At 37.2% G+C, this 72,089-nt stretch overlaps 1 long non-coding RNA gene across 1 annotated transcript; it reads right to left on the reverse strand.

The window, feature by feature from the left end:
* Positions 1-1,907: 1,907 nt before the first annotated feature.
* LOC129624622 (uncharacterized) lies at positions 1,908-56,538 on the reverse strand. Its single transcript, XR_008701074.1, has 3 exons — positions 56,427-56,538; positions 46,069-46,168; positions 1,908-2,725 (listed from the first exon to the last, which is right to left on the reverse strand). It is a non-coding gene; the product is annotated as an uncharacterized LOC129624622 (long non-coding RNA).
* Positions 56,539-72,089: the final 15,551 nt, after the last annotated feature.

Genomic DNA, 72,089 nt, shown 5'->3' on the forward strand with positions numbered 1-72,089 from the left:
TTTAGTTTGTCTTTAACAAAACATGTGTTGTCCCCTTATTCCTTTTTTTAATCATTATGGACAACTTTTTTTTCTTAACAGCAAAATTATTACAACAGGGCATTTAGTTAAGCTACTGCTGTGCTGTGGTGTGTCGCTCAGTCATGTCCAACTCTTTGCAACCCCATGGTTGTAGCTGCCAGGCTCCTCTGTCCATGACGATTTTCCAAGCAAGAATACTGAAGTGGGTTGCCATGCCCTCTTCCAGGGGATCTTCCCAACCCAGGGATGGAATCCGGGTGGATTCTTTACCATCTGAGCCACTGGGGAAGCCCTAGTTATGCTATGTGAAAGAAAGTGAAGTCGCTCAGTCGTGTCCGATTCTTTGCGACCCCATGGACTGTAGCCTATCAGGCTCCTCCGTCCATGGGATTTTCCAGGCAAGAGTGCTAGAGTGGATTGCCGTTTCCTTCTCTGGGGGATCTTCCCGACCCAGGAATCAAACCCGGGTCTCCCACATTGCAGGCAGACGCTTTACCGTCTGAGCCATCAGGGAAGCCTAGTTAAGCTATAGTGAGCCATTATCTTTTTAAAATAGGGCATCCATTCATTTATTTAAGTCTGGTGTCAGAATTTGGGAAATAATTTTATACATTGGAAAACTGCTTCCATAAAAGTTATGTGTGTTTGCCATGTGCTCAGTTGTGTCCCACTCTTTGTGACCCCATGGACTGTAGCCCACCAGGCTCCTCTGTCCATGGAATTTTCCAGGCACAACCCACTATAGTGGGTTGCCATTTCCTCCTCTAGGGTCTATTGACTCAGGGATCAAACCTGTGTCTCCTGCATTGGCAGGCAGATTCTTTACCTGATGAGCCATCGGGGAAGCCCCTTTCTAGAAATGTTAGCTATATACTAAAATCTGAAAGTGTGAAGTGTCTGAGTTGCTCTTTAACTGTTAGAGGATGGCTGAGGCAGCTGGGAAAATGTGCTGAAGTCGTTAGTTTTATCTCCACATTTCATCTAAGTCTCTATTCAGTTTTCTGTATGATACTGGCCTGTGGTCACCACAACTCTAATGCAAACACAGCATCTCTTAGGCAGATTGTCACCCTCTGACTCTCAGTTTCTTCATGTCAAAAGGATGGATTTGGGCAAGATCTCCATGGTAGCTTCCAACTCTAAATTTCTCAGATGTTGAGACTCAGGGACTCCCTTCCGCATTTCCAGGTTAGCCCTAACTAATCCAACGGAGCCCTTCTTCCTATATCACCCCTTTGTGAGCTCTCCAATAACATAGATATTGTTAGTGTTGATCTAAATCAGGTATAACCAGGGTGCGACATAATCACTAGGAGATACTGTGAGAATACTGTTTTTTATATAAATGAATACAAAATATAATGTTTTAAAAATTATTTTTGTTAGAAAATAATTTGTGATATTAAAAATAATTCCAAATTAAATGAGACAAACAATCTTTATTTGTAGAATTGTAAAATGTGTCTGTATCACTTCCTTTTACATGTTATGAAGTCATTCTCCTGTTCTCCCCAACAGACTTTATGAATGCTCCTGTACCGATGCTGACCAAATACAGCATTATTTTCCAATTAGCATATTTGCTGTACTTAATGTTTTCTTTTCCTTTGTTGTTTTCAGTGGAAAACAAATTGCTGAAGCAGCAGCTTTAGAGCTTTTGTTTATGCGGCTTTCTCGCTAGACTCTTCCACAGAAAACTATCCATGACGTTTTGAATCAAACGCAAATATTTTGGAATCTTCCTAAAAACATTAACTTGTTTATTTTTCTCGAGTCTACATACATACACTTGTAAATGCATACAAATATTTACAGAAACTATCACCCTGGCAACATTCTTTAAAAGATGTGCTTTTTTATTGTCAATAATTTATATTATATTTGAATACAGAAGGGACAAATACAGGCAATGACAGTGTTTTAGCTCTCAAAGTTTCTGTGCTTTAGAATCAACAAATCAGTGCTTTTATCAAATTCTCTTTTAACTACCTATTGTTGACAGATGCATAGAAAAATATTTGCTTAAAAATCAAACAAAATACATATAATGTAACATCCATAGTCTGTACAAAGTCTCAAAGAACTTTGATTTTCCTATTGTTTAAATAGTACAAAGATATTTTAGAAAATAGTCATCCTGTTAAATTAAATTTCTGTTGATTTTATAGAATTATTTGCTTTCAGCACCACATCATCTGCATTTCTTCAGTTGACTACATTTTCCTTCTGGAGTGAGATTTTTCCCATTGAAGTCAGGCTCTGGCCAATATTTTAACCCACCAGGCCATGCTGAGGATTAAGCATAGATTATTGCATTCGGTGACTTTGTTTAAACATTGATTCTTCTTAGAGTATGATCTTGATAAATTACATTTGTCGCTATACATTTCCTCCTCTTTAAATTTCAATACCTTGCAGATCATGTGAGAACTGCGTTGAATGAGAAAATATTATGAAATACTTTTAAACTACAAAGCTACTACAAAGAGTCAATCCCTCCAGAGAGAAGTTGAAAGAGGAGTGTTGCCCACATCACATTTTCCTGAAGAAGGCCAAGTCCATGTCTGGAACTAGATCCAGGCCTTGATTAAGGCTGAATTCTTGACATTCATTTTGAATCAGCACAAGCAAGTCATGGATCTTTATATGTCAGCATTCTTATCTATATCGTAGTTATTATTATAGTGCCATCATCATGGAGTGACTGTAAAACATGAAATGAGAACATGTAAGTAAAGCGCCTCTCTCGGCAGCTCTTGCACTGTTGAGTGTTAGCCATGAAGTGAAGAATGTTGTGGCGTGACGGGGGCGGCAGTGTGCGCAGCTGTGTGATAAATCCTATAATACAAGCATACTGAAATCTACAGGAGCACAAGGAAACGACCATTCATCTCCCCTACCTCAGAGAACTACAGCACCTTTTACCCAGTTATTCAAACAAAGAAACAAACAAAACCTAAATGTATTATTTGAGTCTTCTTTTTTACTCCCCATCCACTCTCTCACAGGATAGACTTTCAGATCAGCCAACAACTTGTATTTTCAGTTCTTATACCTCTGTTTATTTCTACTGCTGCCTCTCAAGAAAACTACCATCATTTTTGTAATTGCACTAATTGCCCTCAAAATAGATGTCCTGCTCACCTTCTTATTTCCTCACCTACATGCATTCTCCTCAGAGCAGCCAGTTACCTTTACAAAATGTAAATTAGGTACTGCTTACCATACCTGCACCACACTGAAAATAGAATTAAACTGAAATCCCCTGTTGTTTAGATTTCTACCCTATCCTGGCTTTTTATACCCCAAGGCCAGTTACCCATCACCCACCTTCTTCACTGGGTCCTTGAAATATCAGTACACTTGTGGGCTATTGTACTTGATATTCCCTTTGCCCTGAACCTTTTTCCCTAACACTTTATGCCTAGCTAGCTCTTTTTTTGTACTGTGCATGTTCATACGTGTGACTTTCCCAAGATGTTCTTGAGCTGTCCAAGGAAAGCAGCTCTTGTTTTGCTGATGTGTGTGTTTGTATGTATGTGTGTGTTAGTCACTTAGTCATGTGTGACTCTTTGCGCCCCATGGACTATAGCCTGCCAGGCTGCCCTGTCCATGGAATCTTCGAGGCAAGAATACTGGAGTGGGTTGCCATTACCTCCCCAGGGAATATTTCTGACCCAGGGATTGAACCTGGGTCTCCTGCATTGCAGGCAGATTCTTTACCATCTGAGCAATACTGTTTAGGTCTTCCACTAACTTTATCTCACCTTAAAATATCACTACAGTTCATTTCAATCACTCAGTCATATCTGAATCTTTGTGACCCCAAGGACTGCAGCACACCAGGCCTCCCTGTCCATCACCAACTCCTGGAGTTCACTCAGACTCATGTCCATTGAGTTGGTGATGCCATACAAACATCTCATCCTCTGTTGTCCCCTTCTCCTCCCACCTTCAATCTTTCCCAGAATCAGGGTCTTTTCAAATGAGTCAGCTTTTCATATCAAGTGGCCAAAATATTGGAGTTTCAGCTTCAGCATCAGTCCTTCCAATAAACATTCAGGACTGATTTCCTTTAGGATGGACTGGTTGGATCTCCTTGCAGTCCAAGGGACTCTCAAGAATCTTCTCCAACACCACAGTTCAAAAGCATCAATTCAAAAAAAAAAAAGCATCAATTCTTCAGCGCTCAGCTTTCTTTATAGTCCAAATCTCATGTCCATACATGACTACTGGAAAAACCATAGCCTTGACTAGACAGACCTTTGTTGGCAAAGTAATGTCTCTGCTTTTTAATATGCTGTATAGTTTGGTCATAAATTTTCTTCCAAGGAGGAAGTGTCTTTTTACTTCATTGCTGCAATCACCATCTGCAGTGATTCTGGAGCCCCCAAAAATAAAGTCTGCCACTGTTCCACTGTTTCTCCATCTATTTGCAATGAAGTGATGGGACCAGATACCATGATCTTAGTTGTCTGAATGTTGAGCTTTAAGCCAACTTTTCACTCTCCTCTTTCACTTTCATCAAGAGGCTTTTTAGTTCCTCTTCACTTTCTGCCATAAGGGTGGTGTCATCTGCATATCTGAGGTTATTGATATTTCTCCCGGCAATCTTGATTCCATCTTGTGCTTCTTCCAGCCCAGCATTTCTCATGATGTACTCTGCATATAAGTTAAATAAGCAGGGTGACAGTATACAGCCTTGACGTACTCCTTTTCCTATTTGGAACCAGTCTGTTGTTCCATGTCCAGTTCTAGCTGTTGCTTCCTGACCTGCATACAGGTTTCTCAAGAGGCAGGTCAGGTGGTCTGGTATGCCCATCTCTTGAAGAATTTTCCACAGTTTATTGTGATCCACACAATCAAAGGCTTTGGCATTGTCAATAAAGCAGAAATAGATGTTTTTCTGGAACTCTCTTGCTTTTTCTATGATCCAACAGATGTTGGCAATTTGATCTCTGGTTCCTCTGCCTTTTCTAAGACCAGCTTGAACATCTGGAGGGTCACAGTTCATGTACTGTTGAAACCTGGCTTGGAGAATTTGAGCATTACTTTGCTAGCATGTGAGATGAGTGCACTGATCGCTGAGGAAGGCTTTCTTATCTCTCCTTGTTATTCTTTGGAACTCTGCATTCAGATGCATATATCTTTCCTTTTCTCCTTTGCTTTTCATTTCCCTTCTTTTCACAGCTATTTGTAAGGCCTCCTCAGACAGCTATTTTGCTTTTTTGCATTTCTTTCTCTTGGGTGGTTCATGGGGTCGTAAAGAGTTGGACACGACTGAGCAACTGAACTGAACTGAGATGAGTGCAATTGTGCGGTAGTTTGAGCATTCTTTGGCATTGCCTTTCTTTGGGATTGGAATGAAAACTGACCTATTCCAGTCCTGTGCCCACTGCTCAGTTTTCCAAATTTGCTGGCATACTGGGTGCAGCACTTTCACAGCATCAACTTTTAGGATTTTAAATAGCTCAACTGGAATTCCATCACCTCTACTAGCTTTGTTCATAGTGATGCTTCCTAAGGCCCACTGGACTTCACATTCCAGGATGTCTGGCTCTAGATGCGTGATCACACCATTGTGATTATACATATAAATAAATAAATAAATAATACATACATACATAGACATGTTTCCTATCTGTTCTTGCCTGATCTTCCCATACCCTGAGAATGTAATATGCATGGGAGCAGAGTCCTTATCTGTCCTGTTCAGTTTTACAACTAAAGTCTATAAAAAGAAATGCCTAATAGATACATATGCTCACTAAATATATATTTAGTGATTAATGGATTGAGTTAATAAGTGAAAAAACATTATTAAATTCATAATTATATAGGCCATATTTTCTCAGTCATGCTTTGCTAAACCACTAGATTTTGAACTAGGCCTAACATTTTAAGTAACTACTCAAAGGCCACCTCTGCAAAGATTGTTAGTCTTATTTTTTTTAATTTAATTTTTATTTTATATTGAATTATAATTGATTTACAATGCTGTATTAGTTTTAGGTGTTTAGTAACCAATATGGTTATACATATAGGTATACCCATTCTTTTTCAGATTCTTTTCCCATATAAGTTATTACAGATTATTGAATAGAGTTCCCTGTGCTATACAGTAAGTCTTTGTTGGTTATCTATTTTATGTATAGTAGTGTATATATATTAATCCCAAATTCTTAATTTATCCCTCCCCTCACATTTTCCTTTTGGTAACAAAATTTGTTTTTGAAGGCTATGAGTCTGCTTCTGTTTTATAAATAGGTTCATTTGTATCATGTTTTATATTCCACATACAAGTGATATCATATGATATTTGTCTCTCTCTGATTTACTTCACTAAGTATGGTAATCTCTAGGTCCACCCATGTTGCTTTAAATGGTGTTATTTCACTCTTTTTTATGACTGAGTAATATTGCATTGCATCAATATATACATATAACAGCTTCTTTATCCATTCCCATTAATAAACATTAAGCTTGCTTCCATGTCTTGTTTATTGTAAATGCTGCAGTGGACACTGGGGTGTGTGTATCTTTTTGGATTATGCTTTTCTCTGGATACATGCCCAGGAGTGGGATTGCTGGATTATACGGTAGCTCTGTTTTTAGGTTTTTAAAGAATCTCTGTCCAGTTCTCCATAGTTGTTGTACCAATTTACATTCCCACTAACAGGGTAGGAGGTTTCTCTTTTCTCCACATCCTCTCCAGCATTTATTGTTTGTAGACTTATTGATGATGGCCATTCTGACCAGTGTGAGATGATACCTCATTGAATTTTGATTTGTATTTCTCAATAATTAGTGACGTTGAGTATCTTTCCATGTGCTTCTTGGCCATCTGTATGCCTTCTCGAAGAAATATCTATTTAGGTCTTCTGCCAATTTTTTGATTATTTGTTTTATCAATATTGAGCTGCATGAGCTGTTTGTATATCTTTTCAGTCACTTTGTTTGCAAATATTTTCTCCCATTCTGTGGGTTGTCTTTTCATTTTATTTATGGTTTCCTTTGCTGTGCAGAAACTTTTAAGTTTAATTAGGTCCCATTTATTTTTGTTTCTATTGTCATTACCCTAGGAGGTGGGTCAAAACAAAAAATTCTGCAGGGATTTATTTAAAAGAATGTTCTACCTGTATTTTCCTCTAAGACTTTTACAGTATCTGGTCTTTCATTGATATCTTTATTTTGAGTTTATTTTTGTGTATGGTGTTAAGGAACAACCTAATTTCACTTTTTTACATATAGCTGTCCAGTTTTCCCATCACCATTTGTTGAAGAGACTGTCTTACCAACACTGTGTAGTCTTGCTTCCTTTGTCATAGGTTAATTGACCATAGGTACATATGCTTATTTCTCAACTTCCTATCTTGTTCCATTGATCTATATTTCTGTTTTTGTGCCAGTACCATATGGTTTTCATTACTTTAGCTTTGTAGTATAGTCTGAAGTCAGGGAGCCTGATTGCTCCAACTCCAATTTTATTTCTCAGGTTTGCTTTTGTTATTCAGGGTCTTTTGTGTTTCCCAAGTTACTTCCTTCTCTACTTCCAAATTCGTAGCATGGCATGCTTCATGTTAGAGAACAATTCATCATTGTATCTATATCACAGCGTATCTCCCTATCCAACTGATAACTTCTAGGCAGCAAATATACTGTGAATATATATTTTCATCTCTTCATCCATAATACCTGGGCCCAGAGGATACTCAATAAATATATCATGAATTAAATTTCATTCCTTCCATGTTTAATATGAAACTATAGCTAAAATAGTTCAGAAAAAAGCAGAAGGGAGACATATCCACTTAAGCAGCTCATACTTCTGTGGCATTTATGAATCAACTTCATCTCAAGCCTATCAGAAATTGTATACAAAATCTGATTGAAATAAAAATCTGAATCAGAAATTGCCTGGAAATCTACTTCATGCTGTCATATCAATCATTCCTTAAAACAGGATATTGGGTTCACTATGAAATTAAGAAAACTGATTATGTAGCAAGTTTGAATGAAAGTTTAGTGTTTACTTAGAACTGTCATGTCAATTAGATATAACTTACAATGTGTTTCGCTTCATGTCTTTGGTTTTTGTTTTTTTTTTGAATGCTGCAGATGTGTTTGTTTTTTACTTATGTCTTTTCATCTAAAATATTAATAATACAAATAAATACCAGTTTTTGCAGTATGTGGCAAATATAACTCTAAAATGAAAAATGGTATGTTTTCCTAAAAGTTGTCTCTTCCTGTATTTTGGAAATCTTTGTCAACTCTAGAATTTATCTGTTCAGGGAATAAAATTGATCATAGACATACTGAAATACATGTTGTACTATATATATTGATGTCAGCTCTCTAACAGATGCTTTTATCTTTTCCAAAGAAATAAGACTGCTACACATACATTTTTAGAAACTGTAAGAATAGTTCTAAGAATTCTTAATAAATGCAACTCTAATTTCTAAGATCCTTTCCTCTTCTAATAGCAAATACCACTTCTTAAAACATGTAAAGGATGACAGCGTTTTTCTTTCCCCATAGCTTTTCCAGATATGGAGATTAGCATGTGTTTTTATATTTATTTAAAATTTATTTTTTATTGATTTTTCACCACACATTCTACAGATTACTTCAAAAATAGAAAATTTTAGAAAACATACATGTAGAAATGGTTCTATTAGGCAATAATCCTATTGTAGTTAATACTGAAAATGTGCCGAGTATAAAGAGATACTATTCAAAAATAACAACTTTAAGGGTTTCTTTAAGATCAATTCTTGTTCAGCTCATAATTCAAGGGAATATTTTTTGCTTATGTTTTTCTGCTTCCCAAACCAAGACTAGTATTCTCAAAGTCTATTCTGTAGACAAGTAGTCCTACAGGGTTTTCCATGGAAAGGGGGTTACATGGTCCAATAGGTTTGGGAAGTCATGCATGGCCTATCCCCCTTTTGAGAATTTACATGCATAAAGTAAAATAAAGACTCACAGAAATCCAGAAGTGAAGTTTAAAATTTAACCTAGAATTTCCCAAACTTGCTTTTTTACTTATGAGGTCTGTTAAAAAAAAAAAAAAAACACAGGAACAGTTTTTGTGGTCCTTGCTTTGTCATAATAGCCATGAAGATTACATTACATTAATTACAATTTTTCTGGCTGCAACCAATTTTCATAATATTTATTCTAAACTAATTTACTGCTCCCATGAAATGGTAATCTGGCAGGTCATTATAGACTTTTAAATAACATACGAAGATACGTTTCTGTATGTTTTTAGCAAATTCATATGTATAAAATAACTCCAAGATATCTCAGAGTATTCACTCTCCACTCTAAATTTAGTGATTGCCAGCTGGATTTGACAAATTAATGTGCCTGAACCAAGCTATAATTTTAAACTGAAAATTAGAGATACAGTTAATTAGATAAGGATAAATAATAGTTGACCTAAGAGTTAAGCACATGAGGAGAAATTTAAAGTTGGAATCTACATGCTGTAGCCACTGGGAGGCTTTGGTTTTTCTTTCTTTTAAACAAGGAACATAATTCTAAAGCCTACTTGAAGATTAACTTCAATGAAGAGCACACTTGGGCAAGACTTTCTGCAAGCTTTTACTACATCTCTCAGTCTCTCTGCCACTGGATCCACACTGCCTTTTCTGTTTCTCAGAATGAACCAAACATGCTTGTATTGAGGTATGATCTAAATCCCATTGTTCTCACCTTTGCAAGACCATCATTACATCATCTCTCTTCAGCACCATCAATTTCTCTCTCCCTTCTGGAACTTCCTTATAAAATTGCTGGTATTACTTTAATAGAAATAATAATGCTGATGTCGATGCCTTGATCCAACAGTCCTCTGTAGCTCCTGTACCACTTTTCTGCTTCCTTTAGAGCAAGAACCTGGAAGGAGCTATTATACATTTTTTATGCATTCTCAGATGATTACTTATTAACATCCTGTGGCCTTTTATGTTTTTAATTTTTACTGGACCACAGTTGATATACAATGTTGTGCTAATTTCTACTGTACAGCAAAGTGAATCAGCTATACATCAATACACTTCATTCAGTCTAATGAGCACCACTTTGTCACTCTGCCTAAAGCCATTTAAAATCCAGTCAAGTGTTCTTACTGATTTTCAAAGTCTGAACATAGAAAGATGGCAAGGGCAATGCATACATATCTCCAGGTGATGTAGGTGATGGTTCTTGGGCTCTGAGCCCAGATTTAACCTCAGAATCCTTCTCAACACTGTGTTCCAGAAAGCCACTATGTGTGTGGGTGCTCAGTCATGTCTGAATCTTTGCAACCCAATAAACTGTAGCCCACCAGACTCCTCTGTCCGTGGGATTTTCCAGGCAAGAATACTGGAGTGGCTTGCCACTTCCTCCTCTAGCGCATCTTCCCGACCCAGGGATCAAACCCACACTCCTACATTAGCAGGCAGATTCTTTACCACTTGAGCCACAAATACACATTTCCCCTATTTTTTTGGATTTCCTTCCCCTTCAGGTCATCAAAAAGCATCAAGCAGAGTTCCCTGTGATGTTTAGTATGTTCTCATTAGTTATCTATTTTATACATAATATCAATGGTGTATAAATATCAATCACAAACTCCCAATTCATCTCACCCCCTATACTTTTTTTTTCACTTCTCCTCAAATTCCTTTTCAAAACTCATGCAATTTAGATTTTATCCCTCTATTATCAAAGTCATCAATGACTAAGTATTGCATGTTCCCTAAGACCCACAGCCTCTTCTTTGCTCTGCTCATCTCTCCCCCTTGCCCCAGTAAGTCATATTGACTTAATGGTTCTCCTCAAACGTGCCAAGCAGCCTCCTTTCTCAGGGTGTCTGCACTTGCTGTACCTCTGCCTGAAGTTCTCTCCTCTCAGATATTCAGAGAGCTTATTCCCCTACTGCCTTTAGATTTCTGGATCAAATGTCACCTTATTAGTGAGACTTTGCCTGACTACTTACATAAACTAAGTATCTTACATTTTGGCACTTTATATCAACTAGTACCCAGCTCTGTTTTTCTCATCAGCTCTTTTGAGTTGAACAAATAAGTGTTCCAAAGGTACTTGTTTATTTGTTGTTGTCGATCTCATTTCCTTTGCGTTTACATTGGGAATGCCATGGGCAGATGCTTTTTTACAGTGTTCTTAGCTGTATGTCTAGCTGTGAAGTCGTGCCTGGCATGTAATAGGTACTCATTGAGTATTTGTTGTTATTTATTCATTTAATGCAGGACAGTCAGGTTCAATTCCTGGGTCAGGAAGATCTCCTGGAAAAGGAAATGGCAACCCACTCCAGTATTCCGGTCAGAAGAATCTCTTGGACAGAAAAGCCTGGAAGGCTACAGTCCATGGGGTTGCAAGAGTTGGACATGACTTAGTGACTAAATCACCACCATTCATTTAACTTAGTTCAGTTCAGTCGCTCAGTCATGTCTGACTCTTTCCCATCCCATGGACTGCAGCACACCAGGCCTCCCTGTCCATCTCCAACTCCCAGAGTTTACTCAAACTTGTGTCCATTGAGCCGGTGATGCCATCCAACCATCTCATCCTCTGTCATCCCCTTCTCTTCCCACCTTCAGTCTTCCCAGCATCAGGGTCTTTTCAAATGAGTCAGTTCTTCACATCAGGTGGCCAAAGAATTGGAGTTACGGATTTAACATCAGTCCTTCTCATGAATATTCAGGACTGATTTCCTTTAGGATGGACTGGTTGGATCTCCTTGCAGTCCAAGGGACTCTCAAGAGTCTTCTCCAACACCACAGTTCAAAAGCATCAATTATTCAACGCTCAGCTTTCTTTATAGTCCAACTCTCATGTCCATACATGACTACTGGAAAAACCATAGCCTTGACTAGACAGACCTTTGTTGGCAAAGTAATGTTTCTGCTTTTTACTATGCTGTCTAGGTTGGTCATAACTTTCTTTCAAGGAGGAAGCATCTTTTAATTTCATGGTTTCAGTCACCATCTGCAGTGATTTTGGAGCCCAGAAAAATAAAGTCAGCCACTGTTTCCACTGTTTCCCCATTTATTTGCCATGAAGTGATGAGACCAAGATACCATGGCCTTAGTTTTCTGAATGTTGAGCTTTAAGCTAACTTTTTCACTATTCTCTTTTACTTTCATCAAGTGGCTCTTTAGTTTTTCTTTGCTTTCTGCCATAAAGATGGTGTCATCTGCATATCTGAGGTTATTGATACTTCTCCCAGCAATCTTGATTCTAGCTTGTGCTTCATTCAGCCCAGTGTTTCTCATGATGTACTCTGCATAGAAGTTAAATAAGCAGGGTGAAATATACAGCCTTGATGTACTCCTTTCCCGATTTGGAACCAGTCGGTTGTTCTATGTCCAGTTCTAAACTGTTGCTTCCTGACCTGCATACAGATTTCTCAAGAGCCAGGTCCTGTGGTCTGGTATTCCCATCTCCTTCAGAATTTTCCACAGTTGGTAGTGACCCCACAGTCAAAGGCTTTGGCATAGTCAATAAGGCAGAAATATATGTTTTTCTGGAACTCTCTTGGTTTTTTGATAATCAAACGGATGTTCGCAGTTTGATCTCTGGTTCCTCTGACTTTCTAAAACCATCTTGAACATCTAAAAGTTCACAGTTCACATACTGTTGAAGCCTGGCTTGGAGAATTTTGAGCATTACTTTGCTAGCGTGTGAGATGAGTGCAACTGTGCGGTAGTTTGACCAATCTTTGGCATTGCCTTTCTTAGGGATTGGAATGAAATCTGACTTTTTCCAGAGCTGTGGCCACTGCTGAGTTTTCCAAATTTGCTGGTATATTGACTGCAGCATTTTCATAACATCATCTTTTAGGATTTGAAATAGCTCAACTGGAATTCCATCACCTCCACTAGCTTTGTTCATAGTGATGCTTCCTAAGACCCACTTGAGTTCGCCTTCCAGGATGTCTGGTTCTAGCTAATTGATCATGATTATCTGGGTTTGAAGATATTTTTTGTACAGTTCTTCTGTGTGTTCTTGCCACCTCTTCTTAATCGCTTCTGCTTCTGTTAGGTCCATACCATTTCTGTTCTTTATTGAGCCCATCTTTGCATGAAATGTTCCCTTGGTATCTCAAATTTTCTTGAAGAGACCTCTAGTCTTTCCCATTCTACTGTTTTGCTCTATTTTTTGCACTGATCACTGAGGAAGGCTTTCTTATCTCTCCTTGCTATTCTTTGGAACTCAGCATTCAAATGGGTATAGCTTTCCTTTTATCCTTTGCTTTTCACTTCTCTTCTTTTCACAGCTATTTGTAAGGCCTCCTCAGACAGCCATTTTACTTTTTTGCACTTATTTTTCTTGGGGATGGTCTTGATCCCTGTCTCCTATACAATGTCACAAACCTCTGTCCATAGTTCATCAGGCACTCTGTCTATCAGACCTAATCCCTTGAATCTATTTCTCACTTCCACTGTATAATCGTAAGGGATTTGATTTAGAAATTGTAAGGGATCTCTTATTCTTATTCATTTAATGATTGTGAGCATATATCAAGTGCTTGGTATGCACAAGATACTAGATTAGGGGTTTAAGAGCTCAATTATGAATGGCACAGGTTTCTTGATCTTTGTAATTGTTCTATACCACCTAGGAGTACCAGGAAGACATTATGGATGACACTGGACTCCTCCTGAAAGATAGGGAGGATATTCACACATGGAGATGCTTTAGAATTTCAAGCATGAAATAAAGCACAAAGGTAGAAAAGTGTTGGGAAAATATTTGGCTAATGTAGCTTGTCTAAAACAAGCGATAGTATGGTTGAGAATGATGAGTGAGTGAGTGTTAGTCACTTAGTCATGTCCAACTCTTTTTGACCCCAAGGACTGTAGCCTACCAGGCTCCTCTGTCCATGGGATTCTCTGGGCAAAAATACTGGAGTGGGTTGCCTCCCCTTCTCCAGGGGATCTTGCTGACCCAGGGATCAAACCTGGGTCTCCTGAACTGCAGGCAGATTTTGAGAATGATGAGAAGCAGGTAAAATTATTGTTTCTAATTTTTGAAAATGTGATATAATACACATAACATGCAATTTCCTAGTTTAGCCATTCTTAAGCATACAGTTCAGTAGTACTAGCTGGATTAATATTATTGTGCAACCATCACCACCATTCATCTCCAGAACTCTTTTCATCTTAAAACTGAAATTCTGTTCCCATTAAACAGTAACTCCCCAGGACCCCCTACTTTCAGCTCCTGGCTATCATCATTTTTTTTTTTAATTTTCCTTTTCCCCCAGCTTCTGGTAACCACCATTCTACTCTCTGTTACTAAGAGTTTATTTTTTTTTTTTTTAAGATTCCACATAAATTCAGATCGTTAATTATTTGTCCTTCTGAGCCTGCCTGTTTCACTTAGTAGAATTTCCTTAAGTTGTGTCATGTTGTCACAAATGCACAGCTTCTCTCTTTTTGAGGCTGAATATAGAATGTTTTATATGTATATATAATTTTATATAAATATTTATATAAGTGGACTATTATATACATAATTATATATGTATAATCATATATGCTGCTACTGCTGCTAAGTCACTTCAGTCATGTCTGACTCTGTGCGACCCCATAGACAGCAGCCCACCAGGCTCCCCCGTCCCTGGGATTCTCTAGGCAAGAACACTAGAGTGGGTTGCCATTTCCTTCTCCAATGTATGAAAGTGAAAAATGAAAGTGAAGTCGCTCAGTCATGCCCGACTCTTAGCAACCCCATGGACTGCAGCCCAGCAGGCTCCTCCATCCATGGGATTTTCCAGGCAAGAGTACTGGAGTGGGGTGCCATTTCCTTCTCTGATAATCATATATAGAAAGTATGTATAAAATATATATGGATATGATTTGTGCAAACTCCAGGAGATAGTGGATATGGAGCCTGGTGTGGTACCATCCATAGGGTTACAAAGAGTCAGATATGACTTAGAAACTAAACAACAACAAAAATATAAATATTATGTATATATTATGAATATACGTACATATATAATTTTCTTTATCCATTTGTCGAGACTAGGTTATTTTCAGACCTTGAGTGTTGTGAATAATACTGCACTGAACATGGGAATACAGTTATTTCTTTAAGATAGTGACTGTATTTCCTTTGGATATACAACCAGAGGCGGGATTGCTGGATTGAACGGTAGTTCCATTTTTAATTCTGTGAGGAATCTCCATACCGTTTTCCATGGTGACTGCACCTTTGCAATCCCATCAGTGGGATACCAGGGTTCTTCTCTTTTCTCCACATCTTTACCAACCTCTCTTGCCTTTTTGATGATACCTAACATGTGCAATGACATGGCATTGTGGTTTGGGTTTCCATTTCCTTGATGATTAGTGATGCCGATCAGCGTTTCATGTGCCTGCTGGCCATTTGTACATCTTTGAAAAAATGTTTATTCAGGTCTTTTTCCATTTTTTCAGTCTAGGTATTAGGAGATTTTTTGCTATTTAGTTGTAAACTGGATATATTGAAAAAAAAAATAGCCCAAATTTCACAATAGCCTTTCTCCTTCTCTCAAATATTTGTAAATTTATATTTTTTTAATTCATAGATAGGGACTATCCCTAAATTATTTGTATCTACTGTGTATCCTTTCTAGTTTGACTAATTTTACCATGAACTATTACTTATTTTTATATGTAGGTATGTTTATGAATATGTATGATACCCTAGAGAAGGAAATGGCAATCCACTCCAGTATTCTTGCCTGAAGAATCCCAAGGACAGAGGAGCCTGGTGGACTACAGTCCAAGGGGTTGCAAAGAGTCGGACATGACTGAAGCAACTTAGCACACACATATGCATGTGTATACACGTATATCCTGTTCTAGAATAAGTGCCTCAAAGCCATTAAATAAAAGCCACCTAATTCGTGTACTTCTTTCCATTTCTGCATAAGATGATTTCTTCTACCTGGTAGTCATTCAAGTAAAGTTTCTGGTATTAATAAAGGCAGATGTCTTTAATTGCAACATTACTCAGTTAAAATATTAAAAAGGTAGAATAAGGAAAAATTTTAGAGGTTCTCTAACATTAGCTAGTTTGAGTTTGTCAGTAGGTAATGGAAGCCTAGACAAGATTTTTAAACTTGAAAGTCACAGTCCAACTTGTACTTTAGAGAGATGAATCCAGCATCATAGATTGTATTGCTGCAGGGAGGTTTCAGAACAGGGAGGCAATCTGGGAGATAATTCCAATAGGTAATTCAACTAGTTAAAAGGTAATGAGTATCTGAAATAGAGTGGAACAAATGAAGATGAGAAAGGGAGGAGGAAAAGCAAGACTATTGTTTAGGTATCAGATATAAGACTCAGGAGGTTATCATTTTAAGGAACATCAAAGAATTTAAAATTTTGACATCAAAATTTTTTAAGTCTGAGAGATTTAAAGAACAGTCAAGCCACTGTCAGAAATAGGGAAATGTGAAAGTTTTTGATAAAACTCATTTTGGGATTTAGACTCCAGGGTACTTGTGGCCATCTGGGTAGAGATGTTTAGGAAACAGCAGTTGTATTTGAATTTAACGGAAGAGATCAATACTAAAAATGCAGATTTTGGGTACACCTGCAAGGAACTAATGATTCAAGTTCTGGTTGATTATTATCCTGTTTCTTCTTTGGATGAGTTACAGTCAAGTGAGAAGGAAAAAATTACAACAGGCTGGCTTTTGAATTAGTGCAGGTGTGATTTGTCAATGAAAATACATAATAAGAATATAAGTAGAAACTGAGGTAGTCAAGTGAATTTGTGGATGAAGAATTAGCAGAAATTTGGGTGAAACTATAAGTAGTAAATATATTCAAATAGTAAATAAAAATAATTATCCCTACATAGAGACAGAGTTCGGAGAAGGCAATAGCAACCCACTCCAGTACTCTTCCCTGGAAAATCCCATGGATGGAGGGGCCTGGTAGGCTGCAGTCCATGGGGTCGCTAGGAGTCAGACACGACTGAGTGACTTCACTTTCACTTTTCACTTTCATGCATTGGAGAAGGAAATGGCAACCCACTCCAGTGTTCTTGCCTGGAGAATCCCAGGGACGGGGAGCCTGGTGGGCTGCCGTCTATGGGGTCGCACAGAGTTGGATACGACTGAAGCGACTTAGCAGCAGCAGCAGAGACAGGGTTTAGTGGGGCTTCCCTGATGGCTCAGTAGTAAAGAATCCTCCAGCAATGCAGGAGACCTGGGTTCCATTCCTAGGTTGGGAAGATCCCCTGGAGGAGGGCATGGCAACCCACTCCAGTATTCTTGCCTGGAAAATCCCATGGACAGAGGAGCCTGATTGGCTACAGTCCATGAGTTGCAAAAAGTCAGACATGATTGAAGCAACTGAGAATGCACACACAGGGACAGAGTTTAGTAATAACTTGTGTTTGAGGCATTACTATAGAAATGACCAACTAAGTATTAATTCATGTCAACCAATATTCACTGTTGTCTTTTTTTTAATTGCCAAATATATGGTTTAAAAAGTTTGGTAAACTTATATCTACCTCTCAAGGTGCTTCCTATATGGTAATCATAGACATGTATTGCTTATGATGCTAGAAATATTTGTATCTTTCATTAAGAGCACAAATAAGCCAAAGGTCATTTCTGTTTCTGGAGAGGAATATGAGAATTCAGAAGGAAGATGTGACCCTCTAGATAAAGAAATACGTGCGCTCTCTTCTGTCCACTCCAGGATGGGAGGGAATAAGAGAGCATGAATAAGAAAGCATGAGAGGAGGTTTTATGGAAGTCATAGCACTGTGAACAAAAACTCAGTACAGAACATGGCAAAACATTTAGTATAACCTCCTGCATATTGTACAAATATAGCATGGGTTACTATGGTACCAGATGAAGCTAGATCAGAGACCCGGGGCCATATAAGGGAAGTCTCTGTCTATCCTGATGAGGTGTTAGAACACTGAGAGAGCCTTAAACCCTGGAGAAACAGGGTCTAATGTGAACTTTAGAAATGTCCCCGGCTTCTATAAAATTGGGTTAAACAGTGGTGGTGGGTGGGTGGCAAGGGGAGTAGCAATCAAAGGAAGGACTGGGAAGAATATTGCAATAATCCAGAGATCCAGAGAAGAGGTTAAATAATCCTCTACATTACTAGGCATGGGACAGAAAAAAGCAGACAGGCAGATTTCAAAAGTAATTTCACTAAATTTGCTAACTGTCTAGATGTGAGAATGAGGGAGAAAACTGAATAACAGTTACCTGGTGTGAAAAGCAAGATGGATAGAGGCAACATCCGTGAGAGAGGGAAAGTAAGAACAAAAGATGTCAGAGAAAAAGTCCTGAGGCTCCTTTCAGATGAGACAAGTCTGCAGTGTCCATAAGCATCCAAGAGAAGATGCTCAGTAAACAGGGGCTGAATGACTTTGGACTCAGATGAGAGATCAAGGCTGAAGATTATGGTTCATTGATTTGTAAGTAATAATTGAGTGCTTAAGAAGAAATGAGATTGACTTCAGGAAGAGGATAGGGGGAAAAAAAGAAACAAACATCAGAAAGAAACTTGAGAGCTCAAATACTGATGTTTCAGGAATAGCCAGAGTAGCTAAAAAGCAGCTGCTAAGGATATATAGTGTGACAAGCAAGACTGGGATTCATGAGATGATGGTCAGAAAATTAAAGACATGAGGATACTGAGGGAATCAGTTAAAGCAATGACATAATACCGGGTTTGAAAAAAATGGTGAATGGAGCTATAGCAGTGGGTAATGGGATTGAGCAATTATCTAGAGAAGATAATAAGTCTAATTCAGACTATATCACACCTCTGCCCTAGAAAAAAACAGTGAGACTTTTATATAGAAATATAGATAGATAAGTGTGGGTAGATAGAGATATATCATCCCACAGTATATCTATACTATATACAATATCCTAAAATGTATAACACAGTAATTGATAACTGCTAAATGCAAAAAGAAATTACTGGCTAATATATTGAGATATATAGGGTGCTTTCTTTATGAAAAAGATCAAATTTATTCCTCTGGTCACCTGGGATTTGAGATTTTGATCCACAATATTGACCAGCATCTTCCCTATTTCTATGGCATCCACTGCCCAAATCAAATTAGGACTCTGCTAGCCCAGCACAGATGCAATGTACGTCTTTTTACAGATTACTTCTAGGTGGTTATTTATGTTTGAGATGCCAGTAGCGAGAAACCCAGCTTTTCATCCTTTATTAGCACACTGGACATCTCCATGCACTGGGTGCATTTCTACAGCACACCTGGCATCTTTGAAAATGTTAAGTCACATCAGAACAATTATTTTGAATTTCAGTCCTCTGGAATCAGTGGTGCAGAAGGTCTCTTGGTAAAGCTTAGGTCTAAGATAATTGTGTTTTATTTCATTTTTGGATTCATATGGACTCATATGGTTTAGAGAGATTTGGCATGGTGCTGAAACTTTCCCTCCAGCCAGCTTGCCACTCCAGATGGCATTGCCTTTCTGAACAAGCGGATTCCTCTGGTCATGGAGGTAAAATAGCATTTATTTATAAGTCCTTGGCTAGTCTTGCTTATAACTATTATTCACTTCATTGATCATGAATATACAGTTTTTAACTCGTGATATTCTTGACTAGTGGCAGGCATTTTAAAAACTCTCTAGGCTGATTATAAACAAGCAAAAAAGTAATTCGGTTTTTCAAAGTCATGTTACTTACATACATGGATTCTATAAACATCAAGTTCAACATAAAATTACCTTTAGGTAGCTTACACTCTAAACCATTGTTTGACTTAAGTATGTGATTGCTTCTTTTTTAATTTTACTTTTTCTTATTTTAATTGAAGTGTAGTTGATATATGGCTTCCCTGGTGGCTCAGACGGTTAAGACTCTGCCTGGAATGCAGGAGACCTGGGTTCAGTCCCTGGGTTGGGGCGATCCCCTGGAGAAGGAAATGGAAACCCACTCCAGTACTCTTGCCTGGAGAATCCCATAGACAGAGGAGCCTGGTGGGCTACAGTCCATGGGGTCACAGAGTCAGACAAAACTGAGTGACTAACACTTTCACTTTCACTATAGTTGATATACAACATAAATTGCAGGTTAATAATATAGTGATTCACAGTTCTTAAAGGTTACACTTCATTTGTATTTATTATAAATAATTATATTGTACAACATATCCTCATAGCCTGTTTTATACCTAATAATGTATACCTCTTACTCCTCTATCTCTAATCTTGCCCAGCCTTCTCCCCAGCTGGAAGCCACTAGTTTGTTCTCTGTATCTGTGAGTCTGATTTTTGTTATAGTCACTAGTTTTTTGTATTTTTCAGATTCCACATGTAAGTGATATCATGCAGCATTTGCTTTTCTTTGTCTGACTTATTTTCTTTAGGATAATGACCTTCAAGTCCATCCATGTTGCTGCAAATGGCAAATTTTTCATTCTCTTTTTCACAGCTGAGCAGTATTCCACTATGTGTATATATACATGTATATACCACATCTTATTGGTTCTTTTTTCATTCAAATTTTCCTCTTTTCAAATTTGAGATCATCATTTCTGTATTAAAGAATTCTCAAAGCATTCAGCAATACTGATGAACACAAGCCTTCAGAAAAACACATCTTTATATAATCCCTCAGTATTTGAGTTCTGAGTTCTAGAATATTCATTCTCTGTCAATAAAAATATTGGTCTCCAAACTGTCATCTAATTGTTTCCTCAAAATGGGGTATTGACTCAGCACATAGAAAGAATTTATCATACTGAAAGATTAAGCCATAATGAATAGAGTATCTATATAAGATGTACCTCATAGGGTTACTTCAAATTTCATTTGAGTTTGTAAATATTTAATGATTTCTGACTTTAGTTTTTCTGGAAACTAACTTCAAAATAAATACTTTGCTCACTGTAATTTCAAGTAAGAGTTTTCAAGTAATAAAAGCAAAATAGAAAGGCTTTATAAACCTAAAGAACTAACAATATTTTCTTCAGAACTACCTGTATTTAATTATTATTTGCATCTTATTTTAAGTAATTCTCTCCCAACCCACCCCCCGCCCCCCTTACCACACACACACACACAGAAAATAATCATGGGTGTGATACATCTTCCCAATAGCCCTTTTGAAGTTACCTTTTAAGCCAGAGGAACTCCTATAGGTTTCTCCATCTGCCTTCTATTTATGTGAGATAGCTTTACTACCCAATTTGTCTATTAAGAACTGCAAGTCACATTTTAAACTTAATGTGAGTTCATTGCAGTTCCATTTAGTTACTCAATATGGAGGGCCTTACAGTAGTTTTTAAGGACCAACATTGGATATCCTGATGATAACATTCTATATAAGTATTCATCTCATACTTTTATTAATATGATATCATCCCAAATGCTCACAGTAGTAGAATTTGGTTCCTCGGTCATTATCACATATATGAATATTCCTCACTGACACATCCATTTTTAGCATTTTGGTAAACTGGCTTAATAGTCTCTTGAGCTTTATGTGCACAAAGTTATATTATCCCTTTTTGTGGCTGAGGAAATAGCGTTCAAGAACTAAAAGCACCGCATTCACTAAAGCCAACTGGCATTCTCCTGGATTATACCTTTGAACCAGAGGGAAGGTAAATTAATAAGAAAAAGAAGAAAAATGTAAAAATCAAAGAGCAAGTACATAACAGTTTGCTTCAGCTTCTGAGTGGTTATATTTAGTTTCATATTGGAAAAAGAGAAGGCACTTTATGTTTTCAAGAGAGAGTGCAAGTCAGAGCTGTGGAAATAATAGGCAGGTCCCTGGGGTGTGCACTGACCTCTTCCTTTCTCCTTAGTAAATGAGTCTGAACACTGGTTATGGAGTGTATTGATCATATATTGAAATGACAGATGGCCTTCACATTAGCTTGCACACAAATCTCTTAATGAAACCTATTGTAACATGTCAGAGGCAACATAAGAATTGAACTAGACATTGATAGACAGGACCTTCCACTGAACATTGAAAACATGTAGATTCTCCATGATTAAATCGATGCTTCTGACTTAAATGAGCTGCTATTGATTGGGTGTTTACCACTACGATATATTATGATATTGCTGTTCACCATGCCATAGCTAAAGCTTGTAAGCATTTCTGTTATAAATCCTTTTTTTTTACAAGCTTGTAGCTCAACCATAAAATGAGCCATTGATATGACACATACCAGGCAGTCATTTTGACTGCAAGTTATTTTCCACAATTAAAATGTGTGTGTGTGTGTGTGTATGTGTGTATGTGTGTGTATGTATGAAAAACTATTTAGCAACTTCAATTTTGAATAACCAGAAAAATGGAAGCTTGAGCTAGTCTATGAACTGTGTGAATATGTAATAAAGACTTTGTCTTGTTGAAAAGATTTAATATATGCTCTAGTGATCTACCTCATAGGACCCCAAGTTCAGTTCAGTTATTCAGTTGTGTCTGACTCTTTGCAACCCCATGAACCACAGCACGCCATGCCTCCCTGTCAATCACCAACTCCCAGAGTTTAACCAAATTCATATCCATTGAGTCAGTGATGCTATCCAACCATCTCATCCTCTGTCGTCCCCTTCTCCTCCGCCCTCAATCTTTCCCAGGGTCTTTTCAAATGAGTCAGCTTTTCGCATCAGGTAGCCAAAATATTGGAGTTTCAGCTTTAGCAGCAGTCCTGCCAATAAACACCCGGACTGATCTCCTTTAGGATGCACTGGTTGGATCTCCTTGCAGTCCAAGGAACTCTCAAGAGTCTTCTCCAACACCACAGTTCAAAAGCATCAATTCTTTGGTGCTCAGCTTTCTTCAGAGTCCAACTCTCAGATCAATACATGACCACTGGAAAAACCATAGCCTTGACTAGATGGACCTTTGTTGGCAAAGTAATGTCTCTGCTTTTTATTATGCTGTCTAGGTTGGTCATAACTTTCCTCCCAAGGAGTAAGCGTCTTTTAATTTCATGGCTGCAGTCACCATCTGCAGTGATTTTGGAGCCCAGAAAAATAAAGTCAGCCACTGTTTCCACTGTTTCCCCATCTATTTCCCATGAAGTGATGGGACCGGATGCCATGATCTTCGTTTTCTGAATGTTGAGCTTTAAGCCAACTTTTTCACTCTCCACTTTCACTTTCATCAAGAGGCTTTTGAGTTCCTCCTCACTTTCTGCCATAAGGGTGGTGTCATCTGCATATCCGAGGTTATTGATATTTCTCCCGGCAATCTTGATTCCAGCTTGTGCTTCTTCCAGCCCAGCATTTCTCATGATGTACTCTACATATAAGTTAAATAAGCAGGGTGACAATATACAGTCTTGACATCCTTCTTTTCCTATTTGGAACCAGTCTGTTGTTCCATGTCCAGTTCTAACTGTTGCTTCCTGACTTGCATACAGGTTTCTCAAGAGGCAGGTCATGTGGTCTGGCATTCCCATCTCTTTCAGAATTTTCCACAGTTTCTTGTGATCCACACAGTCAAAGGCTTTGGCATAGTCAATAAAGCAGAAATAGATGTTTTTCTGGAACTCTCTTGCTTTTTTGATGATCCAGCGAATGTTGGCAATTTGATCTCTGGTTCCTCTGCCTTTTCTAAAACCAGCTTGAACATCTGGAAGTTCACGGTTCACATATAGCTGAAGTCTGGCTTGGAGAATTTTGAGCATTACTTTACTAGCATGTGAGATGAGTACAATTGTGCAGTAGTTTGACCATTCTTTGGCATTGCCTTTCTTAGGGATTGTAATGAAAACTGACCTTTTCCAGTCCTGTGGCCACTGCTGAGTTTTCCAAATTTGCTGACATATTGAGTGCAGCACTTTCACAGCATCATCTTTTAGGATTTGAAAAAGCTCAAGTGGAATTCTATCACCTCCACTAGCTTTGTTCATAGTGATACTTCCTAAGGCCCAGTTGACTTCATGTTCCAGGATGTCTGACTCTAGGTGAGTGATCACACCATTGTGAATATCTGGGTTGTGAAGATCTTTTTTGTACAGTCCTTCTGTGTATTCTTGCCACCTCTTAATATCTTCTGCTTCTGTTAGGTCCCTACCATTTCTGTCCTTTATTAAGCCCATCTTTGCATGAAATGTTCCCTTGGTAATCTCTCATTTTCTTGAAGATATCCTTATTCTTTCCTATTTTATTGTTTTCTCCTATTTCTTTGCATTGATCGTGGAGGAAGGCTTTCTATCTCTCCTTGCTCTTCTTTGGAACTCTGCATTCAAATGGGTCTATCTTTTTCTCCTTTGTTTTTTCAAGACCATTCCCAAGGACCCCAAGAAATGGTCCTAAAAGTAGGAAATGGAGAATGACATGCTGCCAGTTTCTCCTTGAGTTTGAACCCTGAACTATCAACTTGGCACTTAAGCTAGTCTGATCTACAGCATTATTGCTAAAGTACTAACAACGTACGGCTAGTTTTATTGTGAATTGAAAAGCTGAAGAAAATGGCATTTGTCATTTACTCAACCCCGAGAACATGTTAAAATATGCAAATATTATTATTTTATTTAAATTATAAAAGGCTGATTTTGGAACACACTGAAATTTCAAAGGGTATTTCTGTCCTTTATTTTTGACAGAAATATCCTTTACCACACTACTGGGTTTATGAATGTGATAACTATTTTAAGCATCCAGTGATCGATTCTCTTTCAAGGAGGCACTTAAATGTTTGCTGGATGATGTGAATGAATGAATGAATGTCATGGATGAATGAGTAAACATTATAAGAATCTTGATTTTCATCTCTCCAGTTCTAATGAAATCTGAATATTACTTTGTCAGAAGACAATCAGTTTCAGCCTTTACTTCAAAACACCAGTTTTAAAGTTTTACTTTCAGAAGTAAAAACAAAAAACAGCTTTTTCAGACCACTTGACCCACTGATTGTGAGTACTTTTTTTGAAGCACATTTTGGGAGTTCTTGGTCAGGCAAAAATATGCTCATATACCCTTGGATTCTTTTATATTCTAAGGGATTTCAGGGTATCTATTGGATTACTAAGTATTTCCAGGAAACCCAAATTAACAATATAGGTGCTTTATGTCAAATTGGTAGAATGTAAACTAAAGTAAGTTTCCTTATTATTTGAAGAAGCACATTTTAGATATTAATTAAGGAACCATTAGCCTATCCTTTGAGTTTTTCTATATTATATTCATTATACTCTTACATCACAGTCTTATATCACTGCCAGGTATTGCTAGTAGAGGTGGAAGTTGGTTAAATCATGTCATATTAACTACCTGGTAATATGTAGAATGCTGTTACGTACAAGACATTTTCTCTTTTTTATGATAAAACAATGCACACTCTTTTATTTCTCACAATATTTGTAAGCTCATTAGTTTTGTTGTGTGACCTGCATGATTTTTGATAGAATTAAGTAAAGACGCTATTTAAACATGATTATTCTTATTTATCCTTCAGACACAAAGGAGTCAATTTATTATGACAAAACTTTTTAACGTTTCTAAAGTACATAGAGAGCTATATTAACATTAATATGCTTCCTTTCGATTTCCAATGACATACTTCAATGGGCATATTTACTACAATTTTAGTTCAATGAAATGTAGGAGGCACATAGGTAGAAAGTATATGAATGTCTAATTATGCTGAATGACTCCTGCCATTCCAAGAGCCACTACTTTGTATAATTCAATAAGGGAAAAAACATATTCAGACAATTCAACTCACCTTTCTCATAGTGATCATGAATGATAGCCAGTATTGGAGAATGTAGGACCAGATTCTCCATCCATTAAAATCCATATGAGTTTTATAGTAGAAGTCCCCAAGCCAGACTATTTCTCTCCGAGTTAGAGTCTGCTTCACTGAGTTCTGCAGCTTTATAACTGCCACAAGTATTGAAGTTGGACTGAATATTTTTTCAGCTCTATCCACACACACACAAAATTTAGGCTGAATCAGAATAATCTCAATGAAGTGTCTAAATGAGTGTCTCGATAATGTTCTCTTTAATTTCCAAATAATATATAGAAAAGTTTTAAGGTTTTCTTTTCTACACAATGTAAAAAGTGATTTAAAAAGAGAGAGAGAGAGAGATAGTAATGCTAATTCCTAAAATTCTAGAAGAAAATGTTTCCTCTCCATCATTTTGTATTGATGAGATCGCCAACCTATGATGATATACTCTAGACAAATTAAACTCAAGGTAATTATATATTGGGCATTAGTGAGTTATATCCTTTTCGGGGTTGCCCTGGTGCCTTAGTCAGTAAAGAATCCATGTGCAACACAGGCAACCTGGGTTTGATCCCTGGGTTGGGAAGATCCCCTGCAGGAGGGCATGGCAATGCACTCTAGTATTCTTGCCTGGAGAATCCCCATGGACTACAGTCCATGGGGTTGCAGAGTCTGACACAACTGAGCAACTAAGCACATATTTTCAGTTTTCCTTTCTTGAGTTAAATCTTCTTGAAGCAATATTACAGAGGAGAAAAGGTAATATCAGAAGGGGGAAAAATAATGTGAAAAACATAGCAGGTAACACAGAAAATGAAAAGACAATAAGTCTTAAGAGGAATTAAGGAACCAGGTACAGCAGTACAACTAGCATTTTCTAGTTTCACAAAAGGAAATTGTTTTTCTTAATTGTTTTTAGTATCTTTACTTCCTTAGCACTCTCTTGAATCACTGTACCACTCCGAGTAGTTAAATGATATGGCGATCACTTAGGCTATGACCCTTAGTCCCAAAGAGGAGTAATCCTTAAATTCAGTTTATTCTGAACTGAGTACAAACTCAAAAACAATGGAAAGGCTGTAGCTCTGTGCAGAGTGTCATGTTATTGCATTTTCCCTCTCGGAGATCTAAGCCATCAGCTAACCTATCGTCTCTCTTATTTATTGCCAAGCATGATATGTATGTTTTGTGACCTTCAACAGCACTATATCTACAACACTCCCACACTAAAAGCATTTCTATAGAAACAAAAAAGAATGAGGAAAATAACTTATTACTTACATTGTTCTAGGATTTTTATTTTCACCAGTTGCTTAAAATAGACATGCTTCCAGTAGGAAATAGCTCTTCTAAGGTATAATGAAGAACAAAATGCACTGTTTATGAAAAATTGATACTTAGAAACCTTTTGCTACACTATAATACAATTCATCTTTTACTAGAAGTACAACCTAAGAAATGAACATTTTTCTCTTCCTACTGTGAGCTAACACTATACAAAGACTGGGTTAGAGAAAGCAATCTGTTTCATAACTGTGCCAATCTGTGGAAACATTTGAAGCAGTACCTACATAATAATAGTTTTAGTATGATGTAGTCTCATTTATTTCTGCTTTTGTTGCCAGATTCAAAAACCACCACCAAGGCCTATGTCAAGGAGCTTACTACCTATGTTTTCTTTGAGCTTTATGGTTTCAGGTGTTACATTCAGTCTTTAATCCATTTTGAGTTATTGTTTATGTGTGGTGAAAGATAGTGGTGTTTTATGCTTTTGCATATGACTGCCCAGTTTTCCCAGAATCACTTATTGAAGAGACTGTCCTTCTCCCATTACATGTTCTCGGCTCCTCTGTCGTAAACTAACTGACCACATAAGTATGAATTCATTGCTTGGCTCTCTGTTCTATTAATCTATGTATCTGTTTATATGCCAGTACCATACTGTATTAATTACTCTAGCATGATAGTATAGTTTCAAATCAGGGAGCATGATACATCCAGTTTTGTGCTTCTTAAGATTGGATTGGCTATTTGGGGTTTTTTGTTTAGTTCAGTTCAGTCGCTGAGTCATGTCTGACTCTTTGCAACCCCACGGACTGCAGCATGCCAGGCTTCCCTGTCCAATATCAACTCCCAGAGTTTACTCAAACTCATGTCCATTGAGGTGGTGATGCCATCCAACCATCTCATCCTCTGTCGTCCCTTTCTCCCACCCTCAATCTTCCCCAGCATCAGGGTCTTTTCAAATGAGTCAGCTCTTCGCATCAGGTGGCCAAAGTATTGGACTTTCACCTTCAACATCAGTGCTTCCAATGAACACCCAGGACTGATCTCCTTTAGAATGGACTGGTTGGATCTCCTTGTAGTTCAAGGGACTCTCAAGAGTCTTCTCCAACACCACAGTTCAAAAGCATCAATTTGTGGTTCCACACAAATTTTCGGATTATTTGTTCAATTGCCTTGAAAAATACCATTGGAATTTTCAGTGAGATTGCATTGAACCTGTTGATTTCTTTGTGTAGGGTGTTATTAATTTTAATAATATTTATTTTTCCAATTCTTTCAAGATACTCATGGAATATCTTTCCATTCATCTGTACTTTCCTCAGTTTCTTTAATTAATAGATCTTTCACCTGCTTAAATTTATTCCTAGGGTTTTTTTTTTTTGATGCAATTATAAATGGCATTGTTTTCTTTATTTTTGCTTCTGAGAGTTTGTTAGTGTGTAGAAACTCAATAGATTTTTGTGTATTGATTTTGTATCCAGCAACTGTACTGAATTTGTTTAGTTTTTCAGCTTTTCACCATTGAATATGATGTTAGCTCTAGGTCTGTCATATATGACTTTTATTATGTTGAGGTATATTGCCTCTATGCCCACTTTCTGGAGCATTTTTTTTTTTTTACCATAAATAGATGAAGAATATTGTCAAAAGATTTTTCTGCATATACTAAGATAGTCATATATGGTTTTGAATTCTTTAATTTGTTGATAATAGTGTATCACAATGATTGCTTTGTGGATATTGAAAAATCCTTGCATCTCTGGGATAAATCCTGCTTGCTCATGTTGTACGATCCTTTTAATGTATTGTTGGATTCAGTTTGCTAGTATGTTGTTGAGGGTTTTTATGTCTATGGTAATCTATAATATTGGCCTTTTTTTCTTTTCTCTTGTGATATCTTTGTCTCGTTTTGGTCTCGGGGTGATGGCCTCATGGCATGGGTTTGGGAGTATTCCTCCCTGTGCAGTTTTTGGAAGAGTTTGAGAAGGATAGATGTTCGCTCTTCTCTAAATGTTTGATAGAATTCACCTGTGAAGCATCAGGTCCTGGACTTTTGTTGGAAGTTTTTTAATCATAGTTTCAATTTCAGTACTTGCGACTGTTCTGTCCCTATTTTCTATTTCTTCCTGGTTCAATCTTGGGAGACTACACCTTTCTAAGAATTTGTCCATTTCATTCAGGTTGTCCATTTTATTGGCATATGGTTGCATATAGTGGTCTCCCGTGATCTTTTATATTTCTGTAGTATCCATTGTAGCTTCTTTTTCATTTCCAATTTTATTAGTTTGAGCCTTTTTTTTTTTTTTTGATGAGTCTAGCTAAAGGATTATCAATTTTGTTTATCTTTTCAAAGAACAAGCTTTTAGTTTCATTGATCTTTTCAGTTGTTTTGCTTATATATTTCTGCTCTGATCTTTATGACTTTTTTTCTTCTGCTAACTTTGGGTTTTGTTTGTTCTTTTTCTAGTTTTTTTTAGGTGTAAGGCTAGGTTGTTTATTTGAGATTTTTCTTGTTGGCTGAGTTAAGATTGTACTACTATAAACTCTCCTCTTAGAACTGCTTTTGTTGTGTCCCATAGGTTTTGGATTGTTGTACTTTCATTTTCATTTACCTTTGGTATTTTTTTATTTCTTCAGTGATCCAGTGGTTGTTTAATAGCATATTAAACTTAACTTCCATGTGTTTGTGTTTTTTTACATTTTTTTATAATTGATTTCTAATCTCATAGTGTTGTAGTTGGAAAAGATGCTTGACTTGATTTCAATTTCCTTAAATGTACCTAGGCTCACTTTGTGCCCCAGCATGTTCTCAATCCTGGAGAATGTTCCATGTACACCTGAAGAATGCATATTCTGTTTTTGGATGAAATGCTAATATTTTGTAGAGGATTGTTGCACATATGTTCATCAGGGATATTGTCCTGAAATTAAAATAAGTGGGACTACATCATACCAAATAGCTTTGCACAGCAATGGAAACCATCCACAAAATGTAAAGGCAACCTACTGAATGGGAGAAAATATTTGCAAATGATGAATCTGATAAGGTCTAATAACCAAAATACATAAAGAACTCATAAAATTCAGTAGCCCCCAAAAAAAATCTGATTTAATAATGGGCATAAGAGCTGAATACATATTCTTTCAAAGACGATACACAGATGGCTCAACATCATTACACCATCAGGGAAATGCAAATCAAAATTAGAATGATATATTGCCTCATACCTGTTAGAATGGGTATTATCAAAAAGAGAAGAAATAAATGTTGGTAACAGTGTGGATAAAAGGGGGAACGTTCTCGCACTGTCAGTGAATATAAATAGATGCAGCCTCTGTGGAAAGCAGTATGGCACTAGCTCAAAGAGATAGATTTAGTAGTTAAAATATTGCTCAGCCACAAAGAGAATGAAATCTTTCCAATGTGAATGGACGTTGAGGGCACTGTGCTAAGTGAAATGAATCAAGGAAGGACACGTGCTGTGCTCTCTCTCGTATACATAATCTGAAGAAAACAGTACACTCGTAGATTCAGAGGAAAAATGCTGATTATTATAAGTGAGAGCCGTAGGGTGAGACAAATGTGTAAAAAGGCTTTAAAAAGTTCCGTACAAAAAGGAAAATAAATGGGTAAAGTCTTAGCATAAGCATTTCGTTCCATACACCTACTGACTAGATATACTATCAGCTGAAAGTTTTTGAAGTTGAGGGGAAAACATTTTGGCTAAAATCTTTGATCATCCACAACCTTACTGTACTTTTCCATAAAATAAATCAGAAAGAAGATAGAAGCTGACCTTCCAAACTCATGAAATCTTATTATTTTGTTAATTTCTACAGTTGTGAAATCTGGAACATTATAGAAAAGAAAGCAGCCTAGTATTGCACCCAGTCTAACAAATACAAGAAACCTTCTCTACTTCAGAGATATATTGAGGAGTTACCTAGCAGCTGCCAAATTTATATATCAAATCACTTTCAGGAGGAGTCTTGGTCCTTCTAAATTAGATATTGTGGAAGGCAAAGGTTCTAGAGCAAGAGTTTCTCAATTTCAACATCAATTACATTTCAGAACAAATAATTATTTGTTGTGGGAGCTGTCCTGTGTATTAGAGGATGCTGAGCAATATCCCTGGTTTCTACCCACTAGATGCGTGTGGTGCTCCCTTCCCTACATTTGTGACACAAAAAATATCTCATTTTGGAGACTTACACGTGTACTCCCATCAGGCACACAATGCCAGCCTTTCCTAATTTAGAATCACTACTTTAATAATAACCTAATTTGTTATTTTTTCCATCCCTTGTGACAACAATACAAATGACAATTGTACCTACTTGATGGAATTGTTGTGAAGATCTGAAACATCTAAGTGCTTAGAACATTGGCAAATAGAATATGCAAGAACTGTGGGATAATTCCCATGGGCAGAATACTGTGAGTGACAATTGCTCTGAACATAAGAGTGGCTGTTCTTTGACCATTGCAACCATTTGGCCATGAGATGGGTTATTATCACCTCTGTTTGTACTTATTTTCAGGAATATTACACATTATATTGATCTTATTTCTCTTTTCTATAATTTGAGTAATGATTTTCTCTTTACCTATAACAATTAATAAACCAAAAATACAATGAGAATAAAGTGTTCAATTTTATGTGCAAAGGATTCAAGACTTAAAATTTACATCATTACAATGGATAAAGTAATTTCACTCTCCCATTTCCAAGCAAAAGCCATAGAAAATTTGATTTAATATGTCATGACCAAGGCCACACACTTTGTGGAATTTAATTGCAAAAATCACTCTCTAATGCTGACAAAATTACCAAGCTCTTCCCTTAGATTTTTTTCAGAGATTCCCCCCCCCCCCCCAGACTTCTTTATAGCATTTATTCTGGGGATAATAAAGGACATTGAGAATAAGAAGCCATGGGCAGGTTGCTGATTTTGTTGACATCAGTATGGAGCAGTCTCATTAGATTAATAAGCTGCCATGTAAAACTCACCGCATAGGTATTTTCCCCATAGTCTTCTTATTGATTCTGGGCCAGACGCATGTTGCTTACAGCCTGATGAATTTAAGAATAGATCTAATGACTGCTTAATGTAGCCTTGCAAACAGCTTTCAAAAGTCATTAGGCCTGCAAACCAATAGGGTTTGCACCCTTGAGACATCATTCCACAGACAAATAGTTTTCAGTTTGACTTTTCTCTCTTAATTTATTGCTGATCTGTATGTAATTCATTAGGCCTGTACAAGTTTGGTTCTGCTGAAAGGAACTCTAAACTTGAGACTGAAATCTCTATTTGCCATATGGTTCTGCCACCTTAGAGCTCTGACCTGGACGGGTGATTTAATTTCTTGGGCCTCAGTTTCCTCTAGTATAGAAACTGACCTAAATCAGTTGTTTTCAACACATAATGTCAGGGCTCACAGCATCAGTACCACCTGGGAACTTGTTAGAAATGCAGATTCTTGGTCCCCATACCAGGCACAGTGGATCAGTACTCTGGGAATGTGACCAGGATAGCTTTGATTTAACAGGCACTCCAATTGATTCTGATTCAAGGAGATCCAACCAGTCCATTCTGAAGGAGATCAGCCCTGGGATTTCTTTGGAAGGAATGATGCTAAAGCTGAAACTCCAGTACTTTGGCCACCTCATGCGAAGAGTTGACTTATTGGAAAAGACTCTGATGCTGGGAGGGATTGGGGGCAGGAGGAGAAGGGGACGACAGAGGATGAGATGGCTGGATGGCATCACTGACTCGATGGACGTGAGTCTCAGTGAACTCTGGGAGTTGGTGATGGACAGGGAGGTCTGGCATGCTGCGATTCATGGGGTCACAAAGAGTCAGACACGACTGAGCGACTAATCTGATCTGATAATAAAGTTTGAGAACCATGATTGTAGGTCAGGGATCAGCAAATATTTTCTCTACAGGTTTAGATGGTAATATTTTAAGCTCTGTGGGAAGCAAAATCAAGGATATTATTCAGGTATCTATTTTAAAAGAGAAAAAATAAATTTTTCTTGATGTAATTGAAAACAGTAATAGTAATAGCTAAGACAATTTTTTGTTGTATGTGTCTACTAATGAAAATAATAGAACCCTTTTGAAGAAGGATACTCTTGCTGAGTTGGAGCACCAAGTCAATGTCCCCTTCATCAAATCAATTACCTATATTCATCTATAAAGTTCATCCTTGATCCTGGCATGCAAAGCAGAGTGCACACTGGATTTGGGCTGCAGGCCAGAGTTTACCACTCCTGACACAGAAGATCTCTACAGTCCTTTCCATTTCCACCATTTATGAGTCTACTGCAGTCAATGCTCAAGTTTTCTAACTACGTCTAATTTTTCCTTTTCTTCAGATTAAATTTAAGAACCCCAACTATATGACATCTGTATCAAATATCATATGATATCACTTCTATGTGGAATCTAAAACAAATGATACAAAATGAACTTATTAAAAACAAAAAAACAAAAAAACAGACTCACAGCCTTAGAAAATATATGTATGGTTACCTTAGTGGAAAGGTGGGAGAGGGAGATAAATTGGGAGTTTGAGGATGACATACACACAGTACTATATTTAAAATAGATAACCAACAAGGACCTAATGTGTAGCACAGGAAACTGTGCTCAATATTCTGTAATAACCTAAATAGGAAAAGCATTTGAAAAAGAATAGATACATGTGTAAATATAAATGAATCACTTTGCTGTTATACCTGAAACTAATACAACATTGTTAATCCACTATGCTCCAATATAAAATAAAAATTTTAAGAATAAAAAATTAAGAACCTAAATTATAAATTCTAATAGATCATTCTCAAGCTAACCCCATCTACCCAACACCACGACAATATACAGATATTTCAGAAAAACGAAACAGTGTCTGGATAAACTAAAGTCCAAAATGGGTTTTTGAATTTCTGAATTGAATTCTTCCAGAGCGAAAGGAAAAACTAACAATGGTCTTATCAGTTCAGTTGCTCAGTCATGTCTGACTCTTTGCAACCCCATGGACTGAAGCATGCCAGGCTTCCCTGTCCAGTATCAACTCCCAGAGTTTACTCAAACTCATGTCCATTGAGGCGGTGATGCCATCCAACCTTCTTTTTCTCTGTCATCCCCTTCTCCTCCTGCCTTCAATCTTTCCCAGCATCAGGGTCTTTTCAAATGAGTCAGTTCTTCACATCAGGTGGCCAAAGTATTGGAGCTTCAGCATCAGGCCTTCCCATGAATATTCAGGACTGATTTCCTTTAGGATGGACTGGTTGGATCTCCTTGCAGTCCAAGGGACTGTCAAGAGCCTTCTCCAACACCGCAGTTCAAAAGCATCAATTCTTCTGCACTCAGCTTTCTTCACAGTCCAACTCTCACATCCATACATGACTACTGGAAAAACCATAGCTTTGACTAGACGGACCTTTGTCAGCAAAGTAATGGTCTTATACATAGACTTTAAATATGATATAATATCCATCAGCAACATTCTTTGTGTTCTTTATTGTCTATTGGGGCAAAGACTGTTAAAAGTCAGCAGTGTTTCAGAGATTAAACAAAATAAAACCTATCAAAGATATATGTTCCTTTAAATAATATATAAGCAGGAACTTAATATCCCAAGCAATTAGCTATTATCAAATTCTGAATAAGACATATTATTCAGATCCCCTTTTATCCATCCAGGTGGGAATATGAGAAATGGAAATCTTTCTTAATCAAAGTTTCCATCTTAAGTAAAAATAGAGGGCACAAATGAGTGGAATCAATTCATTTGCTTTTGCTTGGAGGTTGCCTCCTGCAATTAATTCAATTGACTAGTTTAATTCCTTTATACATTCACTAGGGCATTGCTGAAGATATGAGTATTCAGTTTTAAACCTCACTTGGCTCCATTTTCTCTAGACCCCCTGACTCAGAATCAATGTACTGCCTTGTTATGGTCTGTGCTATGTGGAAGAAGAATTCAGTATCCCCCCCACCAAAGTATGTGATAACGCAGTTCACCCCCTCCCCCAGCTCCCACCCTGTTCTCATGTGAGCATATCTACTGAAAGAATTGTGTAGGTCTACATGTGCATCTGGTAAGAACTGAGTTAAGCTGCTCAGCATGAGGCAGAGGGTCGACTGCATGGGACACAGAAGAAATGGTAAAACACTGTTTTTTGGTTCATAAGGTAAAACTATAAAGGTCTTCCTGAATGGGTGGAAAAGTGGCTCCTTTCACTTCCTTTTAATATTTGCATTAGATATTGCAGCAAAATTTTCAAAAGGAGGTGTAAGAATAACTTCAAGCCAGGTCTCAATCACCATTATTACTCTTTGTTGTTGTTCAGTCACTCAGTTGTGTCTGGCTCTTTGTGACCCCATGGACAGCAGCACTCCAGGCTTCCTTGTCCTTCATCATCCCCTGAGCTTGCTCATGGCCATGGAGTCAGTGATATCATCCAACCATCTCATCCTCTGTCGTCCCCTTCTCCTACTGCCTTCAATCTTTTCCAATGAGTTGGCTATTCGTATCAGGTGGCCACAGTATTGGAGCTTCAGCATCAGTCCTTCCAAAAAATATTCAGGACTGATTTCCTTTAGAATGGACTGGTTGGATCTCCTTGCAGTCCAAGGGACTCCCATGAGTTTTCTCCAACACCACAATTCAAAAGCATCAATTCTTCAGCATTCAGCTTTCTTCCGTACACGACTGGAAAAACCATAGCTTGACTATATGGACATTTGTCGGCAAAGTAATGTCTCTGCTTTTTAATATGCTGTCTAGGTTTTTCACAGCTTTACTTTCAAGGAGCAAACATCTTTTATGTTCATGGCTGCAGTCACCAAGTGCAGTAATTTTGGAGCCCAAGAAAATAGTCTCTCACTGTTTCCACTGTTTCCCCATCTATTTCCCATGAAGTAATAGGAACAGATGCCATGATCTTTGTTTTCTGAATGTTGAGCTTTAAGCCAACTTTTTCACTCTCCTCTTTCACTTTCAACAAGAGGCTTTTGAGTTCCTCTTCACTTTCTGCCATAAGGGTGGTGTCATCTGCATATCTGAGGTGATTGATATTTCTCCCGGCAATCTTGATTCCAGCTTATGCTTCTTCCAGCCCAGCGTTTCTCATGATGCAGATAAGTTAAATAAGCAGGGTGACAATATACAGGCTTGACATACTCCTTTCTCACCTTGGAACCAGTCTATTGTTCCATGTCCAGTTCTAACTGTTGCTTCTTGACCTGCATACAGGTTTCCCAAGAGGAAGGTAAGATGGTCTGCTATTCCCATCTCTTTAAGAAATTTCCAGTTTATTGTGATCCACACAGTCAAAGTTATAATCAGTGAAGCAGAAGAAGGTGTTTTTCTGGAATTCTCTTGCTTTTTCTCTGATCCAGCAGATGTTGGCAATTTGATCTCTGGTTCCTCTGCCTTTTCTAAATTGAGCTTGAACATCTGGAAGTTCATGGTTCACATACTGTTGAAACCTGGCTTGGAGAATTTTGAGCTAGCATGTGAGATGAGTGCAATTGTGTGGTAGTTTGAGCATTCTTTGGCATTGCCCTTCTTTGGGATCGGAATGAAATCTGACCATTTCCAGTTCTGTGGCCACTGCTGAGTTTTCCAGATTTGCTGGCATATTGAGTGTAGCACTTTCACAGCATCATCTTTTAGGATTTGCAATAGCTTAGCTGTAATTCCATCACCCCACTAGCTTTGTTCATAGTGATGCTCCCTAAGGCCCACTTAACTTCATACTCCAGGATGTCTGGCTCTAGGTGAGTGACCATACCATCATGGTTATCTGGGTCATTAAGATCATTTTTCAATAATTCTTCTGTATATTCTTGCCACCTCTTCTTAATATCTTCTGCTTCTCTTCAGTTCAGTTACTCAGTTGTGTCCAACTCTTTGCAACCCCATGGACTGCAGCACGCCAGGCCTCCCTGTCCATCACCAACTCCCAGAGCTTCCTCAAACTCATGTCCATCGAGTTGGTGATGCCATCCAAACATCTCATCCTCTGTTGTCCCCTTCTCCTCCTGCCTTCAATCTTTCTCAGCCTCAGGGTCTTTTCTAATGAGTCAGCTTTTCACATCAGGTGGCCAAACTATTGGAGCTTCAGCATCAGTCCTTCCAGTGAATATTCAGGACTGATTTCCTTTAGGATTGACTAGTTTGATCTCCTTGAAGTCCTTTAAGTCCTAAGTCTGCTTCTCTTAGATCCATACTGTTTCTGTCCTTTATTTCTCTTTAGAAAGGGATAAATGTATTCCTGCTTTATCTGGTGGCCACACTGACATACAGATTAACTCCTAATTCTTCTTTCTTTTTCATTGTCTAATGAGGTAAAATAGAAATGTGGAAGCATACATAAAATGCTCTAATCTTAAGTGTACATCTCAATGAAATTTTACATATATACCTGTGTGACCCCCCAGTTCATAACAGCGAATATTGTCCACACTGTAGCCAAGCAATACCAACCCCAAAGGTAAACACTACCATGACTTATATCACCATAGGACAGAAATTTATGCAATCATAGTCTTCTGTGGTGTCTTTTTGCTCAAAATTATTGCCACTTACTAGATATATTCTTAAGTAATATATAAAGAAACCAGCCACAATCTGGGATCCACAATTTATAAATCCAGGTCATTCATCTCCCTAGAGAATATATGAAAACTTCCCTTCCAGATGGATTAATGTTAACAAAATGCATTAGCCAAAAAAAAAAAAAAAAATAACAAAATGATGTTTCTTTTGTTATCTAACATAATTGCAGTTTTCTCACATAGAATTCAAAGTATAGATATAATGGCTGATCTAAAATGTAAATTAAAAATGAACTGTAGGTTTTGCATATTTTACTGATTATTGATACCCTGTAGAATTTAAAACTTGCCTAGGAGTCCATCATGATGAATGGCTTTGCTTTAAGAAAATTTATAATTTTCATCTACTTTACTTCACACTTCACGAGCCTAATTTTTGAGGGTTCATTAATTCCCTTTCCTCTGGTGGCTGTTATATATTGTTTGGATTTCCATTTATGTCATTTTGTCCTCTAATCTGTTCTGTGCTCCTTTGCAAAATTTATGTAATTCAGTTTTATCTTTGAACTGTTTTCTTTGCACAATACTAATTTCACTTAAATTTTCTGGGTGGAAGAAAGATGTTTTTATTGTTCCTCTTGCTTGATTTACCTTATTTTTATAAAACAAAATATTTCCCCCATTTTCCCCTAGCCACTCCTTCATTTCTGTTATTTACCAGTTCCCGAAACTGACCAGTGGGAGTCCTTCGGCACCCTTCCTGCTGTCTTCCCTCTGCTGCTCATAATTCATATTCTCATCACCGGAGCCCTGGCTGCTTGGATGATCTAACATGCCTGCCTGGTCCACCCTCTCCCAGCTGCAATCCATCTACTATAAACTCCCTAAACCTCTGATGGCATTAGCCAAGTCTTCTGCAGAACAATTTAAATCACTCTTTCTCCTTCTTTAAGAATGCAAGAATCCATTTTAAAAGCAAGCACACCCTATAGATCACCAAGGTTGACCTAAGAGATTTTCATTATAGTGTAATGTAAATTAGTACTGTTATTAGCCCATGTATAAAGCCTCCTTCTCACAGACCCTCTGTAACTATGAAATCAAATAGTCAACTAACAAAATCATGAAGCTAATATAATTCAAGTGATTATGATGAATGAAAAAAAAATCCACCCACTACGTGATTATTGGAATAATTACTACATTTTGTAAACTGACAAGCCTAAGAAAAGTGTTGGGTAGATTACATCATCTCATGAAACACAGTATTATGGCAGGACTATAAATAATGCCCTGTATTGTGAGGTGATGTAATCCTCCCAAAACTTCTCTACATTCAGAATGTTCCAAAACATTCATGCCTTCCACGTGCTTCCGTCATTTACCTCTTAAGTCCACCTGGATTCTTTTCTCATCGGTTCACTAAAATAAATTGCAATGAATGATAAACACACAAATGAAATAATCTTGCTGTCTTTAGACAGGAGGCTGGGGCACATGGTATGTTTACATTATTTTATAGATTACTTAAAACTTCAAATGTGATATATCTAAAAATATGTCAGAGGACCTCAGTGTAATCGCACTGTGTTAAATGACAGTATAGTGGCGGAGGTAGTAGTTTAGTTGCTAAGTCGTGTCCAACTCTTTGTCATCCCACGGACTGTAGCCCGCCAGGCTCCTCCGTCCATGGAATTTTTCAGAAAATACTGCAGTGACTTGACGTTTCCTTTTCCAGAGAGTCTTCCCAAATGATAGAATACTGTTTACTCATTCTCAAAGTGATACTATACTGTTCTATCTGTTCATCAAGAAGACATTTTCCTTAAATGTGTTTGTATGTGTGTCCTGTCTCATTAGCTTCATTTTAATTTTCTTTACAGCAGAAGCTTTGCTTAAACCCCTTTATAATTTCAGACCCTAATCCAAGACTTGTATATATTAGTCTTCACTAAAAGTGCTCATTGATTAATCACTGAGTTAAAGAATGCCATTACATCTTATTTTCCTGATGGTTCACTTATTTTCTTATCCTAAAACTTCTCCACTTGGAAAAGACATTATGAACCTTCTCACATCCGTAACTTTACCCCTGATATTCTTTCCATTTTAAATAACCTTTCTGCTGACTGTAAACTACATCCTGTATATCTTTTAGCTGACCTCCCCTCCTTTTTTACATTTTCTGCTTCTTTGTGGAGACGTTTTATTTTTTTCATCTGCCCCCAGCAGGTTCATAATTGCTGACTGAAGCATTCTCATGATGGCTTCTCTCAAACCTTAATCAGATAATTCTAACATCTTTCTCATCTCTGTATTGGCATCTATTGATTAACATAGGCTCTCTCCTTGGCTTCATAGGCTTCTCAGCACCACCTTTCTACCTATTGCAAGAAAGAGAGTCTAACTTATCTGTCAGAAGATCTTTTCATATCCAGTTGTTCTGAAGAATTAACAATTGACACAGCTACCTCTAAATGACAGTCTCCTACCTGTACATCTACACTCATTCCTTAGATGATGTCATCAAATCCCACACCTATAAAATAACTTCTGTGTTTTGACGGACCCTAAGTCTATAGCTCCAGCTCAGTCTCTCTCCTGAAATCCAAACTCACATATACATATACTTATGTGACATCTCCATTTTGACTCCTAATAGGCAAATTTGATTCTTCCCATCTCTACTGCTGCCCCCCCCGACGCCCCCCCCCACCCCCCGCCACACACACACATATACACATTTGCTTCTCTCCTAGTTTTCTCAGAAAATAGCAACATCATTCTTCAGATGCTCATGCTGGAAACAATGAACTCCTCTTTTTTAGTTCTTTGTTTGTTTTTTTTAACTTCATACACTGAATAAATAGCATAGGAAATCTTACCTTTAGGTTTCAAGATATATTTCTTATCATTAAAAAAAAAAAAAAACAACCTACTGCTATCATCTCAGCCTAAGCCACCATCATTTTGCACCTCAGTTCAGTTCAATCGCTCAGTCGTGTCTGACATTTTGTGACTCAATGAACCACAGCACGCCAGGCCTCCCTGTCTATCACCAGCACCCGGAGTCCACCCAAACCCATGTCAATCGAGTTGGTGATGCCATCCAACCATCTCATCCTCTGTTGTCCCCTTCTCCTCCTGCCCTCAATCTTTCCCAGGATCAGGGTCTTTCCCAATGAGTCAGTTCTTCTCATCAGGTGGCCAAAGTACTGGAGTTTCAGCTTTAACATCAGTCCTTCCAAAGAACACCCAGGACTGATCTCCTTTACGATGGACTGGTTGGATCTCCTTGAAGTCCAAGGGACTCTTAAGAGTCTTCTCCAACACCACAGTTCAAAAGCATCAATTTTTCTGCACTCAGCCTTCTTCACAGTCCAACTCTCACATCCAAACATGACTACTGGAAAAACCATAGCCTTGACTAGACGGACCTTTGTGGCAAAGTAATGTCTCTGCTTTTCAATATGCTGTCTAGGTTGGTCATAACTTTCCTTCCAAGGAGTAAGCATCTTTTAATTTCATGGCTGCAGTCACCATCTGTAGTGATTTTGGAGCCCCAAAAAATAAAGTGAGCCACTATTTCCCCATCTATTTACCATGAAGTGATGGGACCGGATGCCACGATCTTCATTTTCTGAATGTTGAGCTTTAAGCCAACTTTTTCACTCAGCTCTTTCACTTTCATCAAGAGGCTCTTTAGTTCTTATTCACTTTCTGCCATAAGGGTGGCATCATCTGCATATCTGAGGTTATTGATATTGATATTTCTCCCAGAAATCTTGATTCCAGCTTGTGCTTCATCCAGCCCGGCGTTTCTCATGATGTACCCTGCATGTAAAAGTTAAATAAGTAGGGTGACAATATACAGACTTGACATACTCCTTTTCCTATTTGGTTCCATGTCCAGTTCTAACTGTTGCTTCCTGACCTGCATACAGATTTCTCAAGAGGCAGGTCAGGTGGTCTGGTATTCCCATCTGTTTCAGAATTTTCCACAGTTTATTGTGATCCACACAGTCAAAGGCATTGGCATAGTCAATAAAGCAGAAATAGATGTTTTTCTGGAACTCTCTTGCTTTTTCGATGATCCAGCGGATGTTGGCAATTTGATCTTTGGTTCCTCTGCCTTTTCTAAAACCTGCTTGAACATCTGGAAGTTCATGGTTCACATATTGCTGAAGCCTGGCTTGGAGAATTTTGAGCATTACTTTACTAGCCTGTGAGATGAGTGCAATTGTGTGGTAGTTTGAGCATTCTTTGGCATTGCCTTTCTTTGGGATTAGAATGAAAACTGATCTTTTCCAGTTCTGTGGCCACTGCTGAGTTTTCCAAATTTGCTGGCATATTGAGTGCAGCACTTTCACAGCATCATCTTTCAGGATTTGAAATAGCTCAACTGGAATTCCATCACCTCCACTAGCTTTGTTCATAGTGATGATTCCTAAGGCCCACCTGACTTCACATTCCAGGATGTCTGGCTCTAGGTCAGTGATCACACCATTGTGAATATCTGGGTCGTGATGATGTTTTTTGTACAGTTCTTCTGTGTATTCTTGCCACCTCTTCTTAATATCTTCTGCTTCTGTTAGGTCCATACCATTTCTGTCCTTTATCGAGCCCATCTTTGCATGAAATGTTCCCTTGGTATCTCTAATTTTCTTGAAGAGATCTCTAGTCTTTCCCATCCTATTGTTTTCCTCTATTTCTTTGCATTGATCCCTGAGGAAGGCTTTCTTATCTCTCCTTGCTGTTCTTTGGAACTCTGCATTCAGATGTTTATATCTTTCCTTTTCTCCTTTGCTTTTTGCTTCCCTTCTTTACACAGCTATTTATAAGGCCTCCTCAGACAGCCATTTTGCCTTTTTGCATTTCTTTTCCATGGGGATGGTCTTGATCCCTGTCTCTTATACAATGTTATGAACCTCTGTCCATAGTTCATCAGGCACTCTGTCTATCAGGTCTAGGCCCTTAAATCTATTTCTCACTTCTACTGTATAGTCATAAGGGATTTGATTCAAGTCATACCTGAATGGTCTAGTGGTTTTCTCCACTTTCTTCAATTTCAGTCTGAATTTAGCAATAAGGAGGTCATGATCTGAGCCACAGTCAACTCCTGGTCTTGTTTTTGCTGACTGTATAGAGCTTCTCCATCTTTGGCTGCAAAGAATATAATCAATCTGATTTCGGTGCCAACCATCTGGTGATGTCCATGTGTAAAGCCTTCTCTTGTGTTGTTGGAAGAGGGTGTTTGCTATAACCAGTGTGTTCTCTTGGCAGACCTCTATTAACCTTTGCCCTGCTTCATTCTGTACTCCAAGGCCAATTTTGCCTATTACTCCAGCTGTTTCTTGACTTCCTACTTTTGCCTTCCAGTCCCCTATAATGAAAAGGACATCTTTTTTAGGTGTTAGTTCTAGAAGGTCTTGTAGGTCTTCATAGAACTGTTCAACTTCAGTTTCTTCAGCATTACTGGTCAGGGCATAGACTTGGATTACTGTGATATTGATAGGTTTGCCTTGGAAACGAACAGAGATCATTCTGTCGTTTTTGAGGTTGCATCCAAGTACTGCGTTTCAGACTCTCTTGTTGACTATGATGGCTACCCCATTTCTTTTAAGGGATTCCTGCCCACAGTAGTAGATATAATGGTCATCTGAGTTAAATTCACGCATTCTAGTTCATCTTAGTTAGCTGACCCCTAGAATGTCGATTTTCACTCTTGTCATCTCCTGTTTGACCACTTCCAATTTGGCTTGATTCATGGACCTAATATTCAAGGTTCCTATGCAATATTTCTCTTTTACACATGGACCACTTCATTAACCTCCAGGTTTCTTATTTCCCACCTTCTTTTCTATTCCTTGAGTCTAGTCCCACAAGTGCTCGAGTGATCATTTTAAGATGGAAACCAAGTCCTCAGTTCAAAAATACCCAGTGTCACTGCATTTCACTCACAGTAATGTACAAAGTTCTGCCTCAACCCCTACTACCATCCACCTTGTTCATACTGTGCTACCAAACCGGCCTCACTACAGATCAATGGACAGGTCAAATACAATATACGCCTAGGACCTGCACAGTTGTTGCTATAAGCATAAAGAAAGTTCTTATCCCAGATATCTTATTTTTTGTTCAGTTCTCTGCTCAAACGTTACTTTGTAAGAAAGAACTTCTCCAATCACCTAGCCTAGTTTAGTACCCTCTCAATATAATTTTCTTAATCTCATTCACCCTACTTTTTCTTCATAGTTGTTATCACCAATTCACATATGGTAGTTTGTTTATTCATTGCTTTCTGACTTTCTCCGTGTAAGATAAGCTCCAGTGCCTAGAACGTGTAAATGCTCAGTAACTATTTGTTGATCAATTTTAAACAAGTAATGATCAATCACAATTAAAAAATTTTTTCTGGTTAATGTTAAGTCTCTTGCTCAGTCGCGTCTGACTCTTTGCGACCCCGTGGACTGTAGCCACCAGGCTCCTCCGTCCATGGGATTCTCCAGGCAAGAATACTGAAGTGGGTTGCGATTTCCTTCTCCAGTGGATCTTCCCGATCCAGGGATCAAACCCAGGTCTCCCGCATTGCGGGCAGACGCTTAAACCTCTGAGCCACCAGGGAAGCCCATCCCCTGCCAAATATAGGAAAGATCAAATCAAATATACATATTTAACACATAATGTTTCAGTTTTTTTTATGTATCACCTTTTTTTGTCCCCCAAGGAAGAATGCACTTAAATTAGCACCAAACTATAATGGAAAACAAGTAATGATCATTCTCATTAAAAATCTGTGCATTCAGAGCTTGTTATTATTATATTCCTATTACATTGAAATGTCTATCTTCTTTTAAACAAATTGCTAGAAATAGAGATTTTCCATTAAAATACTCTTTCCTATAATATAGAAAAATAATAGGAAAAAGCAATGTTGCCAGAATTTAGAAACACATATTACTTCTGAATGAAATATACATTTTCTTTAATACTTATTATCAGCTTATGAGTTTTAATGGTAGGACTTAATTCTTATGCTCACTTCTATTTCTTTGTGAATTTATAATCTCCTAATTGCAGATGGAAGCATTACTCTATGAGCTGCTAGAGTTTTTTGTATTGCATTTTCCCCCCAGTTTGTTTGTAAAGTTTCTGGGAATTTCTGCTTATTGAGCAGGAGAGAAATATATTTCTGAAGTTAGAGTTCACTTTCTTCATAATAAGTTCAGAAAAAATAATTGAACATGTACAAAAAGGATTTTTATACTAAAATTTTCAGATGTGTCCTATGATTCTCCTGTATTTTTAGTTGTATCATTCACCAAATAATTAAGGAAATCACAAATCTCATTTTGCAATATACAAAATTTCTCCCTCCATGCTTTGTCTTATCAAGCCTTATAAGTTTTCTTGAGAAAATTACAATGATTTACAAACTGGTTTTCTTGAACCAGCTTGTTTAATTGCCTAGCAAGCCATTTCACATTCTCTGTTTACAACAGTGTTCCTTGATCTCAAAGTTTATCTTTCAGAGATACTGCACTGGCTTTTAAAGGCCCAAGGAAAACTTCCTACATTTTTCACATGTCAAGCAAAGGCATTCATGGGTTAGCCCCCTTCAACTTTTTCTAGCCACATCACCTCTACCCAGCATGGAACATACAGTCTTTTAGGTCTCTAACAACCCACACCTTGCAAGTATCTTATACCTTTACCTGAAACACCTTTCCTTCTTGCCTAACTGATAGCTTCTGTGTATTTTTTCAAGGGTGATTTAAAAGTCACATTCTGTATTGAAGGTAAATTCTGAAAAGCTTTTCGGGTTTCCGACATTGCGTAAGTGTGAGTTGGCCAAAGTTGAATAATACATAGTAGCTAGTAGCTCAGTCATGTCCAACTCTTTGCAACCCCATGGACTGTAGCCTATCAGGCTCCTCTGTCTATGGGATTTTCCAGGCAAGAGTGCTGGAGTGGATTGCCGTTTCCTTCTCCAGGGGATCTTCCTGACCCAGGAATCAAACCCGGGTCTCCCTCATTGCATGCAGACGCTTTACCATCTAAGCCACCAAGGAAGCCCAATAATAATAATAAGAAGAAGAAGAATACATAGATCCCATCTTCTTGGAGCTCCCAGACTGTGAAACCACCTCCACCTATTCCCCTTTGAATCCTTCCTGATCAGAACTAGATTAGGCTCCTGCCTTATAGTGGGCTTCCCAGGTAGTGCTTATTTACTATTAAGAACACACCTGCCAATGCAGGAGACATAAGAGATGCGGGTTCCATCCCCTGGGTCGGCAAGATCCCCTGGAGGAGAGTCTGGCAACACACTCTAGTATTCTTGCCTGTAGAATCCCATGGACAGAGGAGCCTGGTGGGCTACAGTCTACAGGGTCGGAAGAAGTCAGATGTGATTGAAGAAACTTAGCACATATGCACCTACCTTATACATCGATCACTGTACTCTGTACTTTTCCAGGTAGTACCTTCTCTTAATCTTCTACTTTATTCTTGAATTTGGCCCAATGTTTACAAGTTTGAGACTACAAAAGAGAGACATAATGAAAGATCTGATTACCATCAGAACATTTTTGCTTTTCCTAAGGTAAAAGACTTAAAATTTGTTAATTTGATAATGAAAATTTTTGAATCATTTCTTTTAAAGGAGAATCCTTATCTTCAGTTAGGCAGAATTTATATTGATATGGGAGGTTCAAATATAATAAAAATAATAATAATTTAAAATAAAGTTGCCCCTTGTCGGCACTGACAAAGACAAAATTAACTTATTTATGTGATGTTGTGGAAGTTTTGTCTAGGCTGAAAGGACATTGCCATATACCTCCTTTGTCTTCCATTTATCTTGAAAATGAGATACCAGGCAATTTACCCATCAGGGTTTTTAACGAGTCACAGTATTTGAAGGCTGTGAACTGAGTAATATCATTCATTTATGTTCTTGTCCTGCAGCTGTTGAGTTTTATATAAGACAGTTTGAAACAAAGAAAACAGAGCTCTTTATTAAGCTTCACTATTAAGTGGAACTAAGCCATTTCAAGAAATAATGGCATTTCACAGAAGAGAGTAAAAAAGCATAAAGTGTAATTTTCCTCAAGTAACAAACAGGTAAATGGCAAAAAAAGCATAAAATAGTGACCAATAAATAAGTACTCGGTGTTGAAAAAAAGCCAAATGGCACAATTCTGCAGCTTAACTTTCACTACAAATAAGTCAACTGTGAGTCAAATTTAATATGTTTTATCAATAGATCCTTTTCTTTTTTTCCCCTAAAGTAATTTAGAAAACTAGCGCTGCTGCTGCTGCTGCTGCTAAGTCGCTTCAGTCGTGTCCGACTCTGTGCAACCCCATGGACAGCAGCCCACCAGGCTCCCCCGTCCCTGGGATTCTCCAGGCAAGAACACTGGAGTGGGTTGCCATTTCCTTCTCCAATGCATGAAAGTGAGAAGTGAAAGTGAAGTCGCTCAGTCGTGTCCAATTCTGAGCGACCCCATGGACTGCAGCCTACTAGGCTCTTCCGTCCATGGGATTTTCCAGGCAAGAGTACTGGAGTGGGGTGCCATTGCGCTGGCAATCACTTACTGCCTTCTTACAGGTCACACTTGGAGACTAAAAAATAATCAACATCATCAGGCTAGAATCTGTTGTCCAACTAATCCATCACCAAGTCCTTATGCCTATTACAGAGCTTCAGTTACGACTTCCTATGCCTGCCTCCTTCCTGCCTCTCCTCTCAGCCTCCATCTTGGTACAGGTCTCATAACTTCTTGCCTAAATTTTATGGATAGGCTTTTAGGTGTGTTCTTTTCCTGCCACACCCATTCATTTAGGTCATATCCACAAGAATTACAGTTCTAAAGCATAAATCTAATCATACCATGCCCCTGCTTTAGAAAACTTCCTTTGGCATCAGTTTCTAAAAAATCCTAGAGGCTCTAAGTTTGAGTGTTCTTGATGAAATTCTCATTCATCATCAAATCAGTTTTCAGCATGTTCTGTGTGGCAAGCCCAACAGGGATTCATCACTGTGTGAAAGAGGTGTATTCCCCTGCCCACTTGGAGTTTACCTGGTTTCCTATTGCTGTTGTAATGGTTACAAGAAGTGTAGTGGCTTAAAACAATGCACATTTATTATCTTATAGTTCTGGAGGTCAGAAGTCCTGTAAACAAGGTGTGAGAAGGACTGCCTTCTTCCTGGAGGCTCTAGGGGACAATACATTCCCTTGCCTTACCCAGCTTCCAGAGGCCACCTGCATTTTTTTGCTCTGGATTCCTTTCTCCATTTTCAAAGACAGCCATGTAGCATCTTTAAATCTCCCTCTTACACACATAGACACTCACCTTGGCCTCCATAGGCACATCTCCTTCTCTGTCTCTAACTCTCATCAGGACACCTGCCCAGGAAATCCAGGATATTCTCCCATATCACAAAGTCCTTATTTAATCACATCAGTCTTTTTTGCCCTCTAAATTGACATAGTCACAAGTTCTGGGGATTAGAACAGACATTTGGGGTTGGGGGTGTGGAGGCCAGAACTGCTGTCTCTTACCATCATTGTTTAACAAAACAGGCAGATATTCAGTGACATTTTAAGATTCTTTTTACTCTTCTATATTTCCAAATGTTATCATACCTATAAGTAGTAATTTTCCGTTCAGATGGTAAAGAATCCGCCTGCTATGCTGGAGACCTGGGCTCCATCCCTGGGCCCAGAAGATCCCCTGGAGAAGGGAATGGCAACCCACTCCAGTATTCTTGCCGAAAAAAATCCCATGGACAGAGGAGACCGGTAGGCTACAGTTCATGGGGTTGTGAAGAGTCGGACAAGACTGAGAAACTAACACACACACACACACAATAGTAATTTTCTAGCGATGGAAAAAAGTTTTAATTGTAAAAGTTATACTCTATCAATTTCTCAACTGAAATCTAGATTTCCCATCATGATATACATTTTAGTCACATATGCTAGACTACGCAGTAGGACACTCACAGTTCCCTTCCCTGACTCTCCTTTGTTATAATCCTGTCTCTTACATAGAAACTGGGAAAGTTTAACACCAACTTTCGATTTGGTAAATGCCTCACTCAAAGGTCATTCTTTTACTAGCTCTTCCCTGACACACTTGGGCTTGACCACTTCTTCCTTTGTCCCTCCAGAGAATAGATTCCCCTTTTCTGGAAATTTACAGAATTATTTATGTTGAACCTTTGCCATTCACCTCTATAGGACTCTGGGATAAGGATTATGTCCTTGACTTTCTGTACATCTAGCACTTATCATAGTGCTCAGCACCACTACTGAATAAAAGCTTGAGCTACAAAATAAGATTTCTTTGGGAATGGTACATTTAAAAATATATCTGTTAATACATCCTTAAGGCTATGGGATATCGCAAATTATTGAACTACTAGGATGTTTAAATTACTTTCATGTATATGAAGCAATCCCTGAAGGTTGTAACACAACACTGAAAGTGTAGATTTTCCAGTCATATGTTGAAGTGAATGTAAACAAAGGAAATCTTCATGAATTTTTTGTTCAAATTCAAATAACCTGCCTTATTCGTTAATCATTATTTTAACAATTTTTACTGTCAGGTTTTTAATGATATTATACATGTTTTATAAAGGATGTTTCCACTTATTGACTATTTTAGGTTATATCTTATGGTGTGGTTTTAATGTGTGGATTTCTACACATGAATCAGGCTTTTAAAGGTATTATTTTTCTAAGAAGCACTACTGAAATGATCTGTTTACAATCTGCTGCCTGCTCATGTGCAACAGGTTCAGAACAACAATTCTTTAAAAGTTATTTCAATCTGGGTCTTTGTTAAGGGTAAATATGAAACTGGATTAATTTATATAATGGACTGACCCATTTATTTTTTATGAAGCAGCTAATGTGTACTTAATGCATGTGACATTAATTCCAAAGACATTCTGTCCTGATATTAGTTCCAATCCCACCCCACTAAGGAATTGGTGTATCCAAAAAATTGGGGAAGGAATCATGTCTATTCTGGCCTCACTGGCATCCTCTACTTTTATTACTTTGAGTTTTGCCACTGATACTTGTCTGCATTCTATGTCAGAGATAAGATCAGTCGCTCAGTCGTGTCCGACTCTTTGTGACCCCATGAATCGCAGCACGCCAGGCCTCCCTGTCCATCACCAACTCCCGGAGTTCACTGAGACTCACATCCATCGAGTCAGTGATGCCATCCAGCCATCTCATCCTCTGTCGTCCCCTTCTCCTCCTGCCCCCAATCCCTCCCAGCATCAGAGTCTTTTCCAATGAGTCAACTCTTCGCATGAGGTAGCCGAAGTACTGGAGTTTCAGCTTTAGCATCATTCCTTCCAAAGAAATCCCAGGGCTGATCTCCTTCAGAATGGACTGGTTGGATCTCCTTGCAGTCCAAGGGACTCTCAAGAGTCTTCTCCAACACCACAGTTCAAAAGCATCAATTCTTCGGTGCTCAGCCTTCTTCACAGTCCAACTCTCACATCCACACACGATCACAGGAAAAACCATAGCCTTGACTAGACAGACCTTTGTTGACAAAGTAATGTCTCTGCTTTTGAATATGCTATCTAGGTTGGTCATAACTTTCCTTCCAAGGAGTAAGCGTCTTTTAATTTCATGGCTGCAGTCACCATCTGTAGTGATTTTGGAGCCCTGAAAAATAAAGTCTGACACTGTTTCCACTGTTTCCCCATCTGTTTCTCATGAAGTGGTGGGACCAGATGCCATGATCTTCGTTTTCTGAATGTTGAGCTTTAAGCCAACTTTTTCACTCTCCACTTTCACTTTCATCAAGAGGCTTTTGAGTTCCTCTTCACTTTCTGCCATAAGGGTGGTGTCATCTGCATATCTGAGGTTATTGATATTTCTCCCGGCAATCTTGATTCCAGCTTGTGTTTCTTCCAGTCCGGCGTTTCTCATGATGTACTCTGCATAAAAGTTAAACAAACAGGGTGACAATATACAGGCTTGCCATACTCCTTTTCCTATTTGGAACCAGTCTGTTGTTCCATATCCAGTTCTAACTGTTGCTTCCTGACCTGCATACAGATTTCTCAAGAGGCAGATCAGGTGGTCTGGTATTCCCATCTCTCTCAGAATTTTCCACAGTTTATTGTGATCCACACAGTCAAAGGCATTGGCATAGTCAATAAAGCAGAAATAGATGTTTTTCTGGAACTCTCTTGCTTTTTCTATGATCCAGCAGATGTTGGCAATTTGATCTCTGGTCCTCTGCCTTTTCTAAAACCAGCTTGAACATCAGGAAGTTTATGGTTCACATATTGCTGAAGCCTGGCTTGGAGAATTTTGAGCATTACTTTACTAGCGTGTGAGATGAGTGCAATTGTGCGGTAGTTTGAGCATTCTTTGGCATTGCCTTTCTTTGGGATTGGAATGAACACAGACCTTTTCCAGTCCTGTGGCCACTGCTGTAGGTCAATTTAAATAAGGTGATAGTATTCAACTTGTTATACTCAGTATCACCAGTTCTTTTTTCTATTTGCATTCACTCAAAATAACAGAGTAGAAAATCTGTTTTAAATAATTTTAAAACCACTTTAATCCTTCCTACTTATTTGCCTTTGTTTCCAAATATAAAATACTAGAACATACAAATGTAATTCTCATGTGTGTCTATAAATACCAGCCATCCATTCCTTCTCGTCTCCTTCTGCACTTCTTTCTCTCTCACTCTCCCTCTTTCCCAACTATGCCTCAAAGCTGGGAGAGGTTACCTGGACTAGCCTGATAATTTAGTTAGAAAAAAAGCAACCTCTAATTTGAGCATCATTTAGGGAAAAATGAAACGTTGACTCTACATTATTTCCCAGGCTGTATTAGCAATGATCCTTCTTTCCTGGAGTACATCTATGGGTTTTAGTATTCCGTGTATTTTTTAAACCCATCATATATGGATGACAGCTACTTCTCTGTGAAGTTTTGTGGAATCACCAGAGAGCTAAGGCTTTATTTTTTAAAAAAATACCAATTCAAAACATTAATTTATCAGTTGACCCAGAAGTAACTGGTCTCCAACAGATGATACAGATTAACTAAAACTATAATGACAAATTCATAAATCAGACAGCTTGTTCATTATTTTTAGAAATATTAATGCCAAGTGCTTCAAAACACAAGTGTTAGTAAGCTATTTCTCTATAGAAAATAACCTCTGCTGCATACTAATTTTAAAATTAGGAAGTTGACAGTTTAAAGTCAAGTCAGTGAACAAAGTTAAGCAATCTGTTTTACATCCTCAAGCTACAATTTTTCTCTTTATTAAAAGTAGATTAATTAACATAGGTGTATGTCTAGTACAATTTTCTTTCATTCTACTTTTCTAGAAATACAGTTACTAAATATTATCCTTTAAATCTACCTGTCCAAAATTCCTGATAACTCAAAATTTGTATCAGCAAAATATTTGTTAATTGTTGCTACAATGTCTTAATTTAACTTATAATTCACTTAATGTCACTGCATTCCACTACCTAAATCTCAAAGTGCTCTCATCGAGTGATCATTTCTAGTTTATTTCTGAGATTTTGCTTATCAGATACTTCATAAAACTTAATATCAATGAGAGTGCACGTTACTTTAAGGTCAGGGGGATATTTTCTGAAAATATCACCATAATCTTGAGTTCAGACTCTAGTCCAGAATCTAGACTCCAGATTATGTCCTCTTAGAAAATGCACACATTCTCCATGTAAAACACACTTTGTCAAAATATTGATTATGACTGCCTTTAAATAATAGCAACAGATCACCAGCAAGGTGAGTAATAAGCAGAAAACACCATGAAAATATATTCAGACTTAGAATGTTATTTAATCAAGTTAAAAGTGAAAGTATTTTAACCATAGAAGATCTTTTTTTAAAGGAACATTTTTTAAATTTACCCCAGGATTGATTTTAGTCTGTATATCCACATTATATGAATCAATATCATCATTCTTTTAAAAAACTTAAGTAAAGGAGATTGACACTTGACCTTGGAAAACCTAACACAAATGCACACACACATACACGCACATCTTCACATCAAAAAGTTAATGACAATTTTGATAGAAGTTTTCCTAAGTTGCTATGGTGAATAAAACTAAATATTCCTTACAACAGAGTTATTGAACCAAGACAAAAAAATAACTGAGACAAAGAGAAGTTCAAGTTTCTCTGGCTAATCATAATTCTGGAAACCAATAAAGGGATTAAGTAAACATAATAATTTCTGGAAATTTATACTTCAACTTCTATAGAAACAAATAGTGCTTTTTTTTTAAAAAAAAGAACTGATACAGTATTTGCAGAATATATACATTTATACATTCAATATATACATATGTATGTGTAAATATATGAATTTATATGTATTCATTCCATTTCTAGAATTCACAGTTACTAAATGGCTTTATTCTGTGTATACACTTTTCCTCTAGTGTCTGTGGGGATTGTTTCCAAGAATCCATGGATAATCAAGCCCCTTATATATAGTAGGATTTTCATGTACCCTACACACACACACCCTATGTACTTTAAATCATCTCTAGATTACCTTCAATACCTAATACGATGTAACTGCTATGTAAAAGTAATAGGAAATATAGCATAAATACTGTGTGCATGGTTTCCAGTTTGTGGCAAATTCAAATTTTGTTTTTGGAACTCTCTGGCATTGTTTTTTCCAAATATTTTCCATTCATGGTTGACTAAATCCAAAGATGCAAAACCTGCAAATACAGAGGGCTGATGTAGTTCCTTTTTTTTTTTGGTCCATTTAGAATCATACAGCATACATGATAGTGTGGTAAATTTAAATATTAACACTTTTCTGGATATCTGATAACTTTCTCTAAATACTTTAAAATGTCTTCATGGATACAATGTGCATATCATTATGGAACCAAATTCATCCGGCAATTTGAATGTTATATGCATGAATATAATGAGTACTCAGAGAGCGTAATTTTTATCTATTTCTAAGCATAGATTGGTTCGGTAGAACTCCAGAGGGTACAGAACAGCAGTGCCTGTGTGCATGCTCGGTCGTGTCCGACTCTTTGGGACCCCATGGACTGCAGCCCACAAGGCTCCTCTGTCCATGGGATTTTTCCAGGCAAGAATACTGGAGTGGATTGCCATTTCCTACTGCAAGAGATATTCTTAACCCAGGGATAGAACCTGAGTCTCCTGCATTGAAGGCAGATTCTTTACCGCATGAGCCAATGGGGAAGCCCACAGAATAACCACTACCAAATCAATGTTTTTCAGCTCTTATATATAAATAAGAAAGTACTAATAGAGTGGTTAACAGAACAATCTGTAAAATTAACATTGGGAAGAGTATTTCTCTTCCTTCTATTTCTCAGGCTCCATGGTGAATATCATCAATTGAGGATTGCGGATGTGTGGATGTGCAAGTGAAGATGTGTAAAATAAACTAAAAATTACATTATTAAGAACTTAATATAAATTTTCATTTAAATGGAAAATTCTCCTGGGCGTTTAAAAATATTTGCAAACAGATTGTTAAATGTGATGGATAAACAAAGGTAGTGTAGCTACAGCGTTAGTGACTGCTGCCAGCCAAGGATCAACTAGAAATTGAGATTGAGCAGCTGTGATGCTGCAGAGCAAGTTAATTGCCAAGATAATTACAAATAACGCATACAAAAATTAATTTCCACACAATTTTCAGGGTTAATATTATTATGTATTGAGAAGAGTGTGAAAGGCATTCTGGCCCATTGACCTATGAATGAATAAATGAAGGGAAAAAAAAAGAAGACAGGAATGTGGGAGGAAGGAAAGCAATCAGAAATTTACTACCATTCATCTCCCTACAATGATTCTGAACAGTTTTTCTCTCCTTCCTCACGTCCTCCCACAAACCCTTATTGAATTGCTGCCTATGTCTTAGGTATATACTAACATACAAAGAAAAACAGTTCTTGCGTCCATGGGACTTCTATTCTAGAATCAGGATGCATGTAAACAAACAAGGTAATTAAAGGCCAGGAATTTGAAGAGAATGAGGAGTGGAGGCTGTGGCATACAACTGAGGAAGGTCTTAATAAATGAGATTTGAACTGAATCCTAAAGAATGTGAGAGGAGGAAGCTTTTCTGATAAAACAGAGGGACTACATTGTGAACTGAGAGGACATTTTGTCCCAAGAGTCTAAGGTAGTCAAACACATTTATCATAGTGAAATACTATATAATAAACTGCTTTTCTCTTTCACTTTTCTTGAAGATAATCAAGATGTGATTAGCTCTGTTGTGACTAAGGACTGATTTGTTTCTGGGTACCATACCCAAAATCTAAGATATCAAAGGCAATTCTGAGCTTTAGACACTGTCGTTGTTCAGTCACTAAGTCAAGTCCAACTCTTTGCAAGCCCATGGACTGCAGCACACCAGGTTTCGCTGTCCTTCACTGTCTCCCCGTGTTCGCTCAAAGTCATGCCCATTGATTCAGATATAGCTAGAACCATAAAATATTATGGGCTTTATATTAGACTTACTTGTGAATATAGATTCTCTTTTCTGTGATTCATAGCTCACAATTTTAAAGATAAATCAGAGACCCCACTTGGCTATGGTTTCATTTCATTTTCTAGCAAAGGATAGAAACTATAATCACAATATTTCCTTAGAGAGTAACCCAGCAGCAAATTATCAATAAGCCTCAATGTTGTACTAACATCTTACTAGTATTATTTCTGTTAGCTCATACAGTTTGTGTATTAGCTACCAAACATTTCCACTATCTGTTATTATCATATTAGAGAGCTCATGCTGGTTTATATCTCCCTGATCTTTCTGCATAGAATGCCTCTACTCCTGTTTTCCAGCTGGTAAATTCCAAAGCAGGTATCACTTGCTCCAGGAAGATTTCCAATCACCCTTACTCATGCTTCTCTCTGGACCTATTAGATACCATTATCAGTTGATTATACAGGGTTTTTCATCAGCTACACTAGACTAGTGAACATTTTGATCACATATAGGAGGGCATGAATATTGATTTAGTAAAATGTTCATTGATGTTGGGAAGAAATGTCCTATAGGAGACCTTCCCTGTTCTGATTTCTGATGGTCAGTCACAATGATGTGAGAATCACTAAACTGAAAATCCTGTATTTTTTAATTCTTCAGATTAAATAAAGGGACTTTTTAAACAGCCCAGATTGGATTGTTCAAGCTCCAAGAGCTAAACCAGTTGTAGAGAGAAGTACCACAAGTGAGGAGTTGGATGACTTAATGACACCTTCCCAACAAAAGAGCCAAAATCTATCAATATTTTCTGGTGCCATTTAGCAAAGAAGTTAGGAAGGCTAGGCCAAAGACAATAATAAAACTGGGAGATTTTCTCAAACCTCGGGCTGCTTTATTTTGTGTTTGATTTTGCCCCTATGCCTAGTTTCCTATTGGGGTTAAAGTTGATGCTGTATGGCATTTTAAAAGAAATTGAGAAGAAGCTGGAATATTGGCTCTTCAAAGAAAGAAAAGAGTGAATGCAGAATTGAGCTTAGAAAGAATGTGTCATACAAGAAAATAATTATAAGAAAGAAAATGTGCTAGAAGCATACTTCATTTCTGCTTAAAGGTAACTGGAAAAGATCATTCCTTTTAGGAGTTAGTTAAAGCCAGGTCTTTAAAATATGCTTGGAATAATACCAACAATGGTAGACGAGTTATTTTTAAAACAACAGAGAATTTAGGACAAAGCTATAATCAAATTCCTCTTACCTAAAAGCAATGCACACGGGCATTTCATGGGAAACATCGACTATTCCGACAGCAAAGAATCACCGACAGTTTGGTTTGGAATGTTTGGTCCATTTAATAACAGTGAGCTCCCTTCACTCAAAAGAAAAACAAGTATGTTGGTTTACACTTAGAGACAGAGCTGATGTCACCATCATTTTGAGTGAATTAATTTGCTCTGCTATAGTTATAATTAATGGGTATGTCCCGCTTGCATATTTTAAGTGAGTATCTATTATATGGGGGTAAAGTTTATAAAGAAAGTTGTTCTGCCACAAGAGTGGTGTTTAGCCATGATGAAAAGTCTCAAGGAGAGCATGACTAATTATTAAATTCATAGATGCGAGAAGAGTCACTGCATTCACAAGTGTCTTCTTTTCATAATATTAATGAATGGGTTGATAGTATCAGTCTATCTAAAAGGTCACTCCAGCTATGACATTCCTTTGGTAATCCTTCCATCAATATTAAGACAAGAGTAAATGTCATGCTTGTGTGTGGTTTACTTTTAAAACCATTTAGCAAAGGCCAAGCCATTGTAATTCTTCTAGCCACTCAATGTAGAAGGAAGCCAGGGATTATTTTTATCTCCCTTCTGCAGTGGATCAACAGATGATGATGCTTCCACCAGTCAAACTAAAACATGAAAAACTCACCAAGGGCTCTCAACATACATCAGGATACCTTTAGTGTTGAAAGAAATGACCACTCTCTAGAAACATATATTCTTACAGGCAACGAGCTCAAACAAATATTATCAAAATGTTAAATGTGTAACAGGTACTATTTAAAAACCTTACTAAATCATTTATATACTTAATATCTGCTTCTCCTTTCTTCTCCAGTCTTAAAACATGTGAAATGACCCTTCAGAAAATAAGTATTTCTTATCACTTGTATGTAGTTATACATAGGACATGGAGAGATGACAACCATTAATTCATTTTCCATCTCCCTCTACCCAAATTAAGTTAGCTTTTGTGTTTAAAAGAACTTTTTTTTCCTAAAGAATAAGGTAGTTGAGAAAATTATTTTTCCTAAGTCATGCAACCACAAACATTTATAAGAGAAAGTACAGAGCACATGTCACAGCTATAGAGTTGTAACTATCATGGCAGGATAAAACCATTAACTACAGTTCTCCATGGAACACACAATCAATTGAAGAATCCTTCACATAGTGGTTTGGTCTGCTTGCTGAAAGCCATGTGAGGTGCTCTTCCTACCAGTCATTTGTTTAATCCATTAAGAGGTGACATATGTGTATTGAGAGGTGGTAAAATATGGTGGCAAAAAGCACAGACCCAGGAGACAGACTGCCTCTGTGTAAACCCCAGCCTATAATTTATTCCCTGTGTAACTTCAGACAACACTTCTCTGTGCATTACCAGCCTCCAGGCCTGTTTCTACATCTGTAAAATGAGGATACTAATAGTCCCTGCCTTATAGGGTTGTTGCATGGATGAAAGAAGTTATCATATATTAAGTGCTCACACAGAATCTGGTACATGAGAAGTTTTGTGGAAGTATGAGTTTCCATTGTTGTGATTACATGTGCTCCCTAGATCTCAGTGACTCAAAAATCAGTCCTCGAAATATGGATAGTAAATGTTCCCCAGTGACGGCTGTTGTAATACTGAATTGGAATATGGAGTAGAAATTGGTAGAACTGATTCCAAATGTCAGTTAATTTGGTCAGTTGACCTATAAAAATTATATAAACTATTAACAGAAATAAGCCATGGCTCTTACCATAAAGGACATTATAATCCCATGATGGAAAGTAATAAAAATGTGGGGTATAGAAAATGCTGAATAAATGCATGGACATCACTTGAAACTTTTCAAGTTTTTTTTTTTTTTAATTTGCGTGGAATATATGGAGTGAAAGATGTGTATGATTTTGGAAAGGGGAAATATAGCTGGGTAATGCAGTTTTTTTGTGCCTAAGGAGTCAGAGAGGTGTAGTAGGAGATGCTTAGACAAATAGATTAGATTTTACTTAGGAAAGTCGGGGAACTTAAATATTGAGATGAGAAAGCCAGAAGAAGTGTTAAACAGAACAGAGATAAAATTGAATCTGATTTTTAGAAATATAATATGGCAGTACTATGGAGAATTATGTGAAAATTTTGGTAAACTATTCTGGTAAAACATTGCTTTGAATTTATGCTTTGAACTTTCACATCCACCCCAACCCAGTTCAGAAATTAGAAAATTAAATAAAAAATATCAAATGTTCAGTTCAGTTCAGTCACTCAGTAGTGTCCGACTCTTTGCAACCCCATGACTTGCAGCACGCCAGGCCTCCCTGTCCATCACCAACTCCCGGAGTTCACTCAGACTCACGTCCATCGAGTCAGTGATGCCATCCAGCCATCTCATCCTCTGTCGTCCCCTTCTCCTCCTGCCCCCAATCCCTCCCAGCATCAGAGTCTTTTCCAATGAGTCAACACTTCTCATGAGGTGGCCAAAGTATTGGAGTTTCAGCTTTAGCATCATTCCTTCCAAAGAAATCCCAGGGCTGATCTCCTTCAAAATGGACTGGTTGGATCTCCTTGCAGTCCAAGGGACTCTCAAGAGTCTTCTCCAACACTACAGTTCAAAAGCATCAATTCTTCGGTGCTCAGCCTTCTTCACAGTCCAACTCTCACATCCATACATGACCACAGGAAAAACCATGGCCTTGACTAGCCGGACCTTTGTTGGCAAAGTAATGTCTCTGCTTTTGAATATGCTATCTAGGTTGGTCATAACTTTCCTTCCAAGGAGTAAGCGTCTTTTAATTTCATGGCTGCAGTCCCCATCTGTAGTGATTTTGGAGCCCCAAAAAATGAAGTCTGACACTGTTTCCACTGTTTCCCCATCTATTTCCCTTGAAGTGATGGGACCAGATGCCATGATCTTCATTTTCTGAATGTTGAGCTTTAAGCCAACATTTTCACTCTCCACTTTCACTTTCATCAAGAGGCTTTTGAGTTCCTCTTCACTTTCTGCCATAAGGGTGGTGTCATCTGCATATCTGAGGTTATTGATATTTCTCCCGGCAATCTTGATTCCAGCTTGTGTTTCTTCCAGTCCAGCGTTTCTCATGATGTACTCTGCATAGAAGTTAAATAAGCAGGGTGACAAAGTACAGTCTTGACATACTCCTTTTCCTATTTGGAACCAGTCTGTTGTTCCATATCGAGTTCTAACTGTTGCTTCCTGACCAGCATACAAATTTCTCAAGAGGTAGATCAGGTGGTCTGGTATTCCCATCTCTTTCAGAATTTTCCACAGTTTATTGTAGACAAGGCAATACTCAATGGATCAGAAAAGGAACAAAAACCCAGAGTGGTGAGAACTCTGACATTAAGCTTCAGTACACTAATATTTTGATTCAAAAGCAAGAAGAGTTATTTCATTTACTGAAATAAGTCATAGAAAGACAAATATTGTATATTTTCACTTATATGTGGAATCTAAAAAACAAATGAGCAAATATGACAAAACTGAAACAGACTCATCAACACAGACAACAAACTAGAAGTTGCCAGAGGGGTACGAAATAGGTACAGGGGTAAGAGGTAACAACTACCAATTATGAAATAAATAAGTCACAGAGATGTACAGCACACAGAACATAGCCAGTAATACTGTAATAATTTTGTATGGTGCATAGAGTATAAAAATATTGAGTCACTATGCCATACACCTAAAACTATATTGTAAGTCAACTGCACTTCAGTAAAATGTAAAAAAGCAGAAGAGTGACTTTTGGAGTAATGAGGAAAAGAAGAACCATGAGTGTGATGCAGGAGTACAGCGTAGGCAGCCAAAGAATCTCACTGTTTCATGGGAAAAGCTGAACACAGCTGCCTACCTGACTGGAACTTCAGCTTTTATACAGGTATATATATCTGAAGAAAGCATGAAAAGTTACCTGAACTGAACTTGATCCAAATTAATCTTTTACCAACTTTATGAGAGGGAAGGAGCCCTCAGTGAACAACTTGGAATCTATATTAACTTTGATGCTTTTGAACTGTGGTGCTGGGGAAAACTTGAGAGTCCCTCGGACAACAAGGAGATCCAGCCAGTCAATCCTAAAGGAAATCAGTCCTGAATATTCATTGGAAGGACTGATGATGCTGCAGCTCCAATACTTTGGCCACCTGATGCAAAGAACAGACTCTTTGAAAAAGACCCTGACGCTGGGAAAGATTCAAGGCAGAAAGAGAAGAGGGCAACAAAAGATAAGATGGCTAGATGGCATCACTGATTCAGTGGACATGAACTTGGGCAAACTCTGGGCAACAATGAGGGACTGGGAAGCCTGGCATGCCACTGTCCATGGGGTCATGAAGAGTCAGTTGTGACTTGGCAACTGAACATTTGGCCTTGAAGCATAGGGAATATTGCATCCAACATAAGTACCCTACAAGAATACTCCCCATGGAAGAAGAAAAACTAAAAGAAAAATGACCAACAAACTTGCCAGTGGAAAAATTAATTCACTGGCAAAATGGAAGATAAGAACAATTAGAAACTGTCTTTCAAATATGAAATGTATGATTCCCAAAGTATAACATTAATAATACTTGTTTTAAAAATGATAAATTATGAAACAAACAACAGACACATATTAACCAGGATGAAGTGGACAAAAAAAAAATTCCCTCAGAAAACCAGGAAACAAAGACTGCAATTATTAAAATGAAAATAAAATTAATCACATATAATTAAATTTATCTTAAATCAGTCAAATGGAAAGCAATAAGCTTAAAATAATGATAACTCATGTAGGACACAATAAATAATTTTTAATGAAATAATTTTTAAAACATTTTGAATGAAACATTTTAAACACAGAAAACAGATTAGAAGTGCCACAGTATGTTTAATTCAAGAGAAAGAATTGAGTGGCATAAAAAATATTTTAAGAATGACTGAGAATTTTGCAGATGTAAAGAATAACAGGTTTTGGTTGAAAATTCGTATCTATTGCTGAATAGCATAAGAAATAAATCTCTATCTTGATATGGAATTTATTAAGTATAAAACACTAGAAAGAAAAGAAGGGGTATTATATAATGAGACAAAGGAAGAGGCTGGTGAGAACATATAATAATTTTGAATTTGTGTGTACCTAAAATCATGAATAAGTGTTTTTAAAAATCATGAGAACTTACAAGGAAGTATGGGAATATGGCAAAATCTCTCTCTCAGATGATGATAAAACATGTAAGAAAAAAGTCCACAAAGATACAGACAATGTGACATTAAAAACCAGCAAAAATATATTATTCATATTAATAGAGAAATTTGAATTCCACAAATACAAAATGTATGCTTTTAAAGCATACATGGAAACCTTAACAAAAGTTAACCACACATTAGACGGAAAAGAAATACAAATACATTTCAAAGAATAGCATTCTAAAGACCACATTTTTGACAGTGATAACACTGAGAACTTTTCTAAGGCTTTCTATTTTGGTTTCTGATTAGAGGATCAAAATATCAAGGCTAATTATAATGAATGTCAATTTACCCAGGAAATATAAAACCTGTTTTCAAAAACACAATTGTAAAACTCAAAGAATTGCAGCTCTCTATAGAATTTGTGATTACTTAAATATGAGTGTATTCTGTTATTGTGCTTTTGACCTAAATCTTATTAACCTGTTTCTTGATTTATGTTCTCATCTTTAAAATAAGGTGATTCAAGCACATAAGAGTTAGAATTCCTTCCAGTTCAGTAATTACATGACAATGCATCTTTTATTCTTTCAACTTTGTATTTTCTCCTTGTTTCTTATACAAATAGTTTGCCTCCCTTAAAATGCAACTAAAGAAGATAGGTTGGAGGATCTGACAAATCTCACCTTGAGTCATGTTCTGCCATTCACTAATGGTATAACTTTACATAAGCTATTTATACTTTTAGCTCAGCTCTTCCATCTCTGAAAGGAAGGAGAAAATGAATTCTATCTCAGTTTTTAATGATGTGAAAATGTTTTGTAAGTTCAATCAATGCTTCTCAAAAAAATTGGAGAGTACCTACTAAATGCTAGGCATTAAGAGTAATAGAAAGATGGACAGCTAGTGTGTAGACTATAGAATGCATACTGTTAATTCCATCCCTCTTCATATCTTACCTGTCTCCCCATCTTTCTTAATAACTTCTTTAGATATTAGATAGGTAAATTCCTATCTCCAAACACTAGTATATTATTTAGCACCACAAGCTACGCTGCTTCATTTGTGTTAGACTCACCATACACAAAAGTATCGACAAGGAAGTCTCCCCATGGGAAAACTAGACACGTGAAGCATAAGCATATTTTTGTGGTTCTATCAAATTCCAATATCAGACATGGTTTATGGATATTTGTTGATGGTATTTATTAAGTATCATAATATAAAAGCCTTTCAACTGTTTGCAAGATACAATAGTCAGTAGGACAGGCACTTTTCCTGTTTTTTCATAATTCATACTAAATTGATGCAGGAAGATAGCATGCGATGCTTTTTTGGTTTCTGAGTGTGAAACAAAAAGTGGATCACTTATATATGTTTTTCCTGCTGGAAATTATATATTCTCCCTATCGAGGATCTTGTAGAGGATTTGAGAAAAGAAAATTAGTTAGTTTGCCTTATATGATGATAACCTACCCTGTAATTCAAGCAAATTTATTTCTCAAGATATAAAAGTATAAGGCATTCAGACAGAAATATTATCTCAGCTGTTTGTAGAATTTTCATATCTATTTTTAATATAATCTTTAAATTTCATACCAGCAATGGAGTATGATTCCCTTGCTGTAATTTTTCACCTTTACAATAAAGATTTCACTTTTGGCTGTGGCAAATTTTCCTTTTCATAGCATTGAAATATTTCTAATTTATGGTCAAATGGATATTAAGCAAACAAATTAAAACTCAAAAATTAAAGTGATAATAACTTAATTATAAATACATTGCCATAAGAAAATCTAAAATCTTCAGATTTAGGGACACATACAGACTAAAAGTTAAGGGATGGAATAAGGTGTTCCATGTAAATGGAAATCAAAAGAAAGCTGGAATAGCAATACTCATATCAGCCAAAGTAAGTTTTAAAATAAACATTATTACAAGAGACAAAGGACACTACATAATGATCAAAGAATCAATCCAAGAATAAGATATAACAAATGTAAATATATGCACCCAACATAGGAGCACCTCTATATATAGGGAAAATACTAACAGCCATAAAAGAAGAAAGCAACAGTAAGACAATAATATCGCAGACTTTAACCCCACTTTCATTAATGGACAGATTACACAGAAAATGAATAAGGAAACACAGACCTATTAGAACAGATGGACTTAATTGATATTTATAGAGCATTTTATCCAAAAACAAGAGAATGTACATTCTTCTCAAATGCCTATGGACATTCTCCAGGCCTGATCACACGCTGGGCCACAAAGTGAGTCTCAGTAAATTTAAGAACACTGAAATTATATCAAGCATCTTTTCTGGCCACAATACTATGAAATTGGAAAACTACAAGAAAAAAATCTATAAAACACAAACACATGGAAGCTAAACAATATGCTGCTGCTGCTGCTAAGTCACTTCAGTCGTGCCCGACTCTGTGCGACCCCATAGACAGCAGCCCACCAGGCTCCCCTGTCCCTGGGATTCTCCAGGCAAGAACACTGGAATGGGTTGCTATTTCCTTCTCCAATGCATGAAAGTGAAAAGTGAAAGTGAAGTCACTCAGTCGTGTCCGACTCTTAGCGACTCCATGGACTGCAGCCTACCAGGCTCCGCCGCACATGGGATTTTCCAGGCAAGAGTACTGGAGTGGGGTGCCATTGCCTTCTCCAAAACAATATGCTACTAAATAACTAATGGATCACTGAAGAAATCAAAGAGGAAATCAAAAAGTACTTAGAACCAAATGAAAAAACAATGATCTAAAACCTATGGGATTTATCAAAAGAAGCTCTGAAAGGACAGTTTATAGTAATAGAGTCTTACCTCAGGAAACAAGAAAAATCTCAAATAAATAACTTAACTTTACACCTATAGTGACTAGAGAAAGAAGAACAAAGAAAATTAAAAGTCAGTAGAAGGAATGTTTTTGCATTCCTATACACTAACAACTGGAATCAAGATTGTGAGGAAAAACATTAATAACTTCAGATATGCAGATGACATCACCCTTATGGCAGAAAGCAAAGAGGAATTAAAGAGCCTCTTTATGAAAGTGAAAGAGGAGAGTGAAAGTTGGCTTAAAACTCAACATTCAGAAAACTAATATCATGGCATCTGGTCCCATCACTTCATGGCAAATAGATGGGGAAACAATGGAAACATTGACAGACTATTTTTTTGGACTCCAAAATCACTGCAGATGACTGCAACCATGAAATTAAAAGGCACTTGCTCCTTGGAAGAAAAGTTATGACAAACCTAGACAGTGTTTGAAAAAGCAGAGAAATTACTTTGCCAACACTGGTCTGTATACACAAAGCTATGGTTTTTCCAGTAGTCATGTATGGATTTGAGAGCTGGACAATGAAATAGGCTGAGCACCAAAGAATTGATGCTTTCAAACTGTTGCTGAAGAAGAACTCTCGAGAGTCCCGTGGACAGCTAGAAGATCAAATCAGTCAATCTTGAAATCAACCCTGAATATTCATTGGAAGGACTGATGCTGAAGCTCCAATACTTTGGCCACCTGATGCAAAGAGCCCACTCATTGGAAAGACCCTGATGCTGGGAAAGACTGAAGGCAGGAGGAGAAGGAGACAACAGAGGATGAGACGGTTGGATGGTATCACTGACTCAATGGACATGAGTTCGAGCATACTACAGAAGACTGTGAATGATAGGAAAGTCTGGCATGCTGCAGTCCATGGGGTGACAAAGAGTTGGACACAACTGAGCGACTGAACAACAACAACGAAAGTTCAGAAAGAGAAATTAAAGAAACAATCCCATTTCCCATCACATCAGAAAGAATACAATACCTAGGAATAAACCTGCATAAATTACTATAACACCCAAGGCAATTTACAAAAAGCCCAAATGCCAAAGCAATCTTATGAAAGAAAAATTAAGCTGTAGGAATCACACTCCTTGACTTCATTTTATACTACAAAGCTACAGTCATCAAAAAGTACAGTACTGGCACAAAAACATAAATATAGATCAATGCAACAGTATAGAACTCCCAGAAATAACTCCATGCACCTATGGTCAATTAAGACTATACGATGGAGAAAAGAGAGTCTCTTACATACATAGTGCTGAGAAAACTGGATTAGCTACATGTAAAAAATTGAAATTACATTATTCTTTGACACCATACAGAAAAATAAATTCAAAATGGATTAAATACCTAAATGTAAGACCAGATACTGTAAAACTCGTAGAGGAAAACAAGGTAGAACACTCTCTGACATAAATTGTAGCAATATCTTTTTGGATCTGTCTCCTAGAGTAATGGAAATAAAAATGAACAAATGGGACCTAATTAAACTCAAAAGCTTTTTTTTTTTTTTTTCACAGCAAAGGCAACTGTAAACAAAAGGAAAAGATAACCCACAAGTTGGAAGAAAATATTTGCAAACAATGTGACTGACAAGGAATTAACCTCTGAAACAGCTCATATAAAAAAGACAACCCAATCAAAAAATGGGCAGAAGGCCTAAATAGACATTTCTCCTAAGAAGATATACAGATGGCCAAAAGGCACATGAAAATATACTTATTATCTCTATATTAGAGAAATTCAAATCAAAACTACGATGAGATGTCACCTCAGACTGGTCAGAATGGCCATCATCAAAAAGTCCACAAACAATAAATGCTGGGCAGGGTGTGGAGAAAAGGAGACCTTCTTACACTGTTGTTAGGAATGTAAATTGGTACAGCCACTATGGAGAACAGTATGGAGGTTCAATTAAAAAAAAAAACCTAAAAATAGAGCTACGATATGATCCAGTAACCCCACTGCTGGGCAAATATCTGGAGAAAAACATGCTCTAAAAGTATACATGCACCCCAATATTCACTGCAGCACTATTTACAATAGCCAAAACATAGAAGCAATCTTAATATCCACTGACAGAGAAGTGGAAACAAAAAGTGTGGTACATATATACAATGAAATATTACTCAGCCATTAAAAAGAATTAAATCATGTCATTTGCAGCAACATGGATAGACCTGGACATTATCATACTAACTGATGTCATACAGAGAAAGACAAATATTGTATGACATCACTTACATGCCAAATCAAAAAAAAAAAGGTACAAACGAACTTATTTATGAAACAAAAACATACTCAGAGAACAAACTATAGTTATCAGGTGGGAGAGGTTGGGGGGATAGATTGAGAGATTGAGATTGACATGAATACATGGCTCTATTTGAAATAGATAACCAACAAGGACCTTCTGTATAGCATTAGAACTCCGCTCAGTATTCTGCACTAACCTAAAGGGGGAAAGAACTTGGGAAAAGAATAGATGCATGTGTATGTATAATTGAATCACTTTGCTGTACACCTGAAACTAATATAACAATGTTAATCAACTATACTCCAATATAAGATAAAAATTTTTTAAATAAAAATAATTTTATGATTTGTATTAACTGTTCTAAATGAACTCCAGTCCCCAAATATGTAATATCCTTGACCCCTCACCTCTTTTTTTGCTTTGTCTCTAAGAAAGATTGCATATAAATCATTAGAAATAGGTTAATTAAAAAGATCTTCAGAAAAGATTCCAATTCTGCTTTCCTTAGCAATCTGTTGAAACACTTGGCATGACTTCCACTTTTCTTTCAGTGAAACAAAGTTCCCTCTTGTAGCTACTTCCCCCTTCCTAGAGTAAATGAGGGTGTATAAACATCTTGACATACACGTAAGTGGCAAAGTGGCTGATCTCACACTGATTTCACATACTTTAAAATCTCTCCTGTCCAGAAAATCTTTCTCGCATCCACTCAGATTAAGATTAGGCTACTATGTCCAAGGGAACACATACTAATATAAAATGTTTCTATGTTACAATGGCAGACTGCTCTGTATATTCATTCTTTCAAAATGACTTAATGTTTACATGAGCTAGATATTGTTCTTTATTCCATGACCATATTAACACATGATACCTGATCAGATAAATTAATCTCAAGTTTTTCTGAAAAGATAGCAAGGAATGGTGCACATGATATTTAAAGATTTGCAGTGGAAGTTGAGGAGGGGATCAGAAATGTCTAGGAAATGAATTTAAAGGCACAAGGTATTTAAGATGAAATGTAAGCAAAATCAGGTAAGAAGTGAGGGGTGAGAGGTAGTAATCGGTACCAAGTTTGAGAGGGGTCCTTTCAGTGGATTTCCATTATAAAATTGTTTTGATGCATCTTGTTGGGTCCTATAAAATGTTAGCGTTTGATTGTTAGCACTGATAGAACCATGGAGTCATTTCAATGAAATAAACCATCCCAACACTCTCCACCTACATTTTCTAAATATGTGTCAATTTCCCCCTTTTCTTTGCCATTTAACTGTAGATAAGTATGCATTCAAATAATGTGTGCCATCAGGGAAGAGAAGAAAGAGAGGAATACAAAGGACAGAATATCAGCTCTGGTTTAAGCTTCCCATCACTTTATATCATTTTGCTAGTGTTTAAAATCTGTCCTACCTGGAGATGTTGTCTAGTTCTTACCTTACTATCAATTCCAGTTTCAAGGACATGATAACACCTCTGGTTCTTCAAATCTATCCAAAACTAAATAACCACTCTCTCTTTTTCCCTTGCACACAAGGCAAAAATTACAAAACCATTTACTTTGATCCAAGTATTCTGTTTATAGCATGTTCAAAGCTTCCAGACTTCTGACAAAAATATCCTTTTTTCAGAAGTAAGAGCTATGTATAATCACTGGCATTTCAATCACTGGTATTCACTATGAGATTTACATCAATAAACTTTCTTCTCAGAACCAAGACAGGCACACTGCTATCACTCCTCTGATACACAATCTGTGGCCTCTTCTCACTTCCTGAAGTTACAAAAGTCATTTAATAAGAACCAAAGGTCAACCCCTCTTTCAGTCATGTGCTTAAGTCTAACCCTAGCAACACTGTCTGTGGGATGTCTCTTTGTGAGATAAGACATGTAACAGCAGTTTGTAGAATGTGAAAGCTTTGTCAGTATCACATGTTTTTGATAGAAGTGTGTCTAAATCTTCCCAAGTGTGAATTTCCACTAACTAATAAACCCTGTATAACTGGAATAACTAAACTTTTAGTGGGTGTTACTGCCCCTTTTGGGGAAAATACAAGAGATAGTTTAGAAAAGAAACAGAGGCAAAGAATGATACAGATATAAATGGTAAAGGGTCCTACAATGCCCATTTCCCTCAATTTGCAGATAGAGTCCTAAGCAATTTACTGACTTTCAATGATATAAAACCAGTTAAGAGCCAAACAAGAATTTAACTTTGACGTTAATTTTGAAAAATACCCTAGTTTAAGGGTTTTGTTTTTTCCTTAGAGGAGGGTGAAAAAATGTCAAATTTTCCAACTCTAACAAATATTTTTAGTATTCTTTTATCCATTTATAGTTCTCTTAAATGATGACAATTTCCATACTGGTATGTGTCAAAAGTTACTATTAGCAAGAATGTAAGGTCATTTCAAAACTTAGAAAGTATTTCTAATTACTCCTGACTTTCAAATGTGACAAAACAAGAGGAGAAATCCCTTTTTGTAAAGCAACATCTACCAAAATTATGATTAAAATTATATGTCTGTGTATAAATGAATGTATATACATTTATATACCTAAATGTTCTATCTATAAAATCTCTCTCTCATCATCTAAACCACTTTAAAAAAGTAAAGCCTTTCAACACACTTGCCTTGGTTAAATATTACTTATGACCATTTCAAAGTATTTGGGATCCGACAAAATGAATGCAGTTCAAAAACATTCACATGTCTACACGATGAGCAGGACAAAGCATTTTTACTGAGGTGTTTGGTGCCTGAGGCTTATGATTTATACGCTGCGAAAGAATTTCCTGGAATGTGGGCTGGAATATTCTAGATTTTGAACACATTCCCCAAAATGTTAAGTACTTTTGGAAAATGGAAAAGGAAATGCTGACATTTCTTTGTTTAACTTGGCTGGAAGTGTTTTTAAAAAACCACTTTCCTCAATAGGTTAATATTTATTAAGCAAATAAAAAATATTCTGCATTAGAGCCAGCATAAAAGTGGTACTCAGGAAAGTATGTCAAATTTATTTTAAAGAGTAGTTAAATGTTTTATAGAAATAATGCCAATCTGAACACTGTATCAATAATGTACCACTAATATGGCCTTTCTATGATTATGAATAATCAGATCTCAAAGCACAAGCACAGCAACCTCAAGTGATGTGGCCTAGTTCTTTGTCTTAAACAATTAAACTATTCAACAGAGTGAGCCTGTAACATCTTTTTTTTTAAATCTCCATTTTAGACACTTCAGAGCCCAATTCCCTTTACAACTGAGAAAGTTTTTTCTTTTGTGTAATATCTATATTCTTATTGTAGCATTACTGTATAATCTCTTGTTCTATTCTTCCTAAAATGATTTATAAGCTAGGGTCTTGCCTTAACAGCTTTGTCTTCTCAAATTTTATATAAGCCTACATTTTAAACTTTTCTTTGTAGATTTTATTCTTCAACCTTTTGATTATGTTCATTTACTTTGATCTGAAAAGACCACAGAATCCAATTTTGCATTAAAAGGGCTAATATCTGTCTGAAATTAATAAGTGGATGATAGGTGTTACATAGTACAAGCTAATTCATTTATTGTGTCTCTTAATAATGGTTTGCTTAACACATAGATACCACATTCATATTTTCACCCAAAAACGTAATCCATAGTGACTTAGAATTGTATATTCTAAACCAGTGGAAGGCAAATGTAAAGACTTTTCTGAACGAGAAGGCCCCAGTCGGATCTTTAGAAGAAAGGAAGTGGCGGTGTGGACAGGTGGTGAGAACTCAAGATTCTTGTAACTGAGAAGTCAACTTTGGGGCCCAGGATTTTCTCCACCCACTAGGAATTCTTGCAGTAGTCAGCATGTGGTTTATAAATAAAATCCAGATCACTCATATGAAGCATCCTTCAAACTACTTAAAGTAAACCACAAATGTTCTTGTCCTCTAATATTTAGTGCTAAAATAGACCTTTCTTAGAGCCCTCAAGTGACAAAAAATGCTATTTATTTTATTAGGACACAGTGGAATGTAATAGTAAAAGCAGCCTTCAACATTAGATACATATAGGTTTGAGGAAAAGCTCTTCCACTTACTAGTTGTGAATTACGAGGCAACTTATTTTTTCATTTTTAATCTGTTCATCTGCTCTACAGAGATTCTAATACTTCATAGAGCTGTTGTGAAAAGTAAAAGGGATCATATATGTAAAGTCCTTAGCACAATATCTGAAATTTAGCAAGCATGGTAAAAGATTTTTATTGTTATATTTGTATATTTATTACTAATATTATGGTTGTATAACTTTGTGTGGTAATGGAGAGCTGGTTTACTGATAATCCCCACACACAAAAACAGATTTCAGCAGTTTGGGACACTAGAGAAGCTACTAGAATAAAGACAAATAACTAAAAGTAAAAGGAGGAGAAGGGTTAAAACTCAATGTATCCATTTTGGTGGATAAGTCATCTATATCACTCATTCCTAAGGTCGTTGTGTGGAAAAGAATGAATTATTTTTTAGTTATGCTTTGAAACCTAAGAGAGATTAACAAAACTGAGATTAGAGTCAGGTCTCCCATGGCCACTGCTTGACTATGTGCTCTCAGTTTGAGGTGAGATTCCTTGCGTTATTCTTCGGGCATTTGTTGGCCTTGTATCATTTTGCCTCCTTTTCAGAATTCAGTGTTGGCAGCTGGAAAGCGACTGGCATTTGTTTCTTCTGGCAAAAAGAAGTGCCAGGAGGGTGACTGAGAGCGTTGTTTATAGAGTAACTTGGTGTTAGGGAACATTTTTGATCTTTGGGCTTTCATCCCAAGGAAAACCATGAGGGAAGTTGCAAACACTAAAAATTATTTCCTTTATTGTAAAACTGGAATGACAACAGGATTTTTTTTAAGTGCCTATTTATAAGTACATTGATTTATCCTTAGGAACTTTATTACATAACACTGGATAACTGATTTGGCTTGTTCAGGAATGAATATGCCAGATACTGATTTTACCTAATTTATTTTAAATGGGTGATTTATTTTAAATGTGAAAGCAGTTGTACACATGAATATATACACCATGTCATCAGCAAATCAAAATTATCAATCGTTAAAATGTTTATGTAGGGATTGCAATGGGCTGATTAAGTATATGAAGGCATGAGCACCAGTTCAAGGTTACAGGAAGAAGTCATCTAACATTTGTAACAATACATATACTATTCTCCCAAAACATATATAATCATTTAACAAATGAATAAAATTTCTAGAAATATGCTACACAGGGTTTATTACACATATCCCAGTTGTTTAGATCTGAGGTTACTTACTTGCATTTTTTAGTGCTGTGAAAAAGAACTGCTTTTCTCCTTCAGAA

The sequence above is a fragment of the Bubalus kerabau genome, chromosome 12 (assembly GCF_029407905.1).
Source record: "Bubalus kerabau isolate K-KA32 ecotype Philippines breed swamp buffalo chromosome 12, PCC_UOA_SB_1v2, whole genome shotgun sequence".
NCBI lineage: Eukaryota > Metazoa > Chordata > Mammalia > Artiodactyla > Bovidae > Bubalus > Bubalus kerabau.